The sequence below is a fragment of the Elaeis guineensis genome, chromosome 7 (genome assembly GCF_000442705.2).
Source record: "Elaeis guineensis isolate ETL-2024a chromosome 7, EG11, whole genome shotgun sequence".
Lineage (NCBI taxonomy): Eukaryota > Viridiplantae > Streptophyta > Magnoliopsida > Arecales > Arecaceae > Elaeis > Elaeis guineensis.
This window is the reverse complement of record NC_025999.2, coordinates 79,362,746-79,434,834: the sequence shown is the minus strand read 5'-3', so window position 1 is coordinate 79,434,834 and position 72,089 is coordinate 79,362,746. Positions and strand designations below refer to the sequence as shown.

General features: G+C 36.0%; 1 protein-coding gene, 1 long non-coding RNA gene and 1 other non-coding gene across 3 annotated transcripts; 2 read left to right on the top strand and 1 right to left on the bottom strand.

Annotated features, from left to right (window-relative positions):
- Positions 1-16,532: 16,532 nt before the first annotated feature.
- LOC105033182 (selenium-binding protein 1) lies at positions 16,533-23,229 on the top strand. Its single transcript, XM_010907869.4, has 8 exons — positions 16,533-16,685; positions 17,061-17,254; positions 17,841-18,036; positions 19,055-19,282; positions 21,265-21,496; positions 21,580-21,687; positions 22,002-22,274; positions 22,767-23,229. Exons 2-8 carry the CDS (start codon positions 17,092-17,094, stop codon positions 23,049-23,051), a joined length of 1,485 nt encoding a protein of 494 aa, XP_010906171.1. The 5' UTR covers positions 16,533-16,685; positions 17,061-17,091; the 3' UTR covers positions 23,052-23,229.
- A 492-nt stretch (positions 23,230-23,721) lies between these two features.
- On the top strand, positions 23,722-43,955 carry LOC105037114 (uncharacterized). The gene is made up of 4 exons (XR_012142936.1): positions 23,722-23,953; positions 43,433-43,505; positions 43,582-43,672; positions 43,774-43,955. It is a non-coding gene; the product is annotated as an uncharacterized lncRNA (long non-coding RNA).
- Positions 43,956-65,265: 21,310 nt separating this feature from the next.
- LOC140859573 (small nucleolar RNA R71) lies at positions 65,266-65,372 on the bottom strand. Its single transcript, XR_012143110.1, has one exon. It is a non-coding gene; the product is annotated as a small nucleolar RNA R71 (small nucleolar RNA).
- Positions 65,373-72,089: the final 6,717 nt, after the last annotated feature.

Genomic DNA, 72,089 nt, shown 5'->3' with positions numbered 1-72,089 from the left:
CATCAAGATGACATCTGATGAGTCTCACAATCTACTAGTGACACCTAGTAATATGTAGTGACAAACCAGTAGAATGAAAGTATGAACTCTTAGGTACGGTTATCATATGATTCAGTCCTTCTATCGTGAGTTTCACTTGACGGAGGTCATGGAGAACTTGTCAGACCCCATTATCAGTCATATACTAGATTGGCTCGACTTAAGTTCATTTATGAATCTCGTGGAAACTCTTTTCTAGTATTCACATTTATTTTGACCAAAGACTTTCTGAACTCAGTCTCATAAATTACATAAGACTTCTCTTTTTCTACCAAGATCAATAGATTCTATCTAGGTTCATCCTACTCCAAACAGCGAATCTGAATCTACTGAAGTCAATATATACAACAAAGATCCGAATGGTTAGGGATCAAGAGAACATGCAGTCAAACTCAGTAGCCTCGCTACGAATAGTCAATGACATCGTAGGTCAAAGACCACTCACACTATTGCAGTATCGAGAAGATCACTAATGAGTGAGTAGACATCTATGTGGTTTCTCATGTTGATCACGCTCAATGCAAGTTTTCTCTAACAACCATCCGCACCCTCATCCTAGTATCCCTACACTGTAGATCCAAGACTCATCTGCCCACAAGGGAGGTGAACTGTGCATCGATCTCGAATGGATTGATCACTGTCTTCCATGACGATCCTTTGATCAGGAGCATTTAAAAATTAACCATTAATTAATGTATGTCTCAAATTCTCAACACTTTGAGAATATACAAAAATTATTTTTGTTAATTTTTAAGATAAATCATGGACACATAAATATGATTAGAATCAAAAAGCCCTTTATTGATAATAAAAAATTATAAGTACAAGTTTAATCCCTCGAATTATAAAATGTGTCAGCCAACAATTGGCTTCTAGGAAACAACTCTAACAAACTCCCACTTGACCTAAAGCCAATTGGCTATATATCTAAGACCCATCTTCTCAAGATGAGCTTCAGTCTTCTCTTTGCTAAGAGGCTTGGTCAGTGAGTCCGTCACGTGTAGTATGGAGTCGACTCTCTGCACCTCGACGAACTTCTTCTCGAGATATTCACGTATGATGTAAAACTACTATTTTATATACTTGAACTTCTGGTGAGACTTGAGCTCCTTAGCGAGGCCTATGGCACCGTTGTTGTCCTAGTGCAGTACAATGAACTTCTTGAACCAAAAGGCTTCCTTAGTAGCTTCAGAGATAGCGATATACTCGACTTTCATGATCGAATCTGCAATGATCAGCTACTTGAAATTCTTTCAGCTAATCATACCACCACTACATAAGAAAATATATCTTGATGTAGACTTTCTATAATCGACATCAGTCATGAAGTCTGAATCAGTGTATTTCTCAACTTTTAGCTCCGATCCTCCATCAAAGACCAACAACAAATCTTTAGTCCTTCTCAATACTTAAGAATATTTTTAACAGCAATCCAGTGTTCTTCATCTAGATTCATCTGATATCTGCTCGTGACGCTCACAGCAAGGGCTATATCAGGTCCTGTACATAACATGGTATACATGAGGCTCCCTATTATCGAAGCATAAGGATCTTGCTCATGCGCTGGATCTCCTCAGGTGTGTCAGAACACATCTTCTTGGAGAGATAAATTTATGTTTAAGGGGCAAAAGACTCCTCTTGAAATTTTTCATACTAAACCTCTTTAACACCTCCTCTATATACATTCTCTGTGAAAGTCCTATCATCCTCTTAGATCTATTCATATAGACCTTTGTACCAAGAACATAGAAGGCTTCTCCTAGCTCTTTCATGGCAAACTCCTTTGACAACCATACTTTGAATCGACGTCAGCATAGGAATATCATTGCCAATCAGGAGGATATCATCTACGTACAATACAAAAAATATGACAGCATTCCCATTGACCTTTTTGTACACACATGACTCCTCATTTTTGATGAAATCAAATATTTTGATCATATCAATAAAGTGAGTGTTCCAACTTTGAGATGTTTGCTTAAGTCCATATATGGACCTTTGTAGCTTACAGACCTCGTGATCACTATCACTGGATGTGAAATCCAAAGGTTGCTCCATATAGATATCTTCCTTAAAATTTTTATTTAGAAAGACAGTTTTCATATCTATTTGCAAAATTTCATAATCATGAAAGGCTACTATGGCAAGCAGAATATGGATAGATTTCAGTATAGCCACGGATGAAAAGATTTTATGATAGTCAATGCCTTCACGTTGACTATAACCTTTCGTAACTAGCCTTGCCTTATAGGTCTCTACCTTACCATCCAACCTAATTTTTTTTTTATAAATTTATTTACATCCAATAGGTACAATACCTTCAGATGGATCTACTAAGGATCAAACCTGGTTAGAATGCATGGAGTCAATTTCTGACTTCATCGCTTCCATCCATTTCTCGAAGTCTATATCTAACATTGCCTTATCGTAGGTCTTGGGATCATTTCTAATGTTCCTTTCTCCCACAAAAAATACTTCCTCTAAATCCTCAGTAAGAATACCTGAGTACCTTTTAGAAGGATGAGAGATCCTACTTGATCTATGAGGTGAAGGAGGTATCACATCTACTAGTTCATTATTGGATTCAGGTTCTTGGACTCGATGTTCTTCAGAGACTTTCTCTTCGAGATCAATCTTCCTCCGACTATCTCCATCTTGGATAAACTTTTTTTCTAAGAAGACGGTATGACAGCTCATAATCACATTACAATCCTCAGGAAGATAGAAATAGTATCCCATGATTTTCTTAGGATATCCTATAAAGCAAGCCCTAAAGGATCTAGCCTCTAACTTATCCATCTGCCTACTATCGCTGAACATGGACTGGATATCTCCAAATCTTGAGGTACCCAAGAGTTGGCTTCTTACCATATCATAACTCATATGATGTGGTAGGAACTGATTTAAAGAGAATCCTATTCAAAAGATGAATCGCAGAAAGTAATGCATGTCCTAGAGAAAGATAGGAAGGTCTATGAAACTTATCATTGATCGGATCATATTTAATAGTGTCCGATTCCTCCTTTCAAATACTCTGTTGAGCTGAGGCATCCCTGAAGGTATCCACTATGAGACTATGCTATTATCCTTGAGATAGGTCTGAAATTCTTCACTGAGATATTTTTCTCCTTGATCTGATCGAAACCCTTTATGGGTTTTTCGATCTATTTTTTTACTTTATGTCTGAATTCTATGAATTTTTTAAAGATTTTAGACTTATGATGCATTAAATACACAAACTCATATCACGAATAATCATCGATAAAATTATGAAGTAGATATAGCCACCCCTAGCTTGTACATCGAATGGACCACATACGTCAGTGTATACTAAGGCTAATATCTCAGTCTTCCTTTTTTCTTGTCCTACAAAGGGCAGCTTGACCATTTTTTCTTGAAGACACAATTCACAAATTGGATAAGACTCAGAAATCAATGATTTGAGAAGATATCTTTTACCAGTTTGTTGAGTCTGTCCTCTTCAATATGGCCTAGCCTAAGGTGCCACAGATATTTTTGGCTAATTCTATCTCTAAGTCTCTTAGACCCTATAACATTCATAATTTGCTCATTAATATTTACACTCGCATCCATATGTAAATGATAAAGACCGTTAATCAAGAAAATACATGCAATAATTTTATTTTTGAAATAAATCGAACACATGTCTTTATTGAAATAAAAATTATAATTATCTTGTACTAGCACAGATATGAAAACAAATTCTTACTGACTACGGTACATAATAGTAGTCTTTAAGAAGTAAACTAACTCCTAACGATAATCGTAGAGGGTTGGTCCCGACGGCCACAGCAGCAACCCTTACTCCATTGTCGATCCAGAGAGTGATCTCGCCTTCCCTCAGCCCTCTCACTTCTTCAAAACCTACATAGAAGTGCAAAATGAGTACTTGATCTAGAATCTAAAATCTAACTAGAAAAAGAGGAAACTGTTAGATTAGTTTCAATAACGAGCATATCGATGTACCTTCAGAATGCCCATCCTTCTTCTTGCTCTTGACAGTCACCAGGTAGGTCGGATAGTTTCTTCTTCAATGGCCTTCGACGTTGCAATGAAAATACTTTTTCTTATCGTCGCCTTCTTCAGAACCTATTTTTAGGCTTGGCCTCATTCTTTTGCTTCTTTGCAGGCTTCTTTTTCTTCTTGAAAGAAGACTTTCTTTTGGAGGAAGCCCACTCCACAGTCAAAATTGTACCCCTCAAACTCTTCAAGATGCCCTTTACTGTTACCAGTATGTTCAGTAACTCAGATAAAGTCCTATCAATTTTGTTCATATGGTAGTTCATGATGAACTACCCATATAAATCAAGAAGAGACTGGAGGATCAGATCCACCTGTAATTTCTTGTCCATATTCATGTCGAGCTTCTGAAGATTCTTGATGTCCTTGATCATTATCAAACAATGATAATTGACGAACTAGCCACCACGTATTTCGCTTGAAAAAGTCTCTGAGAGACTTCAAAGTAAGCTGTGCAACTCTGCTCACCATACAACTCTTGTAATTGAGTCAGTATTTTTCTGACAATCCTCATGTCTTCATGCTGTTATTAAAGATCATTGGACATGGATGCTAAAATATAATAGTTTGTCTTGTTATCCTCATCCATCCACTTCTCAAATGCGGCATATTGATCAAGGGATGGATGAGCAGGTAACACAGGCACAACCTGGTTAAGGAATAGGTGAGTTTCTCAAAATTGAGAAGATTCTCAAATTTTGGAGTCAGTTTTTATAATTGTATCGGTCAATCTATTGGTATCTAAGATACAAGCTAAAGGGTTGGAACTCGACATGGTTATCTGTAGAAAGAACAGCTTCTAGTTAGATTTTATACTTATTAAAATATTTATTCTAGAGACTTTAAAAACAAACAAAGACTCTCACTATTTTCTCGAATCTTCCACACTCCTCAGGTGGAGAAACAAAAACCTATATGCGATTGATTTCGAATGGATACTGTGGTCCCATTAATCTATACATACATCACCTAATAGTTATTAGTGAATCCAGACCAATGAGTGGACAATATTTTATCCATTGCTTCACAAAGTAAGATGCAGTGTTCTTGGTCTCTAAGTCCTGTGGCCTTACCTAACAGTTATTAGTACATTTCTTAATTAAGACAGACCCATCGTTCACCAGTGGATGCAAAGCTATCATTGAGACCCTCACCTAATAGTTATTGGGTCCAACCCTATCTCTATCCTGAGACATCAAATGTTAATAGAGTGGTTGTACCTTTTTAATGCAACTGAACTACTGTAATCATCGAGAACGATCAACACCAAGAAGGCACCCGTATCTCTACAATGATGAAAGATCTCTAGACTTAATATTTAATGAGAAGATTTAGATTTAAATCTCTTCTAAATAGCAGATCTGATATTCGACTGATCAAATTTAGATCAGCACATCAACATGTCCAACCAGCTTAGTCGGTATGAATGAACTCCAGTCAACAAATAACCTAACACGAAACTAAATCTCCAAGATGGCCAGATAAGTTAAGATGAGTGGGGGTCCCCCAGTTGCTTTTCTTAGACATCAATCAAAATTGATCAGGTCAGACAATGGAACCAATTAAATAACCATCATCTAAATACTTACCTTAGACACCAAATTGATCAATTAGAATCGATCAGGTTAACCTATTGAAACGAGCCTGAACCATTGAGCTAAATTTGATCTTGAGTCAATCAACTCATTAAAATATGAATGGATGCGATCAACTATAACTAAACTCGACTTTGAGCCCCTTTGACCTAATCTTAATCAATCATTGATTAGGTTCAATCAATTGCTCAAAATCAACAATGGGTTCTAGCCTGATCTAATCAATTTGACCCTAATTGTAGTTTGATCACTAGACCTAATTTGTTCAACCCATACTCATATGCAATAACATAATTTTAAATTCAAAAATAATTTTTAGATTATGTTTCATTGCATGCATTAGTGGCTTATGATCTGAAATAATTTTAGATCTAAATCTAATGTCATATATCATATATATGTAGTTTTAGATCTAAACTAAAATATGTATCACATATATATCAAATTTCAGATCTAAAACTAAAATTATACATATCAAATATATATATAATTAGATCTAAAATAATGATTAAAATATTTTAAAAATATCTTTTCAAAAATTGATTCACATCAAACTAGGACAACATTTTCAATATAAAGGGTAAACCCTATACCAGGAAATTTTATACTAGTTTGATGTAAACTTTTAATCATTCTAATTTCATATCTAAACATGAAATAAGACATATCATATATGCTAATTTTTATATCTAAAAGATTAATTTAATTATATTAAAATAATTTTAAAATTGATCAATCTTGGCTAGGACAATCTTTTCAATATAGGGGGTAAACTCTATACCAGGATAACCTTATACCAGCACAAAATCAATTTTAAATCATTAAAACTTTTTGATCTAAGATAAAAATTATATTATATATGTCTTTAAAAATCAATGGCTCTGATACCATAGTTAGAAAATTAGATAGGATGCATGTATAGATTTCATAAATCTTTACAAGAGCAGTGGAAAAATAATTGGGTTAAATCTTTTAACCCCACATGTATTAGATCTTTTCTAATCCTACCCAAGCTCAGAAGTAAAGACATACATATAATCTAAAAATAAAATAAGTATGAGATCAAATCTCAATACCTTAGTCGGATAGAAATTCATCACGATCGATGATTTCAGGTTCGAAGGTCTCGAGCCGCATACGTATTCGATCTCTACAGGTATCCATCGAGATCAACCTCGAATCCTTCTTCTCATGGTAGATTCTTCTTTTTGAAGTAGGATCTTAGCCTTTTAGAATCTCTATTAACTCTTTGATCTTGATTATGGAATCAACTCTTGAACTGTAGCCCTTTTTCTCTTCTTTCTCGCTGTAGAAGAAAGCCTCCTCAACTTTTAGGTGTAGAAAAGTGGGATGCCAAACCTTTAGGCATTGAAAAGAGAAGAGAGAGGGTGTAGCATGGAGAGGAGAGAGAGAGATCTAATTTTTAAATAAAAATAACTAACTATTAAAACCCTAGGAGACCTCTTTATATAGGTCCTTCTTTGATCCAAATCAGGAATCAATTAACTTAAAAAGACACATCCTTATCTCATAATGATTTTTATCTTTTTAATCTAATTTTTTTTAATTAAAATCAAACTTAATTGGTAGGACATCAGTCTTTTTTGGTAATCATATGAGACGCCCCAATCAGATAAGGCAATCTGAGTGGATGCCCTATGGAATATAGCGCAGGTGGTTGGGGTGCCAACCCTTGGCACCCCATTCAAAGGTTTTCATTCAAGAGAGGGGGCATGGCCCCTCTCTTTCTCTCCTTCCACATCAAGCCACAAGAGGAGGCGGGCCCCTCTTGCATTATCCAGGGGTTGGCGCCCCTTGATCCTACCAAAAATGGAGGAAGGCGCCACCCTTCTTTCCAATAATTTCACACACACATTAGGAGATAATGAGAAGATAATGAAGAGATAATGAGGAGATAATTTAGCCAACTCATTGACTTAATCTAATCCTCTAGGGCTCACAATTAAGCGCTCAATAAAATCCAAATAGATTTAGGTTAGGTTCAAGGCTATGGACTTGATCTAATCGAAGTCTCGAGAAGAATTAGGTTTAACCATGTACTAGCATGATTCTCTTAAACCCAATAAATTTTAATAAATTATAACCCAATTAAAACTTTATGAGTCCAATTGACAAATTCAAGATTAAATTCTTTAATGTGTGATCCCATAGGTTCCATTCTATTTGGTAGTGAGATATATTATGATCTGTATCACAATATCATCAAAATTTTTTGATGGATTAGAATAATTTTAATTCTATCCTTTAAAGGTCATCGATCATCAAGATGATATCTGATGAGTCTCACAATCCACTAGTGACACCTAGCAGTATGTAGTGATAACTCGGTAGAATAAAAGTATGAACTCTTAGGTGCAGTTATCATATAATTCAGTCCTTCTATCATGAGTTTCGACTTGATGGAGGATATGAAAAATCGTCAGACCCCATTATCAGTCATATGCTAGAATTGGCTCAACTCGAGTTCATTTGTAAATCCTGTGAAAACTCTTTTTCAGTATTCATACTTGCTTTGGTCAAAGACTTTTTGAACTCAGTCTCATGAATCGCATATAACTTCTCTTTTTTTATCAAGATCGATAAATTTTATTAGATGCATCCTACTCCAAATAGTGAACTGAAACCTACTGAAGCCAACATACAAAGTAAGAACCTGAATGCTAGAGACCAAGAAAATGTGCAGTCAAACTCAGTAGCCTCACTGCGAATAGCCAATGACATCGTAGGTCAAAAGACTACTCACACCGCTGCAATATCGAGAAGATCATTGACGATGAGTAGATATCCATATGATTTCTCGTGTTGATCACGCTCAGTACAAGTTATTCTCTAACAACCACCCACACCCTCACTCCAGTGTCTATATACTACAAATCCGAGACTCATCTGTCCACAAAAAAGGTGAACTGTGCATCGATCTTGATTGGATTGATTACTGTCCTTTATGATGATCTTTTGATCAAAAGTATTTAGAAATCAACTATTAATTAATGTATGTCTCAAATTTTCAACACTTTGAGAATATACAAAAATTATCTTTGTTAATTTTTAGGATAAATTATGGACACATAAATATGATTGAAATAAAAAAGTCTTTTATTGACAATAAAAAGTTATAAATATAAGTTTAATCTCTGAAATTATAAAATATGTCAGCCAACAACTAGTTTCTAGGGCACAACTCTAACATGGTCACCTAGGAGCTCACCAATCCCATATTCTATTGAAAACTTTATCATCAAGTGGTATGTTGAGACCATGGCTAGGAGCGCATTTAGACTTGATCATCCAAGGATGGCATTGTAGGCTAAAGGGATCCTAACAACTAAAAAGTTGAGCTGCACTGTGGCTTATTGGGATGTCCGATTTGTAGCTTTTAGAGCATGACTATCCCCTCCACAAGCACGGCATTCCTAGAGAAACTAACCAATGGCGAGTCAAGCCTTCTCAATCAGTCTAAGGTAAATTCGTTCTTGAAGATTGCATTATAAAATAATATGTTGGTTGAACTTCCATTATCAACTAAAACATGACGTACATCATAGTTCATGACATTAAGAGATACAACTACTGCTTCATTGTATAGAAACTGAAATCCCTGAGTGTCTTCTTCGAAGAATATTGTTACTTCCTAGGTCTTCTGCCTCTTAGCTAGAGCTGCTAATCCTTCCATCATGTTGCTGACCTACCCTCCAATGACAGTGTTTATTATACTAGTAGGTCAATTTTCTGTTGGTTCTTCTTACCAAAGTAGTCCAGAAAGATGAGATGGATCCAGTGGAGCTTCACATTGCTCTCTTCGATACTTTAGAAATTTATCCAGTCTCCGCACCTGATGAACTCTTCGATCTCATCTTGTACTTGGATGCATTCTTTAGTATCATGATCATGATCTCGATGGTATAGATAGTATTTATCGGAATCATGTCAGATTGGCTTGGTCGACATTGTCCTTGCTCTCAATAGCTACTCCTTTATCTCCATCAATATTTATGCCTTAGAAGCATTCAGAGGAGCGTAATTGGTGAATCTCCTAGGTGATGATGTGTTCCATCGACCTTTAAGAGGAGTCCATTATTGTTGGTTCTATGGTGGGATTCTAGATCATCAGCTCTGAAGTAGAGTCCTGAATCATCGGTGACGATATGGAGTCCATGATCATTGGTTCTGAGGTAGAGTTCTTGATCGTTGAGTACTTAGGTGATCCTTCTACTTTGGTGGGCTCTATCTATCTCCACGCTCTTCCCTTCTTGCCTTTAACCTTGTTGGAGTGCTGTATAGTTCATAGGCTTCCTCTACATTGGCATACTTTTCTATCCGAGCTAGCATCTTAGCGAAATCCTTCGGATACCTCTTTTTGAGCAAGAAGAGAAACTGATACTTTTAAAATCCACCATTCCAAACGGTCATCACAACCAACTGATCAAGATTGTGCACTTCGAGTGTAGCCGCATTGAAGCAGCTCACATGAACTTTGAGGGATTCTCCTTCCCTTTACTTGATGTTAACCAATGATCCCAATCCTTAGCACCACTTTTTGCTATTGACAAAGTGAGTGGTGAAAGATCAATTGAGTTGCTTAAAGATATGGATGGAGTTTGGCTTCTGACTGGAGTACAAGTGCCAAGTCTCTTTTCGTAGAGTGGAAGGAAAAACCTAGCATAGTATCCCATCGGTGGCATCGTGCAAAAGCATTAGAGCTTTAAAGCTCTCAAGATGGTCTATAAGGTCAGTTGAACTATTGCAAGCTTCCAGCTGTAGCATCTTGAAGTTAGTAGGGATTGGCTCCTATATGATTTTTGTGATAAAAGATGGGTCGGTGTTAAAGCCAAGGTCACCATCTTGAGCTAGGGCTTAGTTTCATAGAACTTTGATTTACTAGTTCATCTCTTGAAGCCTGTGATCCATGTTGGCATCCTGAGTGGTGTAAGTCTTTGAGTGCCGAGGTGGAGATCGAGGATGAGATCGATCCAGGTAGAGTCTCTTCTAGATTGCGGGGTTGAAGATCATTTCTTTTCTCGAATAGGATTTTTGGGTTGGCTGTGATGACTCTGCCTCTCCCATTCTGGGCTATGTGGAGGTTGAGCGATGCTGGTTAAGGTCCTTCCCTAGGTGCCTCATTAGTCTACTACATTTACACAGTAGCAGCCAAGGTCTGCACATGTTGTACGAGTAGGTTGAATTGATCAGGATTCACCCCTTGGTTGGGAGGATGGAGGCGGCACCTTTATATATTACAAGGGCACTCGAGAGTTGGCAAGGACTCCAGCCACTCTTGAAGCAGTAGCATTGGAGTAGCATGACTAGATCCCTTTGCGTGGTGCCATAGTGATTGAACATTTGCTCCTTGCAACTTCTTATAAATGGATATGAGATGTGGCTAACACTCGATAGTGGTAGTGGTTTTGTAGGAGTTGGTGTGGTACTTTCAAACCTTGAGAGGCTACAGGAGGAGACAAGATATTGACTCTGAGAGGCTAGGACAGAAGTGGTCTTAGGGTGGAGGCGGTGCATAGCTTCTACGAGCTCGAGGTTTAGACGACGAAAATTTTGAGAGGCTTGGTTGGGGCTCTAGATATCTGGAGATACAAGATGGAGCAAGGAACCAAGTAAAGAGCTGAAGACTGGAGAAAATACAGTTTCAGGGTATTGGATTGACTCAGATTGGGACTGGATCGATCAAATCGCAGGACATGCCAGACAGAGAACTGTGTCTCAGGAGTTTTGGCACAGCACGTAGGTTAGTCGACTAAGTCTCAGTCTTAGTTGACTAAGTCTCAAGTTAGTCGACTAAGTCTGAGACTGAGTCAGCTCAGTTGCATGGGCAGAGCACAATGGAATTTTGCATAGGACTAGGATTAGGTTTTGATCCTAGGGTTCTTAAGACTTGGTTTGTGAGGTTTTAAGGAGGCTAACCAAAAATTTGGATTGAGGATCAAGTCCAAGTGATGAGAGCATGTGAGATATGGGCTCGATGAGTACTTTCGTATATTGGGTTAGCCTAGAGAATTTTTTGGGTTCGAATTTTGGTCTATGTACATAGTATATATACTTGTATATTGTAAATCCTAAAGTAAGAAATCAAAAGAGCATGTTCTCCTGAGAAAACCTAGCCACCATCTCTCTCTTTCTCTCTTCTCATGTTCTCATCCACAAGGCATGATCCAATCAAGGCTTCCGCATTCTCCTTTCATCTTCTTCAGATTTTTTGGATTAACACCCAGGTTCCACGCAAGATATCGGTCAGCCGCTAGTATCAAAGAGGTACCAGGCTCTTACAGTTGGTATCAGAACATGGTTGAGCATGGAGAAGGAAGAAGAAAAGATCAAGGAGTTGTCTGCAGCAGAGGATCTGCAGCAAGGTTTTAGATATAGGGTTTTTCTCTGGATTTTATGAGGAAGAAAGAGATCTAGGGGCTACTGCCCACCATCCCTAGTTAGATAATTTTTAGATCCATCTTTTGTGTTGTGTTTGATTTGGGTTGATTATAGAGAGCAGTGGGATTAAGGTGGGATTTGAAAAATTTGACGGTAAAAGAAGTTTCACCATATGAAAGGTGAGGGTAGAGGATTTGCTGGTACAAATAGGATTGGATTCAGCCTTGGAGGATAGGTAGAGGGGATGGATGACAAGCAGTGGGTGTCTTTAGAGACAAGGACATGTGCCACGATTAGAACTTGTCTAGCATATGGCATGTTAGAAGAGAGATCATCCTAAGGTTTATGGTCGAGGTTACATATGTTGTATATGAAAAAAAATATATGCAACAAATTGATATTGAAGAAGTAATTGTTAAACCTTCGGATGCAAAAAGGTGAGGATGTTGTGGGGCATAATCAGCAGTTTGACCGAATGAGCATGAATTTACTCAATATTGGGGAGGAGCTTGAAGAGGAGGATAAAAGCTTGCTGCTATTATATTCGCTATCCATGAGTTTTGATCCATTGGTGATGATGCTGCTGTATGGTAAGGAGATACTGGTGTACAAGGAGATCATATCAGTGCTAAGTCTAACGAGTAGTAGAAATAGATGATGAAGAGGGAGGTCTTTTTGAAGGGTCTTGCGGTGTCAGAGAGATCCAGAAAATGAAAGAAAAAGGGTGAGCAAGTGGGATAAAGACAGTCTCAGGAGGACGGTAGCAAGGAGGCTAGGAAATACTACAGGGGTGATGTAGCCGGATATTGTAAGTGGGAGTGTCTGCTTAGGAAGAAAGGAGGAGAAAGGATTAGCTCAGATTTCACTGGTTCAGTCGCTAAGTCAGAAGAATCAGATGAGCTCTTGGTAGTTTCAGAGGAGCCCGCGAGGTGCGGTGTATCCGAGACGGCTTCAGAGGGATCCACAGAATATGGAGGGTCTGAAGAGATAGCGACGGGGTTCATAGTGGCAAGCCCAGTAGAACAGCATTGGGTGGTTGGCCTTGAGAGACTCAATTATAGAGTCAGTTTCTGTGGCATCAGGGGGACTTCAGTTTCTAATGGAGCACCGGACAGAGGTAACTTCACAGGTGGAAAGGATATTGACATGAGTTCAGAGCGGAGAGGTGCTAAAGGAGGATCGATATCCCAGCACCAATGTCAGGACTGCAAAGAGCCAGATGGAGCGGAGTGTGTAGGTGGAGCAATGTTGTTCTGAGGAGATCGTGTCAAGATATGCAGTGAGTGCCGATGTAGGAATGTTGCAGTTTCTCCAAAGAAGTCCAAGACAATAGTTAATGCGACTGTCGAGCAGAAGGGTGCCTAAACATACTCCAGGGTGGTGCAAAGGAGCAAGCCAGGGTCTTCAGTGGTGGAGGCAGTCATCCCAAAGGCCTGAAAGGGAGCTCAGCAGCTGAAAAAGATTGGTAGAGGCAAGGATCGCACAAGGGGCTGTCAGGGTGCACATCGATAGTGGGATCATACAAGAGGACATTGTCAGGTGTGCCAAAGCTTAGACGCTCCAAAATAGAGATTGTAGGAGTTGGTGTGGTGTTTCTAAGCCTTAGGAGGCCATAGGAGGAGTCAAAGTGTTGACTCTGGGAGGTTAGGATCGGATTTTGGGTCCTAGGTCTAGGACAGGAGTGGGCCTAGGGTGGAGACGGTGTATAGTTTTTATGGGTTTGAAGTTCACGCGACGAGGACTTTGAGGGACTTGGTGGGGCTCCGAATATCTAGAGACACAAGGTAGAGTAAAGAACCAAGCAAAGGACTGAAGATTGTAGAAGAAATGCAGTTTTAGGGCACTAGAATTACTAAGTCGTAGGGTGTGCCAGACAGAAAACTATGTCTCAGAAATTTTGGCATGGTATGTAGGTTAGTCGATTAGGTCTCAGTCTTAGTCGACTAAGTTTCAGGATAGTCGACTAAGTCGGCTCAATTGCGCGGGTAGAGCACAGCAGGATTTTGTATGGAACTAGGATTAGGTTTTGATTCTAGGGTTCTTAAGGCCTAATTTATGAGGTCTTAAGGGGGCTAACCAAAGGTTTGGATTGGGGATCAAGTTCAAGGGATGAGAGCATATAAGATATGGGCTTGGTGAGTGCTTTCATGCATTGGGTTAGAATAGAGAGTTTTTTGGACTCGAATTTTGGTTCATGTACATGGTATATATACTTGTATATTATAAACCCTAAAGTAAGGAATCAAAAAAAAAAATTCTCCTGAGAAAAACCTAGCCGCCATCTCTCTCTTTCTCTCTTTCTCACATTCTCATCCACAATCCATGATCCAATCAAGGCTTCCACGTTCTCCTTTCATCTTCTTCAGATTTTCTAGATAACACCTAAGTTCTACATAAGATATCAGTCTGCCGCTGGTATCGGAGAGGTACCAAGCTCTTATAGGCTTGACCTGTAAAATAAATACTTGACTGGAGTTGGCTCTGGTGGGGATCCTTCGATGCTCAAATCAAAAGATTAGGAAATAAAAGAAAAGAGCATGTTGTTGGAAGAGAAATGATTGTGCACCTCAAGAGTCTCCTTTTGCCCTCTATTTATAGGCAAAGGCGGAAATACCATGATGAATTTGAAGAATTAGATTGTTAATCTTACTTTATTGAGCAAAATATATTTATTATTTTCTGTCTTATTTGTTGAGATACATCGTGATCTTTTATCTTATCTACTTACGGCAAGCTATTAAGTGGATTTCAAAATTTTCTCAGCTGGCATAAATCGGATTACAACATCAAATATATTATATTTTTAAAATACCAGCTTGGATCAATCTTGAAGATATCTCGAGTCAGTAAGAATTAAGATCGGGATGGACCAAGGTTATTTGCACATCGATCTCAACCGAGAAAATTTTTTTCATCCATATTAGTAATGCACATCCATTTTCCGGTGGGTAAATGAGAGAAAAGAATAGGTAGTTCTAGTAATAATGATAGTACAATACTATTATTGGCCTATACCCCACGTGATCGAAATTGTAAATATTGTTTTAAAAGCTTAATCATATCCAATCTCAAACACCCATAGACCCACCTATCCGATTCTGTTTTGTTATAATCTAATTTTTGAAGCATAATAATCTATTAGGTATTACTCACCTCACATAGTAGAGCTCCAATAAAAAAAATAATAAAAAGAAAATTTACTTTATATATTTTTCTAAATAAATACAATTATATGAATATATTTTCAAAGTTGCTAATTGGATAAGTATTTTTATAAAATACTTAGTTGCATGTATATTTTTTTTTTTTCTTTTTCTTTTGTATATATCCATGCTATCCAATGGTGTTAAGAGACAATAGCTTAAAATTAAAATAATTGAATACTCTTAATAGATAGACATATAAAAAAAAATTATAAGAATATATATATAGCAATTTTATAAAAATATTTATATAATTTTATATATTTAAAAAATATATACTCAAAAAATTTTATGATTTACTATGAAGATTTTATTTTTCTAATAATTAGCTCCTCGTTGATCTCTACTAGGAAAAGGTTAAAATAATTCTCAATAACTAAGGTTTCAAATCTAATAATAACTAGCACTTATTTGAATGACAATTAGCATATAAAGTACACAATATGAGTTCTATTTCAAGAGTAAAAATTTATTGAACACAATCCAGCTGTATATGATTTGATTTGGTTTTTAAATTTTTATTTAGTATTTATATTTTTAAATTTTGTATTACCCGTATTATTCAATTATTTTATTAAATAATTTTTTTTTCAATTCTAGTATTTTATTATTAAAATTTTGAAATCAAAATAGTTAATAATTATTAAATGTATTATATTTATAATTTTTTATCTTATATTTTGAGAATTTATTTATTTTTTTATGATATAAATTTATATTTAAATTTTCATCATGTCCCCCGCCCGGGTACCATTCTTGCCATCCATTAATCGCCCGGGTACCATTCTTGCCATCCATTAATCGCCCCGGACCCTTACCATTTTTAATAATTTCTTTTCCTTATGTCTTACCAGAGGCAGAGCGTATTACGACCACCCTTTTTTCCCAGGAAGCCGCCCAGGTCCACTCCACCCCGAGTTTAAAGCCGCTTTCGCAGTACATGGCCCTATGACCCTCTTCCCCAGCCAATCAAAAGGATCCACGTGGTAAGAACCGCGCCACCGCCTCTCGGCTGACCCAGCGCCTCAAATGCACCAATTATTGCATGCACCAGGTGCATGTGAACCAGTGGAATCCGCAATGCCGAGGCCTTTTTTTTTGGTAAAATACCAAAAAAAAAAAAAAAAAAAAGGCGCTGATTGCTCTCGGACCATCGTTCGCTCACTAAGCCCCTGTCCCAGGAATCCATCCAGGTACACTCAGTTAACCCCTTGGACCCGCATCCATAGCCAGTCAGAACGAGCCACGTTATAGGAACACCACCTCCTCCCAACTGTCACCATCTTCTTATAAATAGGCCTGCTTGCTCTTGGCCCATCGCCCTCCCTCTCCTCTCTCTCTCTCTCTCTCTCTCTCTCTCTCGGTTTCGAGTGGGATTCCAAGATCTTGGAGTCTGTCCTTCCATACGGTGAGTGAATTGTCGTTTGATCTATAAAATCGAGATCTTCTTTCGTTTCTTTGGTCTTCTGAGGATGGGCTGCAATCTGAGAGATAGCTCTGTTTGATTCTTGGTCAATCGTTTTTGGTTGGAATTTTAATGTCTTACTTATTTGCTGTTAGAGTAGATTTGTTGCTATCATGCATAAAGTTGTCATCTTTTCCTGCTTCTTTGGTCTTTGGAGGGCGGGAGTTCTTCAGGGAATAGGATACGTCTCTTTGTTTCCTTCTCGCTTGAGTTCTTTTGGATGATTTCAAAACTTTGATGGTGGCTTTACTATTTTCAATAGATTGGTCGGAACAGTCCATAAAAGTGGGATTGTGTTGGTTTGCTTGCTCTTTGCAGGATTGGGGGCGATTTGGAAAGACACAACCCAATGGCTGGTGCGGTAGACGTGGCGCAGTGCAAGAACAAGAACCTCTCCAATGGTACCGAGAGAAAGGCTTGCTGCGCTGGCAAGGGGCCAGGCTACGCGTCACCCCTCAAAGCGATGTCAGGGACAAGAGAGACATTACTCTATGTCACTTGCATCTATCATGGTGAAAATTCTATCCTTTTTTTTGGTTATTTGGATGTTTTTTGTATTTAGGGTTCAGAAAATGTCACCCGGGTTTGTGCTGTTTTTGTTTTTGGAAGGAGATTTGTTGTTTTACATCTTTTCTTAGCTGGGTGTTACTGCGTCCCTTGGTCCCGTATAAGTATGCAAGATTTATCTAGTGTATAGCTTATTATTGCATCAAAGCCCTGCCCTTTGTTCTGAAAAGTGTACATTTTGTTTTTTTGTGGAGGGTGGGGGGGACTAGAGTGGTCCTTCAATTTTTTGTTTTTAAGTCCATATTTTCTCAAAGTGCTAATTGATTTTTCCCCAACTTGGTATAAAGAGACTCAATTATTTAGTTACCAAAAAAAAAAAGGAGACTCAATTATTTCTTAATTTTGTCTTAGCAAGTGAACAGTGGCACTAGTAACTCTATCCGAGCCACCATTATCTAGTTTCACATGTTGCATGCAGTAATTTGGAAATATACTTAACTCAACTAAGCCTTATTCCTAAACTACTTAGGGTTGACTACAGTAATTTGGAAATATCTAACCTCAAATATTATTTTTTTCAATCATATGCAGGAACTGAAATAGAGAAACCCGATTACTTGGCAACAGTGGATGTTGATCCTAGCTCACCGACATATTCTAAAGTTATCCACAGGCTGCCTGTGACCCATGTAGGTGATGAGTTGCATCACTTTGGCTGGAATGCCTGCAGCTCCTGCCATACTGATCCATCAGCGGTTCGGCGTTTTCTGGTCTTGCCTTCTTTGGTGTATGTCCAGTTACTTTGTTGCTCATTCTACATTAGCAAATAATATTTCTTGGAGAGTTGATGATTTTTATTGTTCCCCTTTCCATCTGTTGCAGTTTTGACATCTTTTGAATTCTATATGTGATATAGGATTTGTTTTAATTCTGAACTACTGCAATTGGTGGCCATTGCTTATCTGTACATGCTGGAAGGTCAAGTCACGTGAACATGATTTGAAGGCTTTTCATATGATGAAATTCTATATGGGATGATAAAAGTATTTACTCTTGGTATTGAGTTTTGCCAATTCAACCATTTCAATTGAACTCTACAGAAAACTTTGATAAAAGCATGTGGCTGATAAAGGAATACCAGGTCTGTTGCCTTAGAAATATGTGGTCTTCTAACTGCTCTAGTGCACTTTATTACAAGGAGATTAAAGATTAGAAATCAAGGTTGGTGGGGAAAAAGAAAATTAAAATGTTTGCCCTTTCCTTGGGTTCACCACATTTAGAGGATAAGAAAACTAAATGTATTACTGTACTCTATTAGGACGTCTTGTTTCGGAAAAGATCAGAAGTTCATATCAGCGGGGAAAAAGGAATCAAGATGTTCTTTTAATTTATTCACCTTGAATATAAAGGAAAAAAATTAATTGTTCTATCTATCCTCATTGAATACAGCATGTCTTCAATATAAATGAAGTGTCTAATTATATTATAGTGTGTATCACTCGAAGCCATTGATAGTGCTGATGCATGACTTGGTCCTTCCCATGAGAGGATTTTGCTTTGCATTTTTCATGCTTCAAAGTATTGTTTTTATTTTCCTTTTCCAATCAGTGATAATATGGCTTACTTCTCCATTGCAATCTGCTATCTTCTTCTTCTTTTTTTTCTGTTTTCTTTTCTCATAGATGTAAGGGAGTAGAACCCACTCACTCCTTTCATAAAGGAAATAAAAGGCTTGAACAGTTACAATTTGTATATCTTGGAAGATTTTCATTCCTGAGATGTTATTGTTCCTCTATTTTTTTCAGGTCAAGCCGCATATATGTTGTTGACACTGCAACGAATCCAAGAGCTCCATCTTTGCATAAGGTGGTTGAGCCGACAGATATTGAGGAAAAAACAGGATTAGCATATCCTCACACTTCCCATTGTCTTGCATCTGGTGAAATAATGCTGTCTTGCCTTGGAGACAAAGATGGAAATGCAGAAGGGAGTGGCTTCCTTCTCCTAGATTCAGATTTCAATGTGAAAGGAAGGTGCTACTCTTTACTTCACTTCGTCTCAAGACATATAATCACGAGATATCTTTCTACATACCTCAACCACAGATTGCTATGCGCGTGTTGATGGAGCACCTATATTTATCTGGGGTTAACCAAGCACATTGATGCCCCATCCTCCTCCCCAATTAAACTAGCATGTTTGACTCTTGCTTTACAAAATCATTTTTCTATAATACTTAATAGGTTATTAGAAGCAAAGTAGATCAATGAGCTTCTTTACATATGAATAGTGTAGCAAGATTTTGATGATCTCGACCCTTTTCCATTTCCTACTGGAAAATTCATGAGGTAGTGCCTGCAAAATGATATCAAGTTGTTATTCAAGTCTATACTTCACTTTGCATGTTATCTATTTTGCATTACATCTGAAGCTTTCTCTATCTTCGTTTTCCAGCATGATGGATGATGGTTATCATCCCTTTTATGTTTGTCCATTATTTCCATTCACTTTGAAGTTTACTCCTACATGGTCAATTCTCTATTTCAAAAGGGCTACCTTAGATGTTCTTATTCTCTTTTATGTGATGACTCTAAGAAGAATTTCTATCCATGTCATGATTTACATCTTGGGAATTTGATTCAGGTAAAATCGCATGGAAAACCTTTTTTTTTTTTTTTTGGATGAAACACATGGAAAACTATAATGTTTAATTTTGCACTTCATGTGCACTATCAGGTTTGCCTTTTTTAAGACATTACGGATTCTAGTAAATCTGGAATGTAAAGTAGGGGAGTTGTATAGCTTTGATTTAAACAATCAATGAACAACAGGTTTATGATCTTTCCCTATACTGTATAAAGCTTAAAATTAGTGTTAAAATATCCTTAACTAATAACATCTTAAAGAATAAAAAAAACACTAGATAACTCAATTAGATACTTTTTGGATCCAAAAGTCGCTATCTCCAACTTGTATAGAGTCCTTGAAAATCTCCATTATGCTATGTATCTTCTGGTTGGTGCTTGATAAAATTTATAGTTCAAATTCAAAACTGATTTGAAGCTCTGTTCCATTTTTCTTGAGAAACATGGTCAGAAAGCCACCTCCCAGGTTTGAAACCAGGACTTCTCTCAAGTAGGATAGGAGTGCCAACCGGGTGTTTCTCTATTCAATGTAGCCAGTAATCATGCAGAAATTACAGACTTAGGTGCCACCATGCAAACTTAAGCATTAATACAAGTTAAATAATAGAACTGCCATTTTCTTTGGTTGGAAAGATTGTTTTATAGTGCGTGATGTGGTTATCATTGAACATCTTATATGCTTTAGCTTCATTAGCTGCATCATTGGGTATTTGCCTTTTCTTGAAAACCCTTTGGCTTAGACTTGGCCATTGTGCCCCAGACTTCATGAGTTTGATGACTTGAATGCTTTATTGATAAATTTTAAAACTTAACTTTTGATTATACCAAGGTACTTTGATACAAAGTTGACCTGAATGCTCTGATCACATATATAGTTTATCAATTATGTACTTCTGGAATTCCTCCACCTTACATTTCTTTAAAAATGACAGTTGGCCAAACACAGAAATGTAAATTTCTCTCTCTCTCTCTCTCTCTCTCTCTCTCATGCATGCGCACTATGTGTGTCTCTGTGTATGCATGGGTGCATGCATGTGCCTGTGTCCACTGATTTGTGTACTCCTTTGTCTGTGCCTGTGCATTGCATGCATATTCCCTCTGACCTATACATAAAGTGCATCAATCTTTTTACTTTTCAACATGTATTAAAGCTTTCTGAAATCATCATCTTATGCTATAATAATTGGAAAAACTTGAAGGCTGCAACACATCATCATCATTAATTTTTCCTTTCCAAGGCAGATGATGTGTTAAGGTGTTGACAGAAGCCTGTCTTTTGCTCGAGTTTATTGTCATTTGAGTGAATTCATTTGATTCAAATATTTAGCTTCCCATATGGTTTGATCTGACTATATATTGTTAGCACTCAGGTGGGAAAAGCCAGGTCACAGCCCACAGTTTGGCTATGATTTCTGGTACCAGCCTCGACATGAGACCATGATTAGTACATCATGGGGGGCTCCTGCAGCTTTTACAAAGGGCTTTAATCTTGAGGATGTTAAAGACGGATTATATGGAAGACACCTCTTTGTATACAGCTGGCCTGGTGGTGAATTAAAACAAACATTGGACCTAGGCAGCACAGGGCTCTTACCCCTAGAAGTCAATATCAAGTCTATTTCTCATTCAAGATCAGGAATATACCTATATAAGCACATTTTAAAAGTCATTTCTATTTTTTCCAGATAAGATTTCTCCATGACCCTACCAAGGACATCGGCTATGTTGGCTGTGCTTTGAGCAGCAACATGGTGAGATTTTTCAAGACTGCAGATGGAACCTGGAATCATGAGGTCTGTCCATTCTCTTTGATTTTTCTTGTCTTCTTTTCTAACCAACCAGAGATTGATGTTGCCTGGACTCTCATATTTAACACAACATACCCATGTTGACATGATTTACAGACATGCATGTGTGTGACTCTTAATTATATGTGCAAAAAAGAAGAAAGTTTAGAAGGTTTTGACTCTTGGATATGCACTACGTAAAACTTGTATTTGAGTCGATGTGCAATGTTCAAATTAACATCAATCAACTTTCAGTATTTCATGTTAGTCACTATTGTCCGGTATTTTAAATCCTTTCCTTCCTGAATTTGCTTTTACAGGTGGTGATATCTGTGCCACCACTGAAGGTGAAAAACTGGATTCTCCCTGAAATGCCAGGACTGATAACGGACTTCCTCATCTCGTTGGATGATCGCTTCCTCTACTTTGTTAATTGGCTGCATGGGGATGTTAGGCAATACAACATTGAAGATCCTGCTAAGCCTGTGTTGAGCGGCCAAGTATGGGTGGGAGGACTCCTCCAAAAGGGGAGTGATGTAGTCTACGTGACAGAGGATGGGAAAGAATTGCAGTTTGATGTACCTCCTATCAAGGTGCGATTCATGCATCCTTTAGTATCACATCTAATTCCATTGTTTTAATGCTGTATTTAACCATTAGTGCTGTAGTATATACTGTTTTTTTTTTCCACTGTAATACCATGCTTGATTTGAAACTAAAGTGTATCCAAACTTTTGGTTGTGTTCTAAAATGACATCTCTACTGTGACTGAACAATGTCGACTTTCATTGCATGAGTTATTACTACAGACAGATAAAAGTATGGTAAGCAGAGTACAATAAAAAAAGATTTATAAAATTGAAATTTGTGTATTTTGTACAATATTCAACTCAGTGATGAGGAAATGCATCCACAAATTTGGTATTTTGTATCTTTGAAAACATAAATATCATGACTTCCAGGTAAAATAAAACAAGCCTTGGAGGCTTGTACCCATAATTCAAGCACTTGCATAATTGATAAGCTATTTAAGTGATTGCATACTAGTATGATTGACTATATTTAACCAAAATTCTCTTTATCAGGGAAATCGGCTCAGAGGAGGGCCACAGATGATCCAATTGAGCTTGGATGGGAAGAGATTGTACGTGACCAACTCCCTCTTTAGCGCATGGGACCGTCAGTTCTATGGTCTGGATCTTGTGAAGAAGGGCTCTCATATGTTACAAATTGATGTGGACACAGCGCGAGGAGGGCTGACGGTGAACCCAAACTTCTTTGTTGATTTCGGGGCTGAACCTGATGGCCCTTCACTGGCCCATGAAATGAGATATCCTGGTGGGGATTGCACTTCTGATATATGGATATAAATATGTGCAGCTTCTCTAGAATACAATGGAACGCAAAAATAAATTGATGGTAGATGGGTTGGGGGCATTGTACAGCAAGACTCTTTAATTGACTTCTAATGAGTCCAGACAAAATGATGTTGAATAAATCCTGGGACCATCTTTGTAATCATTGAGACAAATAAGCAGTTGCACGCAATCTCCTGGATTTCTGTGTAGGCAGCGGCAGAACCAAAATTTACTACGCATGGTTTTTAGGTTGATAATGTTCCCCATAAAAAAAAAAGAGATTTAGCGGTATTTTTTATTAATAGATATAAAAAATTGTTGGTAAAACAGGTTTTAGGTAGCATTTTTTTTGAATCCGCTGAGTAAAGTCTTATTTTTCTCACGATCAGTTCAATTACTAGAAAAAGTTTTTTTTTTTCCCAGCAGTCATATGGTACCATTGGAAAACGTCCGATGAAATCAAAATGCTGGGGAAGTCTTAATCTTTTGAAAAAAATTTAATTTTTATCTGTATTCAGTTAAGACCATTGAAAAAGATTATATCTTAACCAGCGATCATTGTAAACCCTGGAGAAGGTATATATTATATGGTATAATTATAACTTATCCAAAAAAAATCTCACCTTCCACGCACGCGACACTTCTTCTTCCACATATTTTGTGCTGGCTCAAGCAAAAGTGCTCACCACAAGCTATCGTGTCTGAGGATGAAGTCTCGAGGCGATCGATCGAAGTCATGTCTTTTTCTGTTTTCAAATACCTCCCAACCCCTATTCCCACTTTTCTCTATTGTATTCCTACGAGGTGAAAGGAGAGCTCACCCCTGGCTTTCATTCAATTCCTTTCTCCTTGGTCCTCAAAAGAGGCTTTTTAGGGTTTGAAAGGACCATCTCCTCTACTATAAATTCTGAATGGTAAGTTCTTCTTTTCTTAATGAAAGTTCAGTAGATTATATCTAGGGCTTATTGGACATTAATGTATTTTCTGTTATGTTCTAGAATGTTGCTTTGTCAAAATTATTTACTCCTATAATTATTTTGCCATAGATTTTCTATGTTTACAATTGCTTTGTTGTTTCAGTTTTCTAGACAAAATATTAATATTTTGGGTGTTATATATATAGTCATTTTTTTGTAACTAAATGATGAAGAAATTAGTGGAATACAAAAAATTATAGAAATCTTTTCTCCTAAAGCTCTGCTATAGTAATTTAATCTGCAAAAAATTTTATTTCATATTTTCTTTTCTGATGTTTAACCAACAAAAGTGGTATCAAAGTCATGGCTTCCTTGTCAAACCAAAACAACAATACTTCTTTCTCAATTATTCTAATTTTTTTCGGAGAAAATTATGAGTTTTGGAAGGTGAAAATGAGGACACTTCTTCTGTCAGAAGGGCTATGGAGTATTGTTACCAAAGGATTCAATGAACTAGAAAATGAAGATGAGTTATTAGGAGAAGAAGAGAAACTTGAGGAGAACAGAATGAAAGATGCCAAAACTCTTTCCACGATTCAAAATGGGGTCTCTCCTGCCATTTTTTTCAGGATTATTTGAGTACAAACATCAAAGAGGCATGAGAGATTTTGCAAAGAGAATTTCAAGGAGATAATTGAGCTATAGCTATCAAACTTCAAAATTTACAAAGAGAGTTTGAGAATCTGAAGATGAAGGAGTCTAAATCTGTCAAAGGCTATTTCTCAAGCATCATTAAAATTGTAAATCAGATAAGAATTTATGAAGAGAATATATCAGATCAGAAAGTGGTTGAAAAGATTCTAATCAGCATGCCAGAAAAATATGATGCTATAGTGGCTGCAATTGAAAAGTCAAAAGATCTGTCTACCTTAACAATTGAACAGTTGATGGGTTCTTTAGAATCTCATGAGCAGATAAGGCTGAGACGAGAAGATCAAGCTATGGAAAATGCTTTCCAATCAAAACTTATGCTAAAGCAATACAAAAATTAAAAAAAAGATGATCAAAATAAAGGAGACCAGAAGAAGTGGAAGAAATTTGACTCAAACAACAAAGAAGACAGCAAGAGAGAAAAAGGTTCATCTTCTAATAGCTCAAAACTTTTTTGCAAAATTTGTAAAAGAATAAACCGTGATAATTCAAGTTGCTGGCATCGTGGAAAGCCTCAATGCTACAATTGCAAAAAAATTTGAGCATATTGAGAAAAATTATAGATTCAAGGTTGAAAGTCATACTAACTTTTTTGAGCAAAAAGTTGAAGAAGATGCTGATGATGAGAATCTCTTCTATGCTAACCAATCTGATTCACAACATGATGAAGATACTTGGTATCTTGACAGTGGTTGTAGTAATCACATGACAGAAAATAAGAAAATATTTCTTGATCTTGATACTACAATCACATTTAAGGTATGGTTAGAAAATGTAGTAATAGAATTTAAAGGCATAGAAAAAGTTGCTGTCAAAATCAAGAAAGGAACCAAGTTTATTTGTGATGTTTTATTGGTTCTTGAATTAAATCAGAACTTATTGAGTGTTGGCCAGCTTATGGAAAATCGCTTTGTTTCTGAAGAAAGCTACTTCACAATTTATAATCAAAGAGATAAGAATTTGATGATTGCATAAGTAAAAATGAAGAAAAACAAAAATTTTTCTATACAATTTAACCATGAGGCTACATTAGCCTTAAAGTCCACAATTGTGCATGATACTTGGCTATAGCATAAGAGGTTTTGCCATCTCAACTTGCATGGCTTGAATCTACTGCAACAGAAAAATATGGTAAAAGGGCTATTTGAGATAAAGTCTAATTTGGAGTCATGTAAAAGCTGCATTATAGGCAAACAACATCGGTTGTCATTTTCAAAGCATGGAGCTTGGAGAGCAAAAACACCTTTGGAGCTGATTCACACCGATATCTATGGCCAAATGAAATTTTTTTCTCAAAATTAGCATAGGTATTTTCTTACCTTCACTGATGATTATTCAAGGATGATATGGGTTTATTTTTTAATGAAGAAGTCAAAAGCCTTCATCATTTTTAAAAATTTTAAAGCCTTTGAGGAGAAGCAAAGTGGCCATCGTATTAAAACTATTCAAAGTGACAGAGGAGGAGAATTCACTTCAGAAAAATTTGAAGAATTTTGTAAAGAAGAAGAGATTTTGAAGCAATTGATAATGGCATATAGTCCATAACAGAATAGCATATAGAAAGAAAAAATCATATGATTGTAGAGATGGCAAGGTCAATGTTGAATGAAAAAGGATTGCCCAAAAATTTTTAGGCAGAGGCTATTCATACAGCTGTATACATTCTCAACAGGTGTCCTACAAAGGTTGTGAAGAATAGGATTCCATTTGAGGCATGGATTGATGTAAAACCTTCTGTGCAATATATGAAAGTATTGCCAGCATTTGTTATGCCCATATTCTAGCTGAGAAAAGATCAAAGCTCGATGAGAAAAGCAAGAAATGTGTGTTTATTGGCTATAGCTCAGACTCAAAATGCTATAGGCTATATGATGTTAAAGCTAAAAAATTGATAATCAGTAGAGATGTGATTCTTAATGAAGAACAGGCTTTGGATTGGAAAGAAAAGAAGGTGCCAGAATCTTCTGTTGTAATTTCTCAAGAGTTTCTAAGAGGATCAGAGGTTCAAGAAGATCCATCTCCGTTTTTATCTCCTACACATTCTGGTTTGGAGCTAACACCATCTTCATCAGAGTCTTCTCCAAGCAAAATCAAAAGATTGAGTGAAATATATACTTCATGTAATTTTTTAGCAACAGAATCAGGAACTTTTGAAGAAGCTCAAAGGGAGAAATTGTGGATAAAGCATGGATGAGAAAATTCATATGATAAAAAAGAACAAGACTTGGGAGCTTGTTAATTGGCCTAAAGCAAAAGAAGTTGTTAGTATTAAGTGGATTTATAGGACAAAATTTGATCAAGATGGAGACATCCAAAAGCACAAAGCGAGGCTAGTTGCAAGAGGATTTACCCAAAAGCCTGGTGTTGTTTTTCAAGAAATTTTTTTACCCATTGTAAGGTTTGAGACTAAGAACTCTAATCATGATTGTTGCTCAAAGGGACTGGAATATTTTTCAGCTTAATGTAAAGTCAGCCTTTCCAAATGGAGTGCTAGAAGATGAAGTATATGTAGAGCAACCTCGAAGTTATATAGTAGAAGGGACAGAAAATAAGGTATATAAACTGGAAAAGACTCTTTATGGGCTGAAACAAGCACCTCGTGCTTAGTATGTTGAAGTTGACAAGTATTTTATCACAAGAGGATTTCAAAAAAGTAATCGTGAGCCTACTCTTTCTATTTTTAAAAAAAGGTAGCTCAACTCTTATTATATCACTTTATGTGGATGATTTAATTTTTACCAGCAATGATGAAGATTTAATACAGAGATTTAAAAGAGATATGATGGAGTCTTATGAAATGAATGATTTGGGCTTGCTTTATTATTTTTTTAGAATTGAAGTATCTCAAATAGAAGAAGGGATCTTCATTTCTCAAAAAAAATATGCTGAAAATATTCTAAAGAAGTTTAATTTATTTGGATGCAAGCCCGTTGCTGCTCCTCTTGTTATAAATAAAAAGTTGAAGAAGAAAGATGGTTCAAAGAAGGTAGATGCAGCCAAGTACAAAAGCTTGAATAGCAGTTTTTAGTATCTTATAGCAATCCGACCTAACATAATATTTGCTATAAGTTTATTATCTCGATATATGTAAGAACCTACTCAGATTCATTTTGCTACAGTAAAGAAAGTATTGAGATATTTGTAGAGGACAATTGATTATAACATCATGTACAAAAGTGCAGAATTTATGAACTTGGTGGGATATACAGATAGTGACTGGGCTGGCTATTTGGATGATATGAAGTGCACATCAGTTTATATTTTTTTTCTTGATTCAAGCAGTGTCTCATAGACTTCTAAGAAGTAAAGGTGTGTTGCTCAATCTTCTGTTGAAGCAGAATATGTGGCAGCAGCAAAGGCAACTTCTCAAGCTACATGGCTTTGAAGAATGCTGAAGAAAATTGGAGAAAAACAAGAAGAAGAAACTATTTTGTATTGTAATAATAAGTCAGTAATTACCGTTGAAAAGAATTCAGTGAGTCATGATTGTATAAAACATGTTGCCATCAAATATTATTTTATTAGAGAAGCTGTTGGATGTGATGAAATTCAGCTTGAATATTATGGAGCTGAGAAGCAGCTTGTAGATATTCTAACTAAGGCACTTCCAAGAAAAATGTTTTGCTATCTTAGAAAGTCTATTGGAGTTGTAAAGAAAATGCATTAAGGGTGAGTGTTGGATATTAATGCATTTTTTGTTATGTTTTAAAATGTTGCTTTGTCAAAGTTATTTAGTGCTATAATTATTTTGTTGTAGATTTTCTATGTTTACAGTTGTTTTGTTGTTTCAATTTTGTAGGCAAAGTATTAATGTTTAGGGTGTTATATATATCGTCATTTTTCTGTAACTAAAAGATGAAGAAATCAGTTGAATACAAAAAGTTACAGAAATCTTTTCTCCTAGAGCTCTGCTATAGCAACCCATTTTATAGAAAACTTTATTTCATATTTTCCTTTCCAATTTTTAACCAACAGGGCTAGCCTTAGGAATTGCTGACCTTTACCTGTTTCCTTTTCATCTTAATCGTTCTTGATTGCTTTCTTGATTCATTTTATTTTGGTCTTTTTTGTTCCTGTTTGGTATCTTGTATTGAATGAAATCATTGGTGACTTTGATTTAGGGTTGGGTTTGATGCGATTTTAATAGCTTTACTTGCACATGCTTGATGTAATGAATTTTTAGAAGGGTGGTAGGTGATTTGATTCCTAAAACTTAAAATTGGTATTTAAACAAGTAAAAATTTGCCACGTTGATTCTCCACATGCTCACATTTCTAAGTCCAGAATCCTGACACAGAACTCAAGCTTTCTTCTCCAAATTTTCTTCATATGGCATGAGTGTTGCAGTATTTACATCTTGGAAATGCCAGCATTTTGTCATCTACCATAGAAGCCACCGAAAAGAGGTTTGGTAGTTTGCACCAAAAATCCCTTCATCAGTATTGGTTATTTGCAGTTATGTTCTGCTTCCGGTCCTTGCCTGTGCATCTATTACCTTGCTATAAACTACATTTACTTTAGTTTGTCGCCCAATGGTGCTTGGGTGCATAGCTGCTTCTGCACTTCAAAGAAAATGTGCAACACTTGCTTTCACAAACAAGAAATGAGCAACCCTTGCCACATATTTTTGAGTGCTTGGCAAGAAGGTAGAAGTATGGTATAGAGTAGTTTTATCTACAAGAGTTTTGCAATTTCAAGTTTCTGCTGCTTGTAATGTAGCCTGAAGGACATATGCCCTGCTGAATGATCGTGCTTGTCATGGATCTCAAGAATCAGAACAGTCAATCTTTTCTGCATTTAGTTAGGGAAGAAAGGAAATGGCAGTGTTTAAACATGAACCTAGCTTCTCTCATCTTATTTGACATGCGATAATGGAAGATTTGGGACATCTATTATTGTTTTCTATTATAGATGCCTGTTGAGTTAAAGTTCAGAATGTCTTGATTCCACCAGTTGGTTGTGCGGTGCAAATTACTGTGTATAGCAGATAACTGCAACAACAAATCTTTTCTGCATTTACTTGGGAAAGAAAAGAGAAGTTAGAGACTAAACATTAACTTAGCTTCTCTCATCTTGTCAGACATGCAAATAAAGACATCTATAATTTTTTTTTTCTTTTTGGTATGAATCTATAATGTTGTTTTTGTCATAGATAGATGCTTGTTGAGTTAAAAAGTTCAGAATGTCCTGACTCCAGCAGTTGGTTGTCTAATGCAAATTGCTGTATATAGCATTGCAGTATGTAAGAGGCTGTTGCATGGGAGAACTGTTATGCTGAGATATGAGGATAGCTTTGTTTAATTTAACCTAATTTTCTTTCCTCTTGTACAGTGCAACAAAATTTATATAGGATTGGACGTAAGGTTGAGTTGGGTTCATATAGGAAGATGTAAGGGCTTGACCTTTTCATCACCGAACCGTTAGCAAGTCATTGCATTTTTAAGTACCCTCACTATATTTTGTACTGCATGCATTGTTGTTGATTGAAACCAGCTTCCTCTAGATGGGTCTTGTAGTTGAGCTAAATGTTAAGAGCCAAACTAAACCCAAACTGATATGCCTTTTCCACTATATTAGGTGCTGCGTGACCTAGTTCTTGGTTATTTAGTTAAGAAGTCAGTTGTTTCTATTAATTTATCATGCCAATTAGAAGTTTATTTATCAAAGCTGCAAAAAAGTCAAGATGGTCAAGGATGCAAAGAATTTGAAATTTGGATATACTGTAGTTATGCTCTTGAAATCTGTCTTTTACATTTAAACAGAAGTTCATGTGGTCAGCTTCTACTTTACCATGACCTGATGCTCATGATAACCATCAAATTGATCACAAACTTGTTGTTTTGAGCCTGTTTGTGAGCCATTATCATGCTGTATCTGTTGCATATGTTTTGTATGTCACTTTGAATTTTAGATTTTTTTTTTTTTTTGAGCAAGCTGGTGGGAGTACATCTCACTTTTCATTGAAGTAATGAAATGAGGAAACAGGTATATGGATCCCTTTTAGAAGTCAAACCCAGCATCAAAAAATTAGAATTTATCGGTCTCTGAAGAATCTCATAGTCATTCCCCCTCCAATTTCAGCTCTCAGCTAGAGATTCCAATAATAAAACTTTGTCATCATAAGCTGTGCCATTAACTTATGACATTGCATTAATTGAGTGCTCTTTTACTGGCACTTGAAATGGAGGAAAACTTAAAAGCTTTAAATAAAAATTTTGGGTGGAGTAACCTACTGCACAAGGTCTAGGTAGTTGATTTGCTGCAGTGTTTTTTATTTCTGCATGTGTCTCCTGCTTTATTTTGCTGAAAAGTCAAAATTGAACTCAAAATCTCTTCACCTGCTTTGAAGTTAGTATTTGGATTTTGGACTCAATTTGAGACTGACTTTTCAGTTTCTATGGGATAGGATAAGTGATGGAGTTACCTCACTTTGTGATATAGGTAGTGTTAGATATATCTATAGTAGGTGTAGCATCATTTGGGTTTCTAGGTGGGTCCATCAGTCACTTTTAGTAGTAGATGGGCAAGGCAGGCATTTCAGATGCATGCTGTGGACTAATTGACATGAGAATACTATTGGATATATATCTTACAAGTTAATCAAGCTGATACATATATTTATTTTAAAACATAATTTTGTATTTGATATTTTCACTATTAATGAAATTGGGTTATTATTTCCATTCATAATGTATATGTGTCCGTAAATCATTCAAGGAATTAATAATATGGTGACACATATTCTCAAGAGTTGAGAATTTAAAGTATATGTCAGTGGTGATTAATTCCTAAATGCTCCTGATCAATAGATCATCATAGAGATGGTGATTGATCCAGATAGATTGATGTATAGATCACTTACTTTTTAGGATAGACAAATTTCGAGTCTACAGTGTAAGGATACTGAAGCAAGAGTGTAGGTAACTGTTAGAAAATAAAAGTACCAAGCATGATAATACAAGAAGTCACTTGAATGTCTATTCACTCGTCAGTGACTTACTCGATACTGCAATAGTGTGACTAGTCCTTTGACCTACGGTGTCTCCGCTATTTACAATGGGATTGCTATAGTTTGATTGTACATATACTTAGTCTCATAGCCATATGGGTCCTTGCGGTGCATGTTGGCTGTAGTAGATTCATTGTAGAAATATGGTACGCACTTATATGAAATCTATTGACTATAATAAATAAGGAAGATAGTCCTATATAATTTATGAGATTGAGTTCAGAAGATCTTGGCTAGTGCAATTTGAATAGTGGAATAAGTTTCCATAGTTTTCACATCAGGAACTCATGTCAAATAAATTTGACATATGATAGAAGATGGAGTTTGATAAAAAATTTCATAATCTTCATCTTGTCAAGACTCGCTATAGAAGGACTGTATCATATGGTACCATTCTGTTGAAATGCTACTACATGCTACTAGGCGTCACTGATAGATTGTGAGACTCATGACAATTATTTTGATAATCAATAATTCTCATTGAATAAGTTAGAATTATTTCAATCCATTAAAAAGGATTTCAAATAATATTGTTGATGGAGATCACAATATTTCTTACTACCAAATAGAATAGAACCTATAGAATCATATATAAAAAGATTGTGTCTGATCATATAGTTGGATTTAATTTGATATGACAAAAAGTTGATATGATTAAGTTCAAAAAAAATTGGACTCCTTATGAAATAAAAATTTTGATTTGATCAAAGTCCAGGCTACTTGAAACTCTATCCATCAAAATGTTTGACAAGTAGAAGGACTCTTCTCTCATGAGATGGCACCCCATCGTTCCTCACACTAAATTTCCTCATGCCATAACACCATGTTGGAAAGGATTTTCACATGGATGAGAAGTGCACGCCCAAGGGTTATGGTGTCATAAAAATCCCTTATGCCGTCTTTCTATTTCCTTATTGGTGTAAGACTCTTGGGGTCCAAGAGTTGGATGCCCCAAGAGACTTTCATGTGAAGAAGTGAGTGCCACTTGAGAGTTGTGCATTTTGTGGACTCCATCTTACATGAAAAAGTGACCAAACCTCATATGGATGAGCACGACACATCTCATGCCCTATCTTCTTCTCTTTGGGACAACCAAGTAGTTGGACGTCCTAAGATCTCACCCTCTCTCTTGTATGTCTAAGAAGTTGGACGTCCCAACCTTAGTGTTTTGGCATCAAAAGGTGAAAAGAGTTTCACGCGACCCTTCAAGCCTTGAAAATTCTTGCATTAAAGAGTTTGATGTCAAGAAATCAGATCTAAACCCCAAAAAAAGTTCTTGGTAATGCCAAAAGAAAAGAGAGAGATGGACTATCGGATTTTCTTTAGAAGAAAATCAAAAAAAGATCAAGAAAGATTCCTGATCCATTCGCGTATGGAGCGTGATCTGTAAAGAAAAAAAGCTAAAATCCTTGAGAAAGATTTTCCGCACAAAGAGAAAAATAAATTCATCATTAAAGAGAATCTCTATAAGGGAGCTAACATCCTGATGAGATCAGATACTCTGATCAGATAATAGTCTTGTATGGACACTTATAGAGGTCAGATGTTTGTGCGATTTCAAAGGAATCAAAAAGACATCTACGATCATCAAATTATAGTGAAGAACTATCTATGCAAAGGTGAAGATTTAATTTTCTTTTGTTAATTTTAATCTTAACAACTATGAGGGATCTAGGGTTGATACGAGATAAGATCTCGCAATAATTAATCTACAAATTATTTTTTTTATTTCACTTCATGATTAATTAATCTTTTATTTTATCCTTTCATTGCATATATCAATCAATCCCTAGTTTCTAACAGTGGTATCGGAGCCATCCTCATATATTTTAAGTTAGATTGTTGATTTGGATATCATGAGTTGTTTAACCAGATTTGAAGCATGAAAATTTTGATCTTATTGGTTAATTTGATCAGTCAATACTGATAGTCGATAAGATCAAAAAATTATGGTAATTAGATCGCATAAAATTTTCAGATCTATGTTAAATGATCAGTCTAATACCCAAATCTATTTTTGTTCATGTATAAGATACATATGGTGATGATCATAGGATTGTGACCCCTTTTATGATCTTTGTGATGTGTTTGTGAATCTTGTGTGTATGTAAAAGGTTTTTATTTTTGGATGCCTTCGATTATCAATACATCTATGTAATTTGGAGACATGTAAGTCTCATATGATCGGGGGTTGTAATTAATTTTTGTGGTATATATTATACGGGATGTATTATGTGATTGGTTGCACATTAATGGTTGACTGATTGCAAGCCTAAAGCACACATCAAGCATAGATTGAATCGAACAATTGGATGAAGCCACATCAAAGTATTGATCGTGATGAGATTGAGGATGTGCTTCAGATCAATTCAAGGAGTTAAAGATGATCAAACTAATTGACATGCCTATGCTTGTACTTTGGCCCATGGATCCCGATTTGGCTCAGTGGCTTGAGCCTGAAACCCTTAGATTCATGATCATCACTGATTTTATTGTTTATGTCTCGTGGATTTTTATTTGCATTAGATGTAAATAAATATAATGAGAGATCTAAATTAAAACTTCTTAAAATATATTAAGTCGAGCGATCTTTCACTATTGTAGATGTACAGATGTCCTACTGGTATTGATTGTTCTTAGCTAGTCACAGTAATTTAGTTGCATCGAAAAGATACAATCATTTTATTAGCATGAGATATTGCGGAGTAAAGATAGGATTGTATCCAATAACTATTAGATGAGAAAATCAATAACGATTTTGCATACGTATTGAATAATAGGTCTGACTTAACTAAAGAATAAGGTCAATAACTGTCTGATGAGGCCTACATGATTTAGAAATCGAAGATGACTGCAACTTGCTTGAAAAGTATTAGACAAGAGTTGTTCACTCATTGATTTACATATCGTCAATAATTGTTAAGTGAGATGGTACTTAAATTGATAGAACTATAGTACCCACTTGAAATTTTAATCATGAAAGATTTTTGTTTCTCTATCTGAAGAGTGTAAGAGATTTCAAAAAATAATGAGAGGTATGTTTATTTTTAAAAATGATCCTAAAATAAATATTTTAAAATAAATATAAAAATCTAACTTAAATTTTTACTCTCTGTAAGAATAAAATATCAGCTTTTAACCCTTTAGCTCGCATATTTGAAACCAACCGACTAATTGAAACCAATTATAAAGACTGACTTAAGAACCCAAAATAGTTTTATATTTTGATAAGTTAAGTTCTAGACCAAATATCCCCATATTACCAAACCGTCTGATGATTAACTAAAGGATAGTCTGTCCATGGTCGTTGTTTGATAATAATCAAGGACTTAGAGAAGCTTGAGAAGTTTAGCATGAGATACATAAGAAATTATAAGTGGATTTGATCCTGCAATCTCTTTCTAATTTGTATGAACAGTTTATAGTAAACTACCATATGAATAAGATTGACTGCACCTTGATCAAATTGTTAAATATATTGCTAACTATTGAAGGGTTCAAGGAGCATGGTTCTCATTATAAAGCATGCTATTTCTATCAATAAAAGGTTTGATTGGAAGAAGAAAAAGTTTATGAAAAAGCAAAAGAATGAGAGCAAAGCCAAAAAAGAAAGTTTCTAAGAAGAAGGTCGATAACAAGAGAAAATATTTTTACTATAACTTTGATGGCTATTGAAACAGGAACTATCTTAAGATAAACGGCATAATCTCACAATGGACTCCTCCAAGAATATCTCAACTGAATAGACTGTCGAAATAGAGGAATTGAATCCTATTAGATATGGTTCGGTCTATGATGAGCTTCACTGATCTTCCTTTATTTTTTTGAAAATATGCTTTACTTACTTCTATTTACCTATTGATTAGGATTTTCTCTAAATCTGTTCCTACCACATTGTATGTGATGTGATATGGTAAGAAATCAAATCTTGATCACGTTAAGTGACTACAGATGAACAAATTAGAGGCTAGGTCTTATAGGGTAGGTCTCCTAGAGAGTCTAATGAATACTACTTTTCCTTCTCAGAGGATCACAATATAGTTGTGAGCCGACATGCTATCTTCTTGAAAAAATAATTTATCAAAGGTGGACATAGTGGGAGAAAAATTGAACACGAAAAGAGAGTTTCTGAAGAGCAATGAGTCATAGAACCTACAGAACCTATTCAAGTTGAGCCAGCATATGTATTTTCTCTTCCATCTCATAGATCGAGTAGGATTTTTCATCTTCCTAAAAAATACTTAGGTATTCTGATAGAGAAAGTAGAGAAAATATTCATCATGGGAGATAGAAAACATGGATTCCAAAATCTATAATGAGGAGACGTCAGATATTTACTTTGAGAAGTGGTTGAAAGTCATGAAGTCAAAAGTTGACTCGATGCATTCCAACTAAGTTTGGATCTTAGTGGATTTACCAGAAGATATAATATCCATTGAATGCAAATAGATTTACAAAAAGAAGATATGTTCGGATAGAAAGGTAGAGATCTATAAAGCAAGGCTCGAAGTGAAAAGTTATAGTCAATGCATTGACTATTAGAAGATTTTTTCGCCTATAGCTATGCTAAAGTCTATCCAAATATTGCTTGCTATTGCGGCATACCATGATTATGAATCTAATAGATGGATATGAAAACTATCTTTCTGAATAGATATTTTAAGAAAAATATCTATATAGAATAGTCTTTGGATTTCACTACTAGTAATGAAAGTCATAAGATATCAAGCTATAAAGAACTGAAGCAAGCATCTCAGAGTTAGAATACTCGTTTAAAGGATGTAATCAAATCATTTGATTTAATCAGAAATGAGAAGTCATGTATTTATAAGAAGGTCAGTGGGAGTGTTGTTACATTCCTCATATTGTACGTGGATAATATCCTCCTGATTGAGAATGATCTTCTCATGCTGATTTCGATTAAGATTTGATTATGTAAAGAATTCTCTATAAAAAATCTTAGAGAAATATCCTATATTCTGAAAATAAATATCTATGAGGTAGAATTAAAGAGTGCTAGGCCTTTCACTAAAGATGTACATAGAGGAGGTGCTAAAGAGGTTCAACATGAAAAACTTCAAGAAGAGGTTGCTACCCCTTAAGCATGGGATTCATTTTTCTAAGAAGATGTACCCAACATATCTGAAGAGATTCAGCACATGAGCTAGATCCCTCATACTTCAGCTATTAGGAGCCTCATGTATGCCATACTATGTACACAATCTGATATAGTCCTTGCTATAGTGTCATGAGTAAATATCACTCGAATCCAAGTTAGGAGTATTGGATAGCTATAAAGAACATTCTTAAGTACTTAAAAAGCACTAAAGATATGTTTTTGATCTTTAGAAGAGAAAGAGAGTCGAGGGTACAAAAATTCACATATTCAGATTTTATCTTTTATGTTGATGACAAAAAATCTACATCAGGATGTATTTTCTTATGCAATAAAGATTTGATAATTGGAAGAGTTTTAAACAATCGATAATTATAGATTCTACCATAGAAGCTAAGTACATCATCGATTCTGAACAAAGAAAGTCCTCTGGTTCAAAAAGTTTGTTATGGAACTGGATGTAATATCATCAGATGTCATAACAGTATACTGTGATAACAAAGGTGCCATAGCTCTTACTAAGGAGACTAGATCTTATTAGAAGTTCAAGCACACAGAGCGACATTACTGCGACTATCTCGAGAGAAAATACATCGAGGTGCAGAGAGTAGACTCTATGGATAATATTGCAAATCCACTGAATAAACTACTTAGCCAATAGAAGACTGAAGCACATTTTGAGAAGATGTAGCTTAGGTATGTGACTGATTGGCTTTAGTACAAATAGAAGATCATTGGATGTATACCCTAAAAGTCAATTAGACCTATATTGAAGGGAAAACCACCTTTTTCTTTTGTAGGATCTTTCAGATTTCATCAAATCTGGGGTGAAATAATTTAAAAATTTTATCCTATGCTATTTCAGATCTAATATTTGTTAAATTTAATTTTATTATCTGATATTTAAAATCTAAAATTAAATCTAAAAATATGAGAAGTATAGACATACCTCAAGGATAATCTGATTACCCTGTAGATGATCTCAGCACAGTCCGAGATTCTGATGTAGCCACGCAAGCACCTGGCCTCTATCGATATCTACTCGGACAGGACCTAAAACGTCTTCTCCCCATGAATCTACACTTCAAAAATTAGATCTCTATCTGATTTGAAAGTACTTCAGAACTCCTTCTGAAATTGGAGCAGCAGCCTGTCGAAGATGTCCTGCAGCCTTCCTGTTCCAGGCATCACCACACCTTTTTCTTGCACCAGATGAACGTCCAACTCCTTGAACGTGAAGAAGAGAGATAGGAGAGCAAGGAGGATGTAGAGAAGAAGGGAGGGGGTGGCAGCTATTAGGTTTGGTGCATAAAACAACTTCAGCCTAAAATCCTAAGCGCAGAAGGGTTTATATAGACCCTGTATGCTGTGCAGTGCCACATCATTCAACCAATCAGAAAATTTTAATAAATTTTGAAAAATTCTGATTGGTTGCTTGATATTATCTGATCACATCAGATAAAAATCCAAGCCTCTATCTCAAAGTTGGCGCCAACACTGGATAAGGACAAAGAGAGGTTGGCGTCAAAGAGTCCAATCTTATCAAGACTCTCCAACCTTATCCACTTGGGGCGTCCACTTAATCCAATTGGGCTCGCACCATAATCTGATTATGGAGCTCATTTTGATATGGTTTGGCTCCACAAAATTCCTCCAATAAGCTCTTGCCAAGTGGCTTTCAATTTAAGACCCATATGTCAATTTTTGACAAATGTCCTAAAATGAAATTGACAGGTGACAGGAATTAGCAGATGCTTATCTTAAATTCATCTCATGAATTAAGATCAACCTTTTTTGAGCTGGACAAGCTTCACTTAGACTGAGAGAAATCTTTTCAAGGTTTTCTGAATGAGTCAAATCACATTTGGCTCAGTAGAGACAGAAAAGATTACACGAGGAAAAAGTTAGGCTCAATCGTGTGCTAGCATGATTTCTTTGAACCTAATTGGATCTTATCCAAATCAATTGGGTTAGCCCAATTGATGACATCCAGACCCTAACCTTTGTTTGTGTGACCCAGTTAGGTTCAATTTCGTATGGTAATGAGACATGTCGTGATCTCATCATTGACATCATCGAAACTCCTTTCGATGGACCAGAACTCTTCTGATTCAGATAATTAGAATGATCAATCATCAACATCATTCTAATTGCTTCCAAAATTCATCAGTGACACCTAGCAGTATGTGGTGGCAACCCATCAAAACTGAAGACGAACCTCTCGATGCAGCTACCTGTGTGATTGAGTTCCTCTATCATGAGTTCCGACTGAATTAGGGTTAAGGTGAACTCGTCAAACCCAACATCAGTCATATGAATCAATCGATCGATCCGAGTCTGATGTGAAATTCCAATGGAAAACTCTTTTTTCATTATTTCACTCTGTCATGGCCATGGGCTTAAGGACTCGATCTTTTGATCATCATAGGACTACTCCTCTCATCTACCGAGGTTGATAGATCCCATCTTGGTGCGACCTAGTTCCTACAATGAATATGCTACAGCCAACATACACCTCAAGGTTTCGAATGGCTAGGAGATCGAGTTATGGTGTAGTCAAACTAAAACACACTCAAGGTGAACTATCGATGCACCTTAGGTCAAAGAACTAGACACACAACTGCAGCATCGAGCTAGTCATCGACGAGAAGGTAGACTTTCTTATGACTGCTCGAGGTAATCACGCTCAGTACTCTCGTTCTCAACGAATACCTATACTCTCACTCCAGTATCTCCACACCGTAGACTCAAGACACATCTACCCTAAGAAAGCGATCGTACACCAACCTTCCAGATCGATCACCATCCTCGTGATGATCCTATGGTCAGGAGCTGTTTATGAGTTAGTTATGTAAATTCATGCCTTAAATTTTCAACTCTTGAAAATATGAATTGACATTCCTACTAACTCAAAGGATGTATCATAGACACAATGTACATAATGTGATAGAAGAATAACCCATTTATTGATTTATAGTCAAAATTATAAATTTATCCTTAGATTTGTACAGGAATGTGTCAGCCAATCTGGCATTTAGGGCACACATCTAACATATATATATATTTATTTTAGGATAATTTTGTATTTACTATTTTTATTATTAATAAAATTAGATTATCTTTTTCATTCATATTGTATATGTATCCATGAATTATCCAAAAAATTAATAAGATGATGACACATATTCTCAAAAATTGAGAATTTGAGGTATGTATCATTGATGATTAATTTTTAAATACTCTCAATCAATGGATCATCATAGAGATGATGATTAATCTGGATAAATTGATGCATCCATCATTTCTCTTTTAGGATAGATGAGCCTTGAGTTTATAGTATGGAGATACTGGAGCGAAGTGCAGGTAGTTGTTAGAGAATAAAAAAATCAAGCATGATCAATACGAGAAGTCACTTGGATGTCTACTCATTTGTTAGTAACTTACTCGATACTATAGTAGTGGGACTAGTTTTTGACCTGCAGTGCCTCAACTATTCACAATTAGGTTGCTGTAATTTGACTATATATATATTTAATTTTTCTAGCCATATGGAACATTGCAGTGAATGTTCGCTATAATAGGTTCATTGTAGGAATAGGATGTGTATTTATATGAAATCTATCGACCTTGATAGATAAGGGAGATAGTCATTTGTGATTTATGAGATCGAGTTTAAAAGACTTTAACCAAAGTAGTGTGAATAGTGGAAAGAGTTTTTATAGTTTATACATCAAAAATTTGAGTCAAATAAATTTGATATATAACAGATGATGAAGTTTAATAAAAAATTTTATAACTTTCATCTTATCGAAACTTGTGATAGAAAGACTATATTATACAGTAACTGCACCTAGAGGTTCATCTATTTTATTCTTCTAGAATGTCACTACATGCTGCTAGATGTCACTGATGGATTATGAGACTGATAAGAATTATTTTGATGATCAATAATTTTCATTGAATAAGTTAAAATTGTTTCAATGTATTAAAAAAAATTTAATGATATTGTTGATGGAAATTATAATATTTCTCATTATCAAATAAAATAAAATCTATGGGGTCACATATCAAGAAATTATATTTGATCAGATGGTTGGATTTAATTTGACATGTAAAAGAGTTGACATGATCAAACCAAAGGCAATTGGACTCCTTATGAGATAAAGATTTTGATTTGGTCATAATTCAGGCTACTTGGGACTCTATCCATCAAAGTATTTGACAAAAAGGACTCTTCTCTCATAAGATGGTGCCCCATCTTTCCTCATGTTGAATTTTCTCACACCATAACACCATGTTGGAAAGGGTTCTCACATGGATGAGGAGCACACACCCAAGGGTTATGGTGTCATAAAAATCCCTCATGCCCCCAATCCATTTCCTTATTGGAGTAGGACTCTTGGGGTCCATGAGTCGGATGCCCCAAGAGACTTTCATGTGAAGAAGTGAGTGCCGCTTGAGAGGAGTTGTGCATCTTGTAGTATCTTACATGAAAAAAAGATAACGCTTCATATGGATGAGAGCTATACATCTCACGCCCTATCTTCTTCTCTCTTGGATGTCCAAGTAGTGGGATGTCCTAAGATCTCACCCTCTCTCTTATATGTCCAAGTAGTTGGATGTCCTAACCTTAGTGTTTTGATGTCAAAAGGCTTCATGTGAAAAGAGTTTCACGTCACCCTTCAAGTCTTGAAAGTTCTTGCATCAAAGAGTTTGATGTCAAGAAATCAGATCTAAACCCCAGGAAAAGTTCTGGTAATGCCAAAAGAAAAGAGAGAGATGGATTGCCGGATTTTCTTTGGAAGAGAATCAAAAAATGATCAAAAAAGATTCTTGATCCATTCACATGTGGAGCATGATGTGCAAAGAGTAAAGGCTGAAATCCTTGAGAAGGATTTTTAGCACAAAAAGAAAAAATAAATCCATCATCAAAGAGAATTTCTGTAAGGAAGCTAGTACTCTGGTGAAATCCGATACTCTGATCAGACGATAGCCTCGTGTGAATACTTGTAGAGGCTGGACGCTTGTGCGACTTTAAAGAAATCGAAAAGACATCCACGATCATCAGATTGTGATGAAAAACTACCTACACAAATGTGAAGATCTAATCTTCTTTTATTAATTTTAATCTTAACAGCTGTGAGGGATCCAGGATTAATACGAGATAAAATTTCATGTTAATTAATCTGAAAATTAATTTTTTTATTCTGCTATATGATTAGTTAATTTTTTTTATTTTATCCCTCTGCTGCGCATATCAATCAAACCCTAGTTTTTAACAAATGCATGTTCTAGTACTTCATGCAAAAATTGCACAATTGAAAAGTTGGGTGGAGACAGCTTTGAGAGACACGTTACAGGGCAGATCAATTTTATTTTCACCCTCAAAGATGATATATTTGCAGTTCAAACATAATGATATTTCACTTAAAGTGTTCATATAATTGCGATAACCTTATATTCAAACAATAATTATAATCTGTTTAACATGTCCATATAATCTTGATAACTTTATATTAGAAATGTAGCACAAAATGCTTAAGAATACTTTGGTGAAAGTGTCCAGCACTAAAAACATCATCACCTGCATGATACTTCAGAAAATAGTGCTTAGAACCTTTTTTTTTTGTTGCTAAAGTCAGTAAAACACCTGAAAGTAGAGTGTCAAGCCATGTTGTGTCATGTCTTAGAGTGGCAACACTTCCTGACTGCTTAAAAACAAAGTGTCCTGATAATATAGTTCATAAGATGCTTAACTTTTTACCAAATGACTTATACTTAAGCTTTACACAATAAATATCAAGTATATGCTTCTCCAAATTTATAAAATAATTGGTCAGATGGTATTGTATTTGATTTTGAATGTGCTAGCCTTGAATTTGAAAACTTACATGAGGAAATTTGATCAAATTGAAGTCCATTAGGAAAAACAACATTAGCTTTTTATGCATTGATTAAAAAAATTGTCTTGGAAAATATAAATAAAAATATATTGACAAGCATAGTCATAAATTTGGGGCACTGTGTAAAATTATTTTTGTTGTAGAATGCCAAAGATGACCACTCTTTTCAGAGATAAACTTATAGCAAACAGTAATTAATTCAGGGAGTGTCCAGTTGATGGTGAATACTATGCATGATGATATTCCTTTCAAAGATAATAATGATTTTCAGATATTGTAATTCTTTACATTGTTAGTATGTTATTTCTTGATTAGAATTTGATAAATTTTGATGTGCACAACATTTTAGCCTGGTATTCTTACCACCTTTATGTTTCCCATTTGATCGATCAATAAGTAATCTTTGTTTTAGTTGCAAATTTTTGGCTTTAAATTTTTAGTGGATGGTATCCCATTGGATCAATCAATAAGCAATTATGTTAATTGTCATTATACTATTATTTTTTGTCTTGCTAGGATTTTGATCAAATGCTACATGTGTTGATGTCAAGGTTTTAATTACTAGTACTAAATCATATTCTTTACTTAATTATAGAAAAATCAGGATAAAAGAGCAAAATCCCAACAAGCTTGCCCCATTAAGATAAATTGATCATTTTTTATTATTTTTTTATATATTTCATATTTATTTACTTTGTATTTATATTATATTGATAAATTGAAAACTCTATTTGTAGGAAGGAAATGAGATCATTTTGAAGAGTTCAAGATGGCCACACAAAACTAAGATCACATGCGTAACACTTATAAGTAAAAATCTATCTAAGATGGTAGGTAATACTATTCTAGAAACTGAATTTTGAGAAATTTATATTAATTTTGGAAGGATGCAAAGTGAGCAGTTGATCCAGACTGATGGACTGCAGCAAGTTATTGGTGATGCTATTGGTTCAATAATTGCATGACCCCCTATTTTTGTATGTATTATAATTTTTATCTATTCTTTTTATTAATTTTTATTACTCTTATATATTATTTACTTATGTGCTAATTATGCTTTTCTTTCCTTTTTTTGCAGATGGAACTTGTCCAGATGCAAAGCTCCTAATCATTATGTACATAGTCTTTTTTTTAATTGTCTACTTGGAATAATAGGTTCTGTTATCAAAATCTTAAAAGATATGTCTATAATTTTGATCAAAAAATTTATACTTTTATCACTGTTAGTTTTGTTATATGAAAAGCTCTTCTTATTATAAACTTTTATTTGCTTTATGAAGAAGTAACTGATTCTAATCATTTTATGAAAGTTGAATTCAAAATTTTAATTAATTACTTATTTTCAGTATATCATGTGGCTTTAAGGTACAATCGAAAAAGAAAATACTATGTATGTTCATGTTCAAGTTATTGAAATTATATATTTTTAAAAACATAATATATAACATATTGGCAGTAGTCATATTCGCTGTTAAAAAGTTATTATCAGTGGTCATATTTGCTATAAAATATATACTCCCACTGATCAAAACGTTGCTAAAACACTTTCAACGATAATAAATGATCGTTGGGAAAATTAAGTGTCTAAATCTTTGCCTAACGGTTTTGATTATTGAGATATATGTTCTTTTTGTTAGATGTATATCTTAGAAGCCAATATAGCTGTCACATTATAATAAAATTAAGATAAAATTTTATACATTAAAATATTAATTTGATTAATAAAAGAATAAATTTGATTTTCATTCAAAAATGATGTGTTCTTGAATCGTCCATGAAATTAATATTTTGATACATATTTTTAAAGTATTAAGAATTAGAGGCATGTATAATTAATGCTTAAATATTTTCAATCATAGTATCATCATGAGGATGATGATTGATCTAGATAGACTGATGCATAGATCGCTTCCTTCGAAATAGATGAGTCTCTAATCTATATTATAGAGACACAGAGCGACGAGTATGGATAGTTGTTAGAGAATAACTAGTACTGAGCATGACCATAAGAGAGATAACTTAGATTTCTAATCAATCGTCAGTGATCGTCTCGATGCTATAGTTGTGTGAATGATTCTTTGATCTGCGATGGTTTGACTACTCACAATGAGACTGCTGGAGTTTGACTGACACATAAACATGATCTTATTGAGACCTTATAATGGATGTTGGCGATAATTAGTCCACTGTAGGAGTAGGGTATGCATCTAGATAAAATTTATCAATCTTGATAGAGAAGAGTAGTCTTATAAGATTTGAGAGGCTAAGTCCGAGAGTCTATGACCACAATAGTATGATTGATGAAAAAAAATTTTTATGAGAATCACAAATAGACTTGAGCTAATCGAATCTATCATATAATTAATGATGAGACTTGATGATTTATCCATGATTTACCATCTAGTTGAAACTCATGATAAAGGAACTAAATCACATGTGAACTATACCATGAAATTTTTTTCGGTTCTACTAAGTTGCCACTATATATTGCTCGGTGTCACTGGTGGATTGTGAGAGCTCACTAGGATTGCTCAGGATCGATAATCCTTGATGAATTAGAGTAGAATCATTCTAATCCATTAAAAAGAGTTTCTATAATACTATGATAGAGATCATGGTATATTTCACTACCAGATAGAATTGAATCTATGGGATCATACAATAAAGAGATTGACCTAAAATAAATAATTAGACTTATGAGGTCTTAATTGGGTTTAAAAAAATCTCATTGGATTCAGGATAACCTTGCTAGCATATGGTTGAACTTAATTTTCTCTTTATACTTGAATTATTTATTTAATAAGATTAATTCAAATTAATCATCTGCTAATAATCTAAATAAATTAGATTCATTAGGCTTAAATTGTTAGATGCTTAAGATTTTGGATCAAATGCATTAAGGGTTCAAATCCTTAATTAATTTTCTTGATTATTTGCATGGGATGCCACTTAATTTGATTAAGTTGAGCATGCCCACATGATAGAGGGCATGAAGGACCAGCATAAGGCATCTCCTAAGCCCCATGTGGCATGTAAAAAAATGGGTGAAAAGCCTCCAATAGTTGGCACCTAATAGATCTCTTAAGGGGGCCGAATATCTAAAGCTACAAGGATTCTTAATGCAAGTAGGACTTATATTAAGGGACTATTTAATTTTGAATAAGATTCAAATCTTTTGTCTATTTAAAGGGACCTTATCTAAAGCTCTAATAATCAAATTTGCAGTAGCTCCCACACCTCCTAAGGTCTCCCCATGCCTCCCTCCCTTCTCCCCTTTGGATCCAACACCCAAAGGAGCTTGGGCGTCCTCCATCTCCACACCAAAGAGGAGCTTGGGCATCTCCTTTTACTTGCTGGTTTTTAGACCTTGGTTACTTCATAATCAAAAAAAAAAGTAAAAAAAAAGAAGAAAAAGATCAAAGAAATCATCAAAGAGTTGATCGCAATCTAGACTTCATCGAGATTTATAGGATAATTATTCTTGGAGAAAAAAGATCAATACCAAAGAAGACTGTTTCAGACTGATCCTGAGTAGATACCTATAGAGACCAGGCACTTGCACAACTAAGAGAAAATCTACTCTCTTTCAGATTTAGATTTGAAAAAAAAAATATGAAATAGGTATGTGATTCGATCATATATTTAATTTCAACATAAAATTCAGTATGTGTTTAATTTCAGCATATTAAGTAGATCCTTCTGTTTTATATTTTATGTATACATGATTTAATTAAAAGATATTTTAATTTTTTATTCTACTATATTATTTTAAAAAAAAATTGAAACATGCATGCATATCCCGAAACAAAATTCTAACAGTGGTATCAGAGCCACGGGTTTCATATGCATAAAATTGACATACATATTTTTTAAAAAAAAAATAAAATAGAATTTTTTTGATACATGAGATATATAAATAATTATTTTGAATCTAAAATTTATTTTAGATTTAATTTTTAGTTTATATATTCGATATATAAAAGCATACATAGATCTGAAATTTATTTTAGATCGATTTTTAGTTCATGTATATGTGATATATAGATGCATGCATAAATTTAAAAATTATTTTGATTAATTTATGATTTATATATGAGATGTATGATTACATATTTAGGTTTGAAAATTAGTTTCGACATGATTCATGATTTGTATATAAGATATATGATATCATGTTAGGATCTGAATTTTTGTTTACATCTGAATTTACATACATATATGAGATATATACTTGTATGTTAAATCTGAAAATTAGTTTTATAATTTAAAACTTACCTTTTATGCAAAGAACTTAGATATGAAATTTAGTTTTAGAACTTGAAATTTATATTTGTGGATGAGGATTTTGGTCATGAGTAAATCAAATATTAGGTTATACAATTAGATTACATCTAGAATTTTTGATTTGAATATAATGAGTTTAATTCGATAAAGTAATTGATCAAATCAAGTCAAGTGTTAATTAGAGTTAGGTCAACTAAGTTTTAAGATCATACAATTATTATTGATCAAATCGATTAAATCTCATATGTAGAATCGATTAACCTAAGGACCTAATTCAGCTCGATGGCTTGAGCCTTGTTCACTTAAGCTAACCTATTTAGATCAATTGATCTATTGGTGTCTAAGATAAGTAATTAAGAGATGATTATTTAATTAGTTTCATTCGCTAATCTGATCAATTTATTGATGTCTAAGAAAAGCAACGAAAAAACTCCCATCGATCTCCACTTACCTAGTCAATTTGAAAGATTGTCTTGAATAAGGTTGCTTAGCAGTTTAGTTTAGCTCATGTCAATTAGATCGATCATATGATGACTGATTAGATGAGACCTAAACCTAAATCTTTCCATAAATATTAAGTCCATAGGTCTTCCACTATTATAGATGTACGGACATGGTATTGGTATTGATTATTTTCGATTGGTTATAGTGGTTTAGTTGCATCGGGAACACACAATCACTCCATTAACAAAGAGTTGTTCTAGGATAAGGATGGGATTAGATCCAATAACTATTAGGTAAGGGACCTAATGATGGCTTTGTATCTTCTTATGAACGGTGGATCAGATTTAACTAAGAAGTATGTCAATAAATGTTAGGTGAGCCCACATAACTTAAAGATCAAGTCACTGCAACATACTTAGAGAAGCATCTGGGCAAAGTTTGTCTATGCATCGGTGTGTATGTTATCAATAATCGTTAGGTAAGGTACATGGCATCGGTGGAACCGCAACATCTACTAGAAATTCAATTGTCGTGTTAGGATTTTCGTTTTCCATCCGAAGAGTGGAGGGATCCAAAAAATAGTAGGAGTCATTGTTTGCTTCTTAAAGTTTCTAGAGCAAATATAAATTTAAAGTACAGAATCTAACTTGAATCTCTACTCTCACAATTAAATCATGTCAACTTCAAACCATCTAGCCCATATCTTTGAGTCTAATTATTTGACTAGAACCAATTATAAAGACCAGCTTAGAAACCTCAAGATTGTCCCGACTTTTGAAAAATTAGATTATTTACTCGATCAGAAACCCTTAGTATTATCAAACCATCCTATTACTGAGTAAAAATAACATATAAAAAATAGATGGATGAAGATAGTCGGATTAAGTGCTATGTGCTGGCTTTCATGTCAAACGAGTTGCAGAGCCAGCATGAGCATATGCCCACTGTTAGGACTATGATTACTCACCTACAAGAGTTGTATGGTAAGCAGAGCCATACAACACATTTTGAAGTATCTAAGAGACTCTTCAATCTGAAGATGCATGAAGGACAGTCAGTCCATGAGCACTAGATGGCAGTGATCAAGGACATTGAGGAGCTTGAGAAGCTCGGGCTTGATATACAAAAAAAATTACATATGGATTTGATCTTTCAATTCTTTATGAGTTCATATAGTCAGTTTATGATAAATTTTCATATGAACAAACTTAATTGCATCATACCCGAACTGGTCAATATATTGGTCACTATTAAGAAAATCTTGAAGAGTTTAAGGAGCACTGTTATCGCTATGGAGTGGACTTCTTCATCCAAAAAAAAATCTGGTTGGAAGAAGAAGAGTAAACCCACAAAGAAGCAAAAGAAAGAGAGTAAGCCAAAGAAGGACATTCCGAAAAAGGCTGAAATAAAAAGAAAGTGTTTATACTATAATGCTGAAGGCCATTAGAGGAGGAATTGTTCACTTTATCTTGAGAGCCAAAAGACTAAAAAGGTGACAAACCTTCAGAAGGTATACTCATATTTGAATCTAACCTTATGGTTTTTTTCACTTCTAGTTGGATATTGGATTCTGGTTCGAGTGTTCATGTATGTACTTCAATGCAGGGTTTAATAGAAAGTAAGAGGTTGAGGAAATATGATATGATCTTTTGAATCGACAATGGAGCAAAAATTACTGCAAAAATCATTGACACTTATCCTCTTCGATTACTGTCAGGGTTTATATTAGATTTGAAAGACTGTTATTTTATTTTTATAGCTGATCGAAATTTGATTTTCGTATCTATGCTGGCACAGGATGGTTTTGACTTTAATTTTACTAAAAACTTTTACTCTATTTATTTATGAAATAAATTGATTGTATATAATCTTTTAATTGATAGTCTTTATCACTTGTATGTTGATGCGAATGTGAATTTAAACGAGCAAGTAGTGAGTATCGTAGGTCAAAAAAAATCCAGAGATGAAATTAATCAAAAGTACTTGTGACATCATAGACTAGGCCATATTGAAGAGGATAGGATAAAGAAACTGAAAAATGATGGGATCTTTGGCTCTTTTGAATCATGCTTGTGAATCATACTTTTGAGAAAAAATAGCCAAGTTACCCTTTGTAGGACATGAAAAAAAGGCCATCGAGTTATTTTTTCTGGTACACATCGATATATGTAGGCCATTTGATATGTAAGTTAGAGATGGTTATAGCTATTTCATCACCTTTATTGATGATCTACTACAGTATGGATATGTGTATCTGATGAAACATAAGTCTGAAGCCTTTAAAAAGTTTAAAAAATTTAAAAATAAAATAAAAAAATAAATAGGCAAACCCATTAAGGTTCTTCGATCTGATCGAAGAGGTGAATACTTTAGTTGAAAATTTTTAGGATATCTTAAGGACAACGGCATAGTCTCTCAATGGACTCCTCCTGGAATACTTCAGCTCAATGGAGTATTCAAAAGGAGGAATAGGATCCTATTAGATATGGTCAGATCCATGATGAGCTTCATTGATTTATTTTTATATCTTTGGAGACACGCCTTATAAACTACAATTTATTTATTGAATAGGGTTCCATCAAAATTCATTCCTACCACACCATATGAGATATAGTATGGTAAGAAGTCGAGTCCCGATTATCTTAAGACTTAGGGATATCTGATCTATATCAAGAGATAGATGGCTGATAAATTAGAGGATAGATTTGTAATAGCTCATTTTATTGGGTATCCAAAAGAATTAATGAGACACTACTACTTTTCATAAGATCATAATGTGATTGTGAGTCAGAACGCCATATTTCTAAAAAAAACTTTATCTAGGATGGGCAGTGGGAGCTTAGTTGAGCTTGAAGAGAAGATCTTTAAAAGCAAAGAGCTATAGATCCTTAAGAACTTATTATTCATGAGTAGTTGATGCTCCTCCATCACCTCGTAGATCTGGTAGAGTCTCCCACCCTCCTGAAAGGTATATGAGTATACTTACAGAGAAAGTAAAGAAAATATTTCTTATGAAAAATAAGGGTCATGGTACTGATCCTAATGCCTTTGACGAAGTGATGTCTAACATCGATTCCGAAAAATAGTTAGATGCAATGAAGTTAGAGATTGACTCGATGCGCTCAAACCAAGTATGGACCTTAATGGATCCATCTGAGGATATAGTACCTATTGGGTATAAATAGATCTATAAAGAAAAATAAGTATAGATGGTAAGGTAGAGACCTATAAAGCTAGGCTCGTGGTAAAAAGTTATAGTCAATGCAAAGGCATTGACTATCAGAAAATCTTCTCCTCTGTAGCCATGCTGAAATCCATTCGCACTCTACTTGCTGTTGCAGTTTATTATGATTATAAAATTTAGCAAATAGATATAAAAATTACCTTCCTAAATGGATATCTTGAAGAAGATATCTATATGGAGCAGTTTTTGGATTTCACATCTAGTGATGATGATCATCGAGTCTGCAAGCTGCAAAGGTCCATATATGGATTAAAGCAAGCTTCTCAAAGTTAGAATCTTCATTTTGATAATGTGATCAAATTATTTGGTTTTATCAAGAATGAAGAGAAATCTTGTATATACAAGAGGGTCAATAGGAATGTAATAACATTCTTCATATTGTACGTGGATGATATTCTCCTCGTTGAAAATGATATTTTCATATTGACTTCAATCAAAAGATGGTTGTCCAAGAAATTCTTCATGAAAGATCTAGAGGAAGCATCCTATATTTTTGGAATAAAGATCTATAGAGATAAATCTAAAAAGATGCTACGCTTGTCATAAAAGCTGTACATAGAGAAAGTACCGAAGAGTTCAGCATGAAAAACTCTAAAAGATGACTCTTACCTCTTAGGCATGGTCTTTGTCTTTCCAAGACGATGTGTCCGACCACATCTAAGGAAGTCAGCGTATGAGTAAAATTTCTTATGCCTTGGCTATAGGGAGTCTCATGTATGTCATGCTGTGTACTCGACCTAATAATGCTCTTGCTATGAGTGTCACGAGCAGGTATCAGTCGAATCCAGATGAAGAGTACTGAATAGCTATGAAGAATATCCTTAAGTATTTGAGAAGGATTAAAAAGTTATTTTTGATCTTTGGAGAAGAGTCAAAGCTAAGAGTGAGAGAATACATGGATGCTGATGATAGAATGTCTACATCAGGATGTATTCTTATACAATATTGATTCAGTATGTTGGAAAGGTTTCAAGCAATCGATCAATAAAAGCTGAGTACGCAATATTGATCGATTGCTAGAAGTCAGCTTATACATATCTACAGCATACTCAACATCTAATAGTATGTTGGACATATGTAGACACATGATATATATTTCACTTTAAATATTTGTCCAACAAATTCTTATTTCCCGACACAAAAAATGTGCGGCATTTTTAGGCATCAAGTATGTATAGACAAGCAATTGGCACATTTAGTTCATAATAATAGGAGGTTCTTCACCTTTGTAGGGTACTGAATTATCAAGGAATATTGTATGTGAAGCAAATCTAGGATGATTAAGATTTATAAACTAAATAAACAAGCTATGCATAAAAGTTGCTGTGAACCAATGATCAGAATATGTCATCAATCGGTGGCATAGAGAGGTCATGATAGAATGACCCAAGTAATGCGTCTATCTCTTAGTCTCCTCATCATGAGGTTGCATAATTTCTGTAGAGAATGCAATGCTGGAATCCTCTGCATCGATATACTTCAAGAATTCATCAAGTTCCGCTTGCCCAAACACATGCTCTGGACCTTCCATCATCTGCACATCCGCTAGCGCTGCTGGATCAGGATGCGATAAGGTGTCGTCGGCCGACTGATGAATCTGAAAGGAATCAGTAATATACTGACCAGGAATAGATGGCTCCCCATTAGCATATTGTGCAGGAGAACAGCCACCATCAATGAGCTGTGGCAAAGCATCATCGGATAGTTGAAGAGTCTGGCGGTGACCGACAATATCCTGGTTGGGATGCATGCAAAGTGAACTCATCATCTCCGTGGGCACTGGCACTATTGGATCAGAACGTTGATCGGCCGGCTGATGAATCTGAAAGGAATCAGCAATATCCTGACTAGGAATAGATGGCTCCACACTAGCATGTTGTGTAGGGCAACAGCCATTAATAGTTATATCGGACATATCAACTAGCTGTGGTAGATCATCGTCAAGTAGCTGAAGAATCTGGGAGTGAGCGGCAATGTCCTGGCTAGGGTGCATGCAAAGTGAACTCATCGTTTGTGGCACTTCCATCCTTCTTCTTTGTGCAACCCTTTCTACTGGTTGAATTTCGTGTAGATCCTCCTCTGTCATGTGAGCTTTACGAGCTTTTGGTGTCAGGTAGATCTTGCATGTAACCCACTCATCCAGCTGCAATCAAGGAATATAATAGAGGAGATACGCATTTAAGAGGAATCCATATCCAAAATCAAAAAATCAGTAGCTACATGCATGAACTATGGGAGCTATTTAGGATGATGTGTACATACCCTATTCAAGCCGCTTATTGCAGACGCACCGGCTTTTCTTCGAAGGTCATGGATGGAGTATTCCTCCATAAGCCATATGGACTTTGTCTCTCCACCGGAAGGGCACCTTTCCATATAGCAGAAGCACTGCTTGGATCCCAAGACGTTGTGGTCGGAGTCGAGCACCGTCTTGATGCGTTGGGTGGCCTTCCACCGTCCCGCACCTGCACGGCGAGACGCCCGGCTGCTGTCGCTGGCACCCGGATGCTTTCGCGCGGTGGAGGTGAAAAGTACCACTCACGGTCCCTATTAGCCATGTTATATCGAGCTGCGACCGCCCAAGAAAAATATGAGCAACCCTAAATGGAAAAAAACCTTGAAAAAACACAGGGCAACGAAAAACCAAGTAATTAGAAGGAGAAAGAGATAGATTTCGACCAAGAACTCCCTTACCAGTGAGGTTCTTGGGGTCATCACCGTAGACGTCGGCCTCCAAGATCCTGTGATAGGAAAGCGGTTGACCGAGGATCATCTTCCTGAGGAAGGAGTCCAGAAGCTCGCCGTCGGATGGTTTGAACCGCCAGCCTGGCAGCAGGGCCATCGTTGTGTCCGGCAATGTTACCGTTGTCGTCTCCCACAATGTTTCTTGGTTTCTTGGCTTCGACGACGACGATCGGAGGCCGGCAGCACGCAGGAGGAAAACACTTAGTGGAAGAAACAGAGATACGAGGCGAGGATCAAGATTCTGTAACCGGTCTCGGATTCTTGTTTTTCTTGGCTTCGGCGACGACGCCGAAGAGCTGAGGACGGAGAAGACCGTGGGAAGAAACAGAGATACTTCGTCAGGCGTGTGGGGGCGATGAGTCAAACGGTTTCTTGGCAGCACCGTTGTCGTCTCCGGCGATGTTTCTTGCTTTCGACGACGATGAGCACAGCACGGAGGAAAGCACCGAGAGGAAGAGACAGAGATTCGAGGTCTCAGGTATGGCGTGGGACGAGTCCAACGGTCAAACTATATATACACGGGGGCATGCATATTCTTTGATCCTTTGTTTGCATCCGCGGTCCATTGATGTGTCGAGTTGCTGATCGGACGGCTCTTAGTTCGATCCGTTGTTTTGTACCCTTTTAGTTTGATCCGAGGGAAGCAACAGAGATACGGGCGAGATGATTCAAACGGTCCAAATATCATACAGGACACTAATCGGATTCGGATCCTCTGTTTGTACCCGTTTAGTTTAATTGACCGCATGCATATTCGCTTTGGGCGCGTGAGGAGCACCGAACTACAAAGTCAAAGTCAGCCGAAAAGCACCTTATACTGATGCTCAACTCAAAATCCTTCACAAGCTAGGCACCATAGAAGCACATCTCATCCTCTCCTTGATGAAAAATCTACTTGGAGGAGAATGCTGAAGCTGCAATTTAGGTGTGTGAGCTCTCTTGAGTTCTTCAAGGGAATAACTCTTCTTATGGTTTTGTTCTTTGGGCTCGGTCAGCGCCAAGACATAAACAGTTACGACATAATTAAGCAAACCAAAGATCTCTTCGCAGAGGAAATTAAGGATTTCCTATCATTTCTGGGGGAAGAGTTTGTAGCAGTCCCATGTGGTGGTTTTGCAAGGACCTAGATCCAAAAATTTCTTCCACACGAATCTTAAAGTAGGAAAAAAAGAACAAAAATATTTTGTCCTCACATGCTGAGCACATGAGGCGGAAGAGGAGGATTCTCGATGGAGCTAGTCTTCTCTTCCGAGTTCGATCAAGAGAGGGATCCCAAGGCCAATCGGAGTAAGGACCCTATGATCCGTGCCTATAAATTCTCTAGCCATTCCCCTTAAATCTTTAGTCAATCATCGGCAAAACCATAGGTTTAGAGGGTTTTTTTCGTCAAGTAATGTTTAGTGAGTTACCATCAATCAATCATCAGAGTTGAGGTAACAAACTTCTATTCTCTTTACTCTTCTCTCTTCCAAACTCTAGGGAGTTTTTGACGGTCGGATTGAACTACCGGCTGTCGGATATCTTCGGAGACCAAACCTCTCCTATTTTCTTCTTATTTTTCTTCCCCGGCCTAGCTGCCGTTATCGGATCTGGCCTTGCTTGGTTGCCGAGGATCGAAAGTATTATATCCGGTGCCAAGAGGTCGCTGTCAGTCATGGTCACCGCTATGGGTGTGGTCGGCCTATGTCCTATTTCTACAAAGAAGAAAAAAGAAGAAAACGAGAGAAACAAAAGGAGAAGAAAAAAAAGAAGAAGAAAAAAAAAGAGCAAAAAAAGAAAAGAAAAAAATAGAAAACAAAGAAAAGAGAGAGTTTCTCTCTCTTTCCTCTTCCTCTTACCTTTTCACTTTCTCTCTCCACAAATTTCTCTCTCTAATTTCTCCTTTCATAGATTTCTCTCTCAAGAAATCTTAATGGACCAGTGAAGGGTCTAGGTATCTAATAACCTAGATCAATTGATGACCCTGAGAGGAGTTCTAGATTACTAGTGTTATGGCCATCTTCTGTAATTTTCTATTGCCCATGATCACCTATACCTTTTTTTTTGTTGATCATGAGAATGCAGAGGTACAACTCTTTAAACAAGAAAATTGATGTCGAGCAAAATATTTTATTTCTAAGTTTATAAATCAAGAAGTTAATCGATTACTGTATTTAGATCAATCACCAATAGATGTAAGGATTCTTGGACATAAGTACCTATATATATATACTTATGCATTTCATGATTTTGATTTCTTATGATCGTTTTTGATGGATATGTGCTTATCAGTATGACTATTTTATTTTTTATATTACATATTTTTATTTTTTGGACTAGCTATATTAAATTATGAATAGTCTAGTTATGGGCAGGAACGTGACCCCTTCTTTTTTTTTTTTTTTAGAGTTGTAGGATGCTCATGATTGGTTATATTTTGGGTTTGCAAGCGAACGGATGAATAAATTGAGTGCCATTGATATCTGATCGGATGATTGAAAGAATTAAATTTATAATTATATAAATTTTACTTATTATTATAAAATTAGATCATCATTATTTATGAATATTGAGGTTGTATTAGATTTTAAGGTCTTACATGATCTCTAGGGTATTGCTCTAATTAAGTTTCATGTGGCCGTGTCGTGTACCCGATCTGAATGCTGAGTTCGGAGCATGATAGATTTATATTACGTTGGCAGCATCACTTTTGGGGGCTTCCATCCTCACCAACATTATAGCAGAGGAGCTTGAAACTTGGTTAAAATACATATAGTTCTTCACGTTGCAAACCATATGATTGAAACTTGGTGTTCCAAACTGATTAAGCTAACATAACAAATAGGATTTGGAAACTTGACACCCTGCCCATGGCATAAGTTGGAATTAGGAGCTCTTATCTAGATACTTCCATGCTGACATGATGACCTTACTTGCCTCCCTGCCTCTTGCATAAGGGTAATGGTCTAATCAGCTTGGGTGGGCATACTCTCACTCCCAAATGGTTACTTCTTCAGACATACTTTAGCTATATCAAAATAATGCTGAATTCGATTCATCTACTCCCTTTTTCTGAATTTGACTCATGCCTTTGCCTATGTGAACCAAATATTTCTACTGAAAACTTCACTGGCTTATGCTCCCATATGAACAACTTCTTTGCAATCGAGGCATTCTTCATCATATTTACCCCGATTGTGATCTCTGCCCCCACCAAACTGAGGACTGCCAGCACACTATGATATCATGTGGTTTTGCTGATCAGTGTTGATCCCAACTGACTTTAAGGATCTTCCACTTTAAACGTCACTCCTTATTGGATCTACTGAATTTTCTAGCAGACAACTCGATGAGGATGGAAGCAAGAGTTGTGACTACCTATATGGCCTTCCTAAAATGGGACCCTCACAACTCTAGAGTCTTTCGTTAAGAGCATAAATCACCCCAAGACCTATTCAAACAATGTTTACTCTTTCTCCAGGACATCTCTTATGTGTTCCATCCCTTACTTCTAATCATCCCACTCAGTCAAAGGTCTAGTGCACCCCTTAGCTGAATCTCAACTACCTTCCCTTCTTAAACTGTGGCTTGGGTGCCCCCTCCCTTTGGAGTATTTTTGTTAAATTTTGATGGAACCGTGATGTATGATTCTGCAGTTTCTGATTTTATCCTCCAAGACCATAAGGGTGCCATTCTTTTGGCTGGAGGCAAACGTCTTCCTCCTTGCTCTGTGCCATTTATGGAACTAATAGGAACCTGGCTTGGATTTAAACTTGCTTTATCCTCCTTCAATCATCCTCAGATTTGGCTCCAAGGAGACTCCTCTGTGATTGTTTCATGGCTATCTCACTCCATTGATAACAAAATGCATGATTCCCCTTGGTTGAAAGAGCTCCACTTATAGATCCAATCTGGATTCATAACTAATGTTTCTCACATATGTAGAGAAAGTAATCATGCTACGGATTGGGCTGCTGGCCATGCTCTACAAGGAGATTTTTTGCTTCGTGTTGGGGATACTTTTCATCCCCAATTGGCTCAAATCTTGAATGCTGATGCTTTTCAAATTAATTATATCAAGTATGGCTAAATAATCTGCCATCACTGTTCCATATCATCATGCTCTCCTTTGCTCCTAGAGGTCTTATAATACTACAATTGCTCCTTGGGAATGGCTTTTCTACTTATTATATTACTCCCTTCGTAATTCTTCATGCAATGGTATATTGTGCATGCTTGATTTGCTGTTCATGCTTTTACCTTGGAAGCAGGCCTACCTTGTGCAAACTCAGAGCTTCGACACGGTAAAGAGAAATGTTACTCATATTAACAAGAGGAGGAATTTTTTGAATCTCCACCTATTGAGAGGGCTTCCACTCCTCATATTTGAAATATGTTACAGCTATCCTTGGGGGCATTGGTCTTATTTTGTAATGATTACTTCATATTTATGTTACAGGAGAATGGTTGCCTTTATTCCTCTAGTGAGCTGCTTCGCTTTTTTAGTTGACTTTTCAGGCCATTTCTATATTGGTATATGCTGTCTTGACTATGTGAACACTTTAATCTATGCTTTGGATTGCTTACAAAATAAGCTAATGAATGAAGGAAATCCTAGGCAGTTTCATGCATGATCTTCAAAAAATTCTCAGCGGAAGAAAATTAGATTAAATATTTTAATCTAACATGCATAAGATCTAATTTTAAAATTATCTAATCATGGATCAATGACATGACAGAAATGCATAATCTGAAAACTAAAAACTATAGATTATGTCTAAGTAGTAGATCGTATCTACGAAGAAATTGAGATCAGATCTCAATACCTGGGCACGGATCGATATTCACCATAGCTGAGAAACATAGATTTGCTGGTTCTTCTAGCTGCACCACAGCCGCACAAATGTCTGGCCTCTACAAGTATCCATACGAGACTTCTGATCCGATCAGAGGTTCGACAAACTTCCCAAGATGCTAGCTCCCTTGTAGAGTTTTCTCTTAATAGCTCATCGAGCTCCTTCTTTAGATCACTCGAACTCTTTCAGGAGGTGAAGAAGGATGTTTAGGATGAGATGAGGTGGAGGAAGAAGGTGAATATGAGAAACCCTTTTTCTCTCTTTTCCTCTCTTTTCAAAAATCTTAGACGGAACCCTAGGTTTCTCATGCCGAAGAGCCTCACACACACTCTTTCTTGCTCACAGTGATAACCCTTATCCAGATCCTCACCCATGCCCAAATGAAGCTCTCTATTCATTGAAAAACCCTATGTCATGCACACAAGGGAGGGGCTTCATATGGTTGGCGTCCAAAGGGATAAGGATTAGATTATTTGTAGTTTGAATTCAAAACCAATTCAAACTTGAATTCAAAATTCAAGTTGAATTTAAATTCAAATCAAAACAAACCCAAGCCTTATCAATAAGGGAGAAGGGGGGCATGAAATGAGGATTAGCGTGAGGATTTTTCACGCAAAAGCCAAAAGTGAGCATGACAACTTTTTAGCATGATCATGGGGTTGGCACTAGGGAGAAGTCCAATCCAATTGGACTCATGATTCTTATTATTTGGTCCCAATCTAAATCTTATTTAGTTAGATCCAATTTGGATGAGTGAACTTAATTTGATTAGGCACCTAAATTTCTCAATTAAATCCTAATCCAATCAAGAATTAATTGAGCCCATATCCTGATCAAATCAAAAATAAATCTTCCTTAGCGATTATGTTATCTTATAACCTAATTAGATCAAATCTAATTGAATTTAATTCAATTAGACTTGATCTAAATCTCATTGCTTAATCAAATTGAGCTAATCAATAATTTAATTGCTAATTCATCCTTCGATAATTCACTAACTATTAGTAAATTATTTTATCGCAATCTTTGCATAAGGTTAATCATCAATCATATTGACGATTATATCCTTTGATGATTCATAATCATTAATCAGCCATCTGATTAGATAGGAACCTTTATTGTGTGTAACCCCATAAGTTCAAATACTAAGTCGGTAGTATAGAAACTAACTCCTGTATTAATCAAAGTGACCATCTAGCAATGATACCCAACGTTCCAATAGTATCGAATTATTGCAAAGCAACATTCAAGAATCTTGATATATAGTTACCGTATAATTCATTCCTTAAACCCTCAATGCTCAAGGATATACTCAGAGTTTAAACTGTCAACTCTAAATCAGTTCATCCATATTGTGTTTCAACTTTATAAATCCTATGAGTCATCACAATGATTACACTGGTCAAGATTTTACTCAATTGAAACACATCGAAGCATTATCTCCAAAAATCTAGAACGATCAATTTCATCTTGACTCATACATAGACTTTGCAAATACTTGATTATGCCCAAAAATCTTTCGTCACTGTATTAGGAATACAGATAGTCTGACACAAAAGCACAATGAGTTACTTGCAAGTCACCGTGGTGATTTCAGATCAGAAGGATACTTAAATTCATATCCTTCGTGAGCTACTCTTAACAGCAGAGCACTCTGCAGCTAAGTCATGTTCAGTGAAATATACTCCTACACTTCACCTGCATGCTATACCAATATCTCCACACTCTTTGGTAATGAAAATAGTCAATTCATATGGCACACAATGACCTATACTTAATAAATATTATCATCCTATTAATAACATATCATTTGGTTACGAACAAGATTTAAGAACTATTCGATAAATCCTCTTTTATCGATTGAAAATAGTTCTAAGGACTTTATTATAATCAAAAGAGTTCTATAAGAAAGATGTAAATTATGATGAACAGTCAAATAATATTTATTAATATAATTCATATATAATTTTATTTACAAAGAGCACAATCATCTATAGTTAGATAATTGGCTTTAGGATACAATACCCAACAATGAATTGGTTCACAAGCTGGTGTAGGGTCCCTAGGGTGGCTATTGCTATGTTGTTGCATCAAAATTATTATGTCAAGGAGATCTTATTATCAAACTACAATGGGTTAGCTCAATATCGCTATCAATGCTCTAATGACATCTACCTGCTTGGAGCTTTCCTTTTCCTTATATTTTACCACTGCTTATTTCATGGCATCATATACTCTCTCACCTCCCATGTTCTTCGGCTCAGCTGTTATTCACTGGTTAAAGTTGCAACTTTTGTGTGGTGTTTTATTTTTACGTACTTCAAACTTCTTCAAGGCTGCTTGTATCCTTTTCTATTTGCAGCCTAGGATCTTGTATGTAACTATTCAGTGCTTATGTGATGTATCTGGGCCTTTCTACTAGAAAAAAAAAAACTATTCGCTTGTTGGGTCATGCATATGGATAAAGTTTAGTTATTGTTCAGATTGTTCACTTATGTATATGGATAAATTTTGGTTATTGGCTAGAATTGCAAGGCAATCTCTTGGTTATTGGCTAGATGAATGGTTGGAAAATTTGGAAAGTTATGAGATTGTCCAAGATCCTAAGTGATATACTTGGGCTGAGATATCAACATCTTATCCAATGTAGAAAATCACAAATTTTTAAAACATTAATTTTTAAGTTTATGAATTTAAAATTAGTCAAGAAACTATATAATTTAAAAATATAGTTGATATTTTGATACTTTCTAATCTGTCCCTCTCTCTCTCTTTTTTGTGATAGAGTGAATCATTCATACAATTTTTGTATGAATACATCTAGAAAAGTCAGAAAATAAAATATCCTTGAGTGGTTTAGGAATCTCGCCCATATCCATCCAAAGTAACGGCTAAAATGCTTCGTGACAAAAGCCGCCATCCAATGATCAGTAGCTGAGTTTGCCTCCCAAAAAATATGCTTGATGCTGATGCTTTTACAATCGATCAATGAAGTTGCTATTAACTGTAGAAGTGGATAGGCAACATCATCCCACCTACATCCCCAAATCCAAGTCATAATTATGGTCGAGTCACCCTCAATAATTAGATGGTCGGTCTGAATTCGAAGGGTTTGATGAGCATAAGTGATCATGACCCATGCAGCCTGAAGCTCCACAACCTAAACCAAAGGCTCGTAGAGATATGTGCCACGGCCACTACAAGCCTAAATCAATGTAGGATCATAAATCACAAAACCAACACCTCCATATCTACCCTTGACACTGTCGTCAAAGTTGATCTTAAGATATATCAGAGGAGAGAGCTCTCAAGCGATGAATACCCAATCGATTGCTGCATGAGCAAGATAGAAGTTCTAGGTCTCTGATGATCTCAAAGTCATTTCAGTCATCTCAATTGCCAAGGATAGAGCTCTCTCCAGTATGAATCTCACCCGAGACCTCTTCATCTCAATTACATCAAGCTATTCCTGGATAGCTAGATCTGGTTGGCAATGTATGCTACTATGATGCTGATTGTCCATAATGTAGTAACCCCTGCACAGCATCTCAACAAATCCAAAAAGGCCTAGATCGGAGCCCTGACCTGGGAGGCAAGGCCATGCATACTAGCCTGGTGCCACACTTGCTAAGATTTTGGACATGGAAAGAGCACATGCTCAACGATTTCATCATCCATGCCACAAATTGGGCAAATAGGTTGAAGATTCATCCCTCTCTCCTTCAGTATGGATCTGGTCAGAAGCCACCCTCAGGCGACTTTCCAAATGAAGAGACACCCTCAGATGCACTCCAATGTTCTAGATCCTCCCAATATCCAGGCATCTGTTAGGCTCCCTCCAATATGGATGGTAGAGATCAGCTGTTGATTTATGTCACAAATTGACATAAAAAGTATCAATTAATATTTAAATTATCTAACTTTATTAGAAAATTGATACTTGTTATTATATTTTACAGAAGAAGATGTCATCAATAGAAAGAACAAGGAAAGAGAATTTCAACGGCGTAAATTTTACGTAAAACGGAGTTAAATTGACCCAGGAATTGAAGAATGAAGAAAAAAGACTCAATTGGGTCAAACCCGAGTCAAATCAGGTCAAAATTGATCAAAAATCAACTGATTTGGTAATCTGGTTAGCCGCCTGGTCCACAGCAACAGGCGCCTGGACCATGGACCCATCGGCGCACCATAAACCAGCCAATCAGCGAGTCTCGACTCACCGCAACGCATTGCGAGCCCGATCCACGCGCGCGGTCCAGGGCTCATAAGGAGAGAGAAGAAGGTCCGAAGGACAACCTGGTAACTTCACATCACTCGATGGTCCGATCTTCTCTGATCAAGATCCAACGCTCCATATTTTTTGCACCATCGAACGGCCACCATCGCAGCCGGTCAAGATCCAATCGTAATCAAGGCAATTGCAAGAATCAATAAACACTAGGACAACACGGGATCCTTCTGCAGCGCGATCCAACGGACGAAATCTTCCAGCGTCTTGATCGGACGGTCCGCGACGCATCCGACCTAATCCCATCTCTGCAGCGCGATCCAACGGCAGCGCTTCACCCAGATCGTGATCCAACGGCCCAGAATCGTTCCTGGCTTGATTTATTAGATGAATTGGGTCCTTTAGATGAAGATCGGACGGCTGAAATAATTTTTAAGATTTCTTGATGGATTTAAATACTTTTTGAGCGAGATTTGAGCCCCTAAACTCCCCTAACAGCCCTCTAAAACTTCTTAGTCCCACATCTAAAGTTTTGAAAACCTTATAACCCCCAAATACCTATAAAAAGCCCCCAAAGGCCCTTGTTTTAAGGATTCTTTTCCTTCCGATCAAGCTTGTAACCCTAGATAGTGGGGTTTTTAGCTTTCTTCTCAAGCCTCGAGCTTTGAAGTTTTTGTAATAAATTTTTTTAAAATCTTATTTTTATGCAATTTTATCTCTTTACATTATGCAATTTATTTTTCTTGCAATTAGGATAGTTTAATTTATGCAATTTAAATTTATGCAATTAGGATAGTTTAATTTACAAAATTAGGGTAGTTTATTTTTCTGCATTTAAATTTTGCAAGTAGATTTAGATCATGTCTAGCTAAGCATCCCTTCTAGGGTTTGCGATGAAGCTAGATCATGAGTAGGGGTTTTACATAGGGTTCTTTCTTTTTCTTGGGGTTTCTTTTTCATCCTCTTTTGCCAAGAATTTTTGATGAACTACAGTTGGGTCAGAGTCCCTTCATAGTTCATGCTTGATTCAGTGCATAGGAGGAGAAAACCCTAAGGGATCCTAGTTACTACTCCCCTGTAAAGAATCTTGATGGGTTATCGTTGGGCCTTAGTCCCTTCATAATCTATGCTTGGGAAAGACAAGAGGAGTAGTCGTTAGGATCAATAAGAAAAATTCTAGGTAGAATTTCCTAATCTAGATCTAGTGGATTCAAAAACCCTAGATCCTTAGTCTTATTGTCTTTAGCAAACAACTTTCGATTTTCGATTTTCGTTAAAGCTCGCTTGAGCATAGATTTGAAAATTATTTTTAAACCAAGTCTTTGTGGGATCGATCCGTACTCGCTGGTCGTGCTACTCTGCACACTATACGCTTGCGATTTTATTTACAAATTTTAAGATTTGAACCATCAAGTTTTTGGCGTCGTTACCGGGGATTTGGCATTTTAAATTATTTTCAAATATTTGTTCTTCATGCTTTATAACTCTCTTTCTTTTTCCTTTAGGTTTCTAGATTTAGTTGGTGATTGCTGAAAACTCAAGTATGCTTCTAATTTCTCTTTTATTATTTTTAGTTAATTATTTTTTCTTTTAGACCTAATCATATGAATTTACTTAATCATAAAAAAAAATAAAACAAAACAAAAGACATTTCATAATCGTGAAGTAAAATATCAAAATAAAAAAAATTCTAAATTAAAATCTTTTACATTCTTGGTCATCTTGTTTATTTGCATTTGTATTTTCATAATTAATCTAAGGACATCAACCCATTAACAAGATAAGGTGAGGATTTCATTATCCTTCCTTAGCTCAAAAACCATCTCCATCATATTGCATTACCTAGACCTTTAATCTTAAAATCAATTAGACGTCAACCTTAAGGAATTCGAGCTCAATAGGATAAGGAACCCTAAGAGTTCTACCAAGTTTGAGTTGTTTGATTAGTTGGTGTCTAGGCAAGTCCCTGAGGGTGGTTTGTTAAATTGGTTCAGTTGCTGGCCTGGCCAACTCGTTTGGTGTCTAGAAAGGCAACGATGAGTGAACCTCCCACCTCTTATACTTACCTGGCTAACTAGTTGATCAATCTCCACTTGGAAGGCTTGAAGGGTCATCTTGGAACAGTTAAGAGCTGTCTAGATTTAGGTTAACCCTAGGATAGATTGAGTTTAATTTATTGTTTCACTTGTTTAAAAAAAAAAATTAAAAAAAATTTATTAAAATTTAAATTAATTTGGTTACTTTTCTTTAGATTTAGGACTCCTTAGGATCTTTTCTTTAGAACTTTTTCTCTTTTCTTTCTTTTTCTTATACATAAAAATTTTATAAAAAAAAATTGTATAAACATCGAGAACCGTACACCTCGTGTGTGGAGAAGAGTGTCGGGTCGTCTAGTTAGAATTGAGTTCCTGTTATTCCAATGGCTGAACCAATCCAACCCATGACCCTTAAAGATTTGTGTTATCCAGTTGGCTCCATCCAACCATCTTGTATCAGGTTGCCACAACCCACAGCTAACAATTTTGAAATCAAACCTCAAATCATAAATATGCTTCCAAAATTCACAGGATTAGAGGATGCTTATATATTTATTAGAGAATTTGAGGAGGTATGTGCAACAATGAAACTGTAATTAACAGAGGATGAGGTCAAACTTAGATTAATCAACTTTGCCCTTAAGGATAATGCTAAGAAGTGGCTTTATAGTCTGCCAAACCATTCTGTCACTACTTGGGAGGGTTTTGTGAGAACATTTTTGAAAAAGTATTTCCCCAACATAAAACAGCTAGGATTAGGAATGAAATAAATCAATTTTACCAACTAGCTGGTGAATTATTTTGGAAGTACCTTGATCGTTTCAAGAATCTTTTGACCCAATGCCCACACCATGGAATAGAAACTTGGAGACTATGCCAGATCATCTATGAGGGGTTAGATTCAAACTCAAGAACCATGCTAGAGTCCATGTGCCAAGGCCAATTTATGGACAAAGAAACTACTGAAGCTTGGCAATTCTTAGAAGACCTAGCCGAGAAAAATTTACAGTGGAAAACAACTAGGGAACCTGATAAAGCTACACCTTCAAGAGGAGGAATGCATCAAATTCAACCAACCCTAGCATTAGAGGCCAAGATTGCAACCTTAACACGTAGATTGGAAGCCTTAGAATTACAGAGACCAGCCAATGTAAATCAAATATCTGCACTCATGTGTAAAGGGTGCAATGCACTAGACCATGTCTTAGAAGAATGTTCCTACTCGAATGAGTGTGCACAGGTGAATGCCACCTATCAAGGACCATTGAACAATCCTTATGCACCCACATATAACCCAGGTTGGAGGAATCATCCGAATTTCTCATGGTCCCAGAATCCTAATGTAGGCAATCCAAATTTCAATCAGCAAAATCTAAGGTCCAACCCAGTGATGAACAACCCGCCAGGCTTCCATGATAATGACAAGAAAATTACCTCTTTAGAGAAAAGCCTAGAAGCCATGATGAAGACACATACCAGCTTTATGCAAACCACGGGTTAACTCATAAATAATAACACCCAAGCTATAGCCCGTCTGGAAATGCAAGTAAGTCAGCTGGCTTCGACCATTAGTGAACGAGAACATGGTAGGTTACCTAGCCAACCTGAGCCAAATCCTAGGAACCAAAATGGTCCACGACCCCAACAAGAAAACCAAGTTAATGGTGTAAATGTCATTCATACCTTAAGATCGGAAAAACAAATAGACAATAAGGTAGTTGCACTTGATGATATAGAGGACTCATCTGCCGAGTCACCTTCTAAAACTACTACCTTTCAACCTCAAGCACCAGAAACTGAAAATTCACCTAGTCCAGTACTTAAAAGTCCTAGAGCTCCTTTTCCAAACAGACTGAAATCCAATAAATCTGAATATTTAGACAAAATTTTAGAGATATTTAAACAAGTCCAAGTCAATATTTCTCTTTTAGATATAATCCATCAGGTTCCAACTTATGCCAAATTTTTAAAAGATCTTTGCACTAGGAAAAGGACCACTAATGTACCAAAGAAAGCATTTTTGGCTGCAAGTGTCAGTTCATACCTATCTAGCCATGTGCCAATTAAATATAAGGATCCTGGAGCTCCAACAATTTCTTGTGTTATTGGAGAAACCAATATAAAAAAGACCTTGCTAGATCTAGGAGCTAGTGTGAATATCCTTCCATATTCGGTGTATGAGCAACTAGGATTAGAAAAATTTCAACCTACTGGGATCACATTACAGTTAGCCGATAGATCTCTCAGGATCCCTAAGGGAATGGTCGAGGATGTTCTGATAAAGGTTGAAAATTTTATTTTTTCTGTAGATTTTATTATTTTAGAGACTGAGCCAGTTGCGAATCCTAAAGGACATATACCTGTCATTTTAGGAAGATCATTCTTAGCTACGGCCAATGCTGAAATCAATTGTCGAAATGGTCTAATGAAGTTATCCTTTGGAATATGACCATTGAGCTTAATATTTTTAACTTAGAACAGGAATCTTCTTCTCATGCTGATGTCAATTTAGTCCAAGATGGTATTTATGAATCCATTGACATTAGTGATGATGAAGTCGACCTAGAGTCTAACCCCTGGTTAATCCATGAGTCTGAGGATGTCAATGAAATACTTAAAGAAAATCAGATTAATCAGGAATCGACACTTCCTACTGAACCAATCATTGAGATGGTGAAATCATCACCTAAACCATCGATAGAGGAAGCACCCATTTTAGAACTGAAACCCCTCCCAGAACATCTCAAGTATGCATATCTAGGACCCAAAAAATTTTGCCTGTAATTATTGCATCAGACCTAGATCCCAAGCAAGAGGAGGAGTTAGTGTCAGTTCTAAAAGCAAATCAAGAAGCAATAGGTTGGACCATAGCAGATATCAAAGGAATAAGCCCTTCTATAGTTCAACATAGAATATACTTAGAGGAAGAGGCTAAACCAATAAGAAAAGCCCAAAGAAGGCTTAATCCAGCTATGAAGGATGTAGTTAAAAAGGTGATTCTGAAACTCCTAGATAGTGAAATAATTTATCCTATTTCTGATAGCTCTTGGGTAAGCCCAGTTCAAGTAGTACCCAAGAAATCTGGGGTAACAGTGGTTCAAAATGATGCAAACGAACTTATCCCAACGAGTTGTCATTTCCTTTTCCTTCCACTATGAGTTATTTCTTGCATTTAATATATTAAAAAAAATGAAATAAATTAATCTAGAAAAGAAATAAGAGTAAGTTAGAAAGTATTTGCTAATAAATGTAGTGAGTCACGGAGAAGATTAGCTGGTTAGACTCTTGGTGGCCTAGGTCATTTAAAGACTATTAGCACTTCCAATTGCACATGCACACTAACAAGGTAAAGTAGGTGTTAATTGTAAGGCCAATTAAGGATTTGAGTATTATTTAAATTAGATAATTTTTTCTACACCCCAATTGAAGAAATTTGAATTTAAGGAAAGAGCTACCTGCCTGAAATAAAATACAAAACACAGAGTAAATGTGGATTGCCCTAAGCCTAGTAACCGGATCTCTTCACCTAAGTCAAGTGTTGAGATTCGCATCAAACGGTGGTGGGAAGGCTAGGATGTTCAGCAAAAAAAAAAAAAGTGAAAGCTACCTTAGTTCTTTGTTTAATCTGGGGTGTATAAAAAATTAATCGAACTAAGTTATGAAAAATGATACAATTGGCCTGTACAAGTTAATACTGAAATACTAAGTTAGTTATCACTCACACAAGTGCTATAAAACTTTAAGTGTACTCTAAGAAAGCTCCTAAGTAGACTGACTACCGATTCTAATTCAAAGCTCATTACTTAGTAATACTAGAAAACTTCTTGAATTTCGATCTTAAATTAATTTGTAAAAGAAGGATCTTTTTGGAATATGATCTTATTTTGGTACATTGCTAAGGGACTAGCAATGATTAAGTTGAGGGGTGTGATTTATGTCACAAATTGACATAAAAAGTATCAATTAATATCTAAATTATCTAACTTTATTAGAAAATTGATACTTGTTATTATATTTTGTAGAAGAAGAGGTCATCAATAGAAAGAACAAGGAAAGAAGATTCCAACGACGTAAATTTTACGCAAAACGGAGTTAAATTGACCCAGGAATTGAAGAATGAAGAAAGAAGACTCAATTGGGTCAAACCCGAGTCAAATCAGGTCAAAATTGGTCAAAAATCAACTGATTTGATGATCTGGTTAGCCGCCTGGTCCACAGCAACAGGCGCCTGGACCATGGACCCATCGGCGCACCATAAACCAGCCAATCAGCGAGTCTCGACTCACCGCAACGCATCGCGAGCCCGATCCACGCGCGCGGTCCAGGGCTCATGAGGAGAGAGAAGAAGGTCCGAAGGACAACCTGGTAACTTCACATCACTCGATGGTCCGATCTTCTCTGATCAAGATCCAACGCTCCACATTTTTTGCGCCATCGAACGGCCACCATCGCAGCCGGTCAAGATCCAACCATAATCAAGGCAATTGCAAGAATCAATAAACACTAGGACAACACGGGATCCTTCTGCAGCGCGATCCAACGGATGAAATCTTCCAGCGCCTTGATCGGACGGTTCGCGATGCATCCGACCTGATCCCATCTCTGCAGCGCGATCCAACGGCAGCACTTCACCCAGATCGTGATCCGACGGCCCAGAATCGCTCCCAGCTTGATTTATTAGATGAATTGGGTCTTTTAGATGAAGATCGGACGGCTGAAATAATTTTTAGGGTTTCTTGATGGATTTAAGTACTTTTTGAGCGAGATTTGAGCCCCTAAACCCCTCCAACAGTCCTCTAAAATCTCTTAGTCCCACATCTAAAGTTTTAAAAACCTTATAACCCCCTAATGCCTATAAAAAGCCCCCAAAGGCCCTTGTTTTAAGGATTCTTTTCCTTCCGATCAAGCTTGTAACCCTAGATAGTGGGATTTTTAGCTTTCTTCTCAAGCCTCGAGCTTTGAGGTTTTTGTAATAAATTTTTTTAAAATCTTATTTTTATGCAATTTTATCTCTTTACATTATGCAATTTATTTTTCTTGCAATTAGGATAGTTTAATTTATGCAATTTAAATTTATGCAATTAGGATAGTTTAATTTATGAAATTAGGGTAGTTTATTTTTCTGCATTTAAATTTTACAAGTAGATTTAGATCATGTCTAGCTAAGCATCCCTTCTAGGGTTTGCGATGAAGCTAGATCATGAGTAGGGGTTTTACATAGGGTTCTTTCTTTTTCTTGAGGTTTCTTTTTCTTCCTCTTTTGCCAAGAATTTTTTATGAACTACAGTTGGGTCAGAGTCCCTTCATAGTTCATGCTTGATTCAGTGCATAGGAGGAGAAAATCCTAAGGGATCCTAGTTACTACTCCCCTGTAAAGAATCTTGATGGGTTATCGTTGGGCCTTAGTCCCTTCATAATCTATGCTTGGGAAAGACAAGAGGAGTAGTCGTTAGGATCAATAAGAAAAATTCTAGGTAGAATTCCCTAATCTAGATCTAGTGGATTCAAAAACCATAGATCCTTAGTCTTATTGTCTTTAGCAAACAACTTTCGATTTTCGATTTTCGTTAAAGTTCGCTTGAGCATAGATTTGAAAATCGTTTTTAAACCAAGTCTCTGTGGGATTGACCCGTACTCGCTGGTCGTGCTACTCTGCAGCTGTCATCGTCCTCAGAGAGCATGAGGATCTCCAGATTTTGACATCCTATGTACTATAGATTGGGATCACCAGAGAACACATATGTTCAACCAAGTGCTCACCAAATAATCAAACAACTATCCCCACATCCCAACCTCTATCATCCTGAGCGAGCAGCTCACATATCCTTATCGAGTTCCCAAACTCCATGCTGATAAAGGTTGGCCACCGACTCAGTAGTAGATCAGCAATCCACGAATCCAATAAAGTGTTCACAGATCAGTCATCCCCCACTAGCCATTTCATCTAGAATAGAACCTTAGGGGCCGTATATGAATATCTCTACAAGAAAGAGTAGCTATGAGATACATGAATCTCCTCTCTAGCTACCCAATATCCATACATGGCTCTCAACATCTTGCTCCACAAACTATTGGGGTCAAGAAGAAATTGGACCGTATGCCTAGCACAAAGGGCTTCCCGTCTAGCGACTAGAGATTGGATCCCTAGACCACCATCCTTCAGCAGCACGTGACGTCCCATGCCAACAAGTGCACATCCCCGCCTCCAGGACTCAGTCCCCACATGAATCTTTGGAAGTGCTACTTGAGCTTCTCCACCAAAGTCTTGAGCAGGACTATGTTCGAGAGGAGATAAATAGGTATGGAACTAAAAACTCATCTCATAAGGGTGACTTGGCCCATCATAGGAAGAGCTCCCTTAAGCCGCTCCCCAATCGACTGCTATACTTCCACACACTCGGATCTCTTGAGTCTATGGCCTAACATGAGAACCCCAGGTAGTTCAGAGGCCCACTATGCTTCGTGACCTTGAGGATTTCTCTACTTATATGCCACAATTAAACCAATATCCTCAGACTAAAATGCACTATAGACTCGAGAAGGTTTACTCTTTGGCTCAATGCTGAGCAATATTCCTCCAAAACTCTTTTGAAGCTGACAGCATTCTGGATAGAGGTCCAATCCATGAGCAAGCAATCATCTGTGAAAAATAAGTGCGACATCAGTTGAGCCCAACCTCCCTCTCCCTTTGAAGTGCAAGTTCCCATGTGACGATGAAGGCTTGAGGGATCTGATCATAGGGCTCGAAAACTTAGCTCAAATTACACTAAGCCCTATACTTTGGAACTCCTAGGATTTTGGGACACAAACGAGATCACTAAAGTGATCTGATCTTAAATCATTAATGATCATTATCTTAAAATAATTTGATTCTTAATAATCTAAAATTATCATATTTGATATGCTATATTTTAATAATTAAAAATCCTCGAGTATCCATAACTCATCTATTTGGTATTTCTATAGAAATCCAAGATCATTGACCATATAATATCAAAACTATCATGGATATATTTTATAAAAATACTATTATTAATCTTATAAATTATTAATCTTATATAATATACTAGTTATTATTATAGAATTAATATTTTTATTTATAGTTTTGATATAATAGTATTTTAATAGGAAGATTTGTTTTGATTAGAAAAATAAGGCAAATATAAGTAATATATTAAATAATTTTATAATATGAATATAAATTAACATAATATATTATTATAATTTAAAATTATAATTAAATCATAATATACATCATAAATATTATACATATAATATCGAATAATATAATATATAATATTAATATAATATATTTTCAATATATTGATATTTTTTTTGTTAGATTTATGGTATTTCTGTCCCTAACTTTTAGGTCAAGATAATTGTCCTAGGATGATCATTAATATCTGACCTCAAGGATGGATTTTTGTTAGATGATAATTTGAGGAACGAGGATGATTTAATATTACTACCACATAGAATCATTGTAATCAGGGGTGCAATAGAACCGCATCGAGTAAATAGTTGGAAGCTCAAGCTCAACTCGACTTAAAATACTCAGACTCAAAATTCGGT

Coding starts and splice junctions, on each gene's coding strand:
- LOC105033182 (XM_010907869.4), top strand. CDS start 17,092: ATGGCTGGTGCGGTAGACGTGGCGCAGTGCAAGAACAAGAACCTCTCC. Junction 19,283..21,264: donor GATTTCAATGTGAAAGGAAG/GTGCTACTCTTT, acceptor GTTAGCACTCAG/GTGGGAAAAGCCAGGTCACA. Junction 22,275..22,766: donor TTGATGTACCTCCTATCAAG/GTGCGATTCATG, acceptor TCTCTTTATCAG/GGAAATCGGCTCAGAGGAGG.